The sequence below is a fragment of the Coregonus lavaretus genome (genome assembly GCF_964263955.1).
Source record: "Coregonus lavaretus genome assembly, chromosome: 9".
Classification (NCBI taxonomy): domain Eukaryota; kingdom Metazoa; phylum Chordata; class Actinopteri; order Salmoniformes; family Salmonidae; genus Coregonus; species Coregonus lavaretus.
This window is the reverse complement of record NC_139996.1, coordinates 33,948,988-34,020,642: the sequence shown is the minus strand read 5'-3', so window position 1 is coordinate 34,020,642 and position 71,655 is coordinate 33,948,988. Positions and strand designations below refer to the sequence as shown.

Sequence of the window (71,655 nt, the reverse complement as noted above, 5' to 3'; positions counted from 1 at the left end):
TGCATCACTCAACTGGCCAGAAACTCAATTACTGTTGAAAGTGAGGTATTGTTTTGGGTTTCTCTTCCCCCTAGCCTTCCTTAATTCAAAAGAATCAACTCATTTCCAACCTTTCCTTGTGATAAAACTATGCAACTCTATTTTAACTTCTGTGGCAAAAGCAGCATATAAGGCGGATGGATGTATTTTGGGCATTTCCATGTAAAAGGACCCATGAACAGCAACAGTTCATAGGAGTATATGAAATTGGGTGTCAAATGAAAGCTAAGCGTCTATATTGAGAAATTAAGCCATATACATCTTTCAACCATTTTACATCCTACAAATTAGGAATAAGCAAAGGCTTTTATTTCTAGTAAAACAGATGGAAAAGGGCTCTTAGAAAACATCCACCAGATAAAGTCTGAAGGTATTAGAAATACATCAAAACACAATTTTGAAGTAAAGACCCCTGCAAACTACACTGAACAAAAATAAACGCAACATGCAACAATTTCAAAGATTATACTGAATTACAGTTCATATAAGGAAATCAGACAATTGAAATAAATTAGGCCCTAATCTATGGATTTCACGACTGGGAATACAGATATGCATCTGTTAGACACAGATACTGTACCTAAAAAAAAAAAGGTAGGGGTGTGGATCAGAAAACCAGTCAGTATCTGGTGTGACCACCATTTGCCTCATGCAGCGCAACATCTCCTTCGCATTGAGTTGAACAGGCTGTTGATTGTGGCCTGTAGAATGTTGTCTCACTCCTCTTCAATGGCTGTGCGAAGTTGCTGGATATTGGCGGGAACTGGAACACGCTGTCGTAAACGTTGATCCAGAGCATCCCAAACATGCTTAATGGATGACGTGTCTGGTGAGTATGCAGGCCATGGAAGAACTGGGACATTTTCAGCTTCCAGGAATTGTGTACAGATCCTTGCAACATGGATCTGTGCATTATCATGCTGAAACTTTACAGTTGGCACTATGCATTGGGGCAGGTAGCGTTCTCCTGGCATCCGCCAAACCCAGATTCGTCCGTCGGACTGCCAGATGGTGAAGCGTGATTCATCACTCCAGACAACGCATTTCCACTGCTCCAGAGTCCAAAGGCGGCGAACATTACACCACTCCAGCCGACGCATGGCATTGCGCATGGCGATCTTAGGCTTGTGTGCGGCTGCTCGGCAATGGAAACACATTTCATGAAGTTCCTGACGAACAGTTATTGTGTTGACGTTGCTTCCAGAAGCAGTTTGGAACTTGGTAGTGATTGTTGCAAACGTGGACAGACGATTTTTACGCTCTAATTGCTTCCGCACTCGGCGGTCCTGTTCTGTGAACTTTTGAGCGCTACCACTTCGCGGCTGAGCAGTTGTTGCTCCTAGACGTTTCCACTTCACAATAACAGCACTTACAGTTGACCGGAGCAGCTCTAGCAGGGCAGAAATGTGACGAACTGACATGTTGGAAAGGTGGCATCCTATGAAGGTACCACGTTGAAAGTCACTGAGCTCTTCAGTACGGGCCATTCTGCAGCCAATGTTTGTCTATGGAGATTGCATGGCCGTGTCATCAATTTATACACCTGTCAGCAACGGGTGTGGCTGAAATAGCTGAACCAACTAATTTGAAGGGGTGTCCACATACCTTTGGCCATGTAGTGTAGTTGTATGGTTTGTTCAACTTTGTTTGGCATACATTTTAAAGTTACAAAATCTGAGTCTCAGCGTAATTCCGATAACGTGGTATTGCCCTTTTACAGATATCCACAACATCAGTGTGTAATATTGGAAAAATCCCACTCCTATTCCTGATAACAGGCCCAGGAATAACACCATTCTACCCTCCCCATAGCAGTGACTCAACACCTTACTGCCCTGCTCCAAACCTACCACTCTCTCTCAACCATCAAAAGAACAGATGTACTTATAAATAAAGTAAACAGCACACAGCCGTGGCAACGAGGGGAGAGACAGGCTGGCGGGGAAGGATACGGTTGTTAAAACTCAGTTAGGCCCTGCTAGATCCACCTCTGAAACCAGCCAAAGAGAGGCTCAGACCTGCCACTCACTGTCCCCAAGAACTAGCACAATGCTCTGGCACTATGGGTCTGGTTCTCAAAATTAGTAGCATTAATACGGAATAGTAAAACATTACAAGCAAGTCTCAATAATGTAGAATGAACACAATCTTGCTGTGGGATCGGGTGAAATTGTCATGACTAATAGGCAGGCGCAAAGTTTAGAGACTGAATGGGAAGCCTGCATTAGTATCATTGTGTGGGCTAGAAGAGCCTTGAACAAAGAGTAATGACTGGCAAAGCCTGGGCAACCTTATGATCCACTAGTTATCGATATCCAGAGGTTACAGCTGCCAAGAGGACACACTAATTATTTCATTTGACACAGAGGAGACAGCCACAGAGGACAGAGTTCCTCTTACGGTTCTAAATCATACTGAAGAAAATGAACAATCTTTGAGAAACTTATCCTGAAATCCATGTATTACATCACCATATAAGGACATGTCTTACCCGTTTCTGCCATCTCATGCAGCGTGATCATGGAGTAGGGGGGCTCTTGGTCGCTGAAAAAAACAACGTGATTGTGAACAGAGAATCTTGTGACAGTGAAGCTAAATCATCACCTGTAATGTGTGTGGGTGCATTGTTACGTCTCTTGCTCTAAGTAGTTACGAAATTCAGATGACAAGCCAGAGGCAAAGTGGAACAGTGTGACGGATGGGTGTGCGGCTGCAACTGTTGAGGATGTTGTTTTGCCCGCTAGCAAGGCTGGCCCATCGGCCTCCCTCATCTTGCCTATAAATCTGACCAATGACAGCAGACCTACTGCTCCCTTGGGAACTCCTCCTGGAGGAGAATCTGTCTCTGCTCACAGGTTCAAGTCCTTCATCATTTGATAGTAAAATCAGACCCAGACCTCTATAGCTCTGAGGAAGCATTCTGTCAGCCTAAACACTATTGACAGGGTTCTGAGGGAGCAGAGGAGGCTGTCTGGAGGATAGCAACACCTCAATGACCAACAAGCTTGTACCAAGATGTAAGCCTATCCCGAGTGAGAGTTTACACACCCCTCAAACATCTTAAGATTTCAAACACTTACTTGTCAACTAGAGTCCTGATCACAGCTAGTGTGTCCAGCACCAGCCCATCCACGTTTAGTTTCTTCCGGCGGGGTTCATGGGGTCCCCGCCCACGCCGCGGGGGTCTGACAGGGTCCCGGGGCCGACTGCTTCGCGCCTCAGGGGGATCGCCAGTGGGGTGATCAACTCGTCTGAGTTGCCTGCGAGCTGCCGATCCATCCTCCACATCACTTTCTTCTCTACAAACGCAGCTGTTTCCCATAGTTCCGGTTGTCCCGAGGCTTTCCCAAAACTGTAGTGATAACTGCTCCAAAGAGAGCAGCAGAACCTGCGCAAGGCTCCTGCTGGCACAGAATCCAATCCAGCTAGCTACTATCATATCATTTGGATCACTGGTGGAGGCGTCTCATGATGATCCGGGTGGGGACGTCAGTCATGGTGCTACTGCTGATGGATGGCAGATAGCTAGGAGGGAGTAGCACAGATCAGCAGTGCTACAGTGAGCAAAAACCATCCTACTGGATGGAAGTCCACGTGCACTTCCCAAACTCTAACCTGTGTAAAAGAACATGTATAGAAAGAATAGCTACATGTTGAAGAAAAACAAAATACTCGGCAAAATAAAATTATGTAGCTAACGTTATCTAGTGTTGCTGATTAACGTTACATAACATTACTACCAAACATTATAGACGAATGTTTGGCACAGTTATATTTCAGTGAAATGTAGCTGACTAGTTAACTAACGTTAGTTTGCTATGACCAACTTACGCCAAGGATACATTGACTGGCTGTAACAGCCATGTTGAAACTGCTAATGAATTACCTAGGGACCCCACTTGTACTAGCTAGTTAATTAACGTTAGTTATATCTGACTGAGCGAAGTTATTGAACTGAAACTAGCTAGAATTAGTTTACCAAATTAGCACACTAACGTTAACCTGTTGATGCCAGATAGTTAGCTAACATAAATAGTTAACATTAGCCATTTCCCACACCCCCATGTTACACGATAACTAGAAATATGGCTAGGCTAGCAACATTAGCTAATGTTGGTTCTCATGAGATGCTTGTTGGTTCTACGTTAGTAGCAACGTTAACGAAAAATAGCTCGCAAGCTAGCTACTTACCTAGCAAATGCGCTAGTAGTGTCCTCGGTTAGCTAACGTTAGTTAACTATAACAATAAATTGTCAGGATGAACAGGCCTCTGAAAAGCTTCACGAAAAAAGCGTTTATGTTAGGTTAGCTAGCTAACGTGTAGCCTACCTTGCTAGTTAGCTAGCCATAAAAAAAAGGGACGCTTGCTAGCGCGAGCTGGCAAACTAGAACAAGCTAGTTAACGTTCACATTTAATCCACTCTTTCTTGATTCAATCGAGTATACGCCCTCAAACCCCTTTGTTTAATTTCGTTGACGGCTGTACTGATAGCTAGCTAATTCCGTAGTGTCAGCTATCCCCCATCTGATCAGCTGTCACCAGGACAGGAGGAGCTCGATGCGCGCTTCGCTATTGTATTGTACTAGCACAGAGTTTCTAAACTACTGTCTTTGGTACGATGCCTATGGATGAGCGCGGTCAGAGACCTAACCTCAAGTGATTTTAAATGTATATGTCATTTGGACTGGAAGCTATTGAACATTTGATCTGTACATAAATTAATAACCACAGCTGTAATATAATAAATATTTGTAGAAAATCAACAGGGAGGAATTTTGAAAAAATAAAAGGTGTACCTTTGATAAGAGAGGTCATGGAACCACCGCAATTGTCTGTAGATCTGCAGCTCATATGGAGAGTGAGCTATTGAAAATTAGACCTATCACAGGTAATATTCATATAAAATCTGTGAAATTAAAAATTGCAATTATATAATGGGTGTACTGTGGAGGTCAAGTGGTTTTAGATGTACATGTCATTTGGACTGGAAGCTATTGATTATTAGATATGTAGGCCTACGTGAATGAATATCCAAAGCCATAATAGGATACATATTTGTAGAAAATCAAAGGGAGGGAATTTTGAAAAAGTAATTTGCTTTGATTAGAGGTCAGCGAACACACCACACTTGTCTGTAAAAAAAAAAAGAAAAAAAAGAAGAATGTTTTATTGTCACATACACCAGATAGGTGCAGTGAGATGTGTTGTTTTAGGGTCAGCCATAGTAGTACTGTGCCCCTGGAGCAAATGTAGATCTCTAGCACATTCAAGTTCAAGTTGTTACTGATATCCCATATGGCAGTCGAAGACACTGAAATACATGGATATTACAATACATACACAATAACAACACATTCAAGTTTAAATCACAAGTGAAATTCATGACAATTTGTACATTCAGGATTTTTGTGGATTAATTTGCATAGGTATGGAATGGGCGACTTTTTATATCTCTCAATCCTGGACTCCTGGCCTGTGGAATTGAAAGCAGATGTGTACTGCGGCAGGATCTGCTTGACACTTGTCCTCGGCAGGCAGGTAACCAGTCTCTGAAGGGGAACTTGAACAGTAAGACAGAAAAGTCTGCTTGCTACAAGCTCTCAAAGTCTCACATCCGAATTAGGCATTCATCCATGTTTCTCAAGCGTCAAATACTGACTTGTATCACGGGTGACCTGCCTGAAAGTCCAGGCACAGTTTCTCTCTTCATTAAGTGAGGGCAGTGATAGTGAAGTCAGAGCATTGTTGTATCCAGGATATTCCATGCCGAGGATGATTCTGCAAGCATGCTTCTGGATACGCTCAAGTTGGTCAGAAAGGGCTTGAGTTAAGTTAGCCCAATAATGGACTAAAAGCCTAACCCTACTCCTTACATGTTCTGTTTAGAGGCAAATTGGCTCTGACAACCAAAACAGCCAAAAGTATTTTTACATAAAATCCATAAAAATAAATGTCAATTGTCAAAATGTAATTGTTGTGGGAAAAAAACAAAGTTGGTTTAAGATATCTAGATTTCTAATTTGAGATAAAAATGTAGTTTTTCTGCAAACGCCAGGTTCTGCTGATTGCACTTTTAAGACGGTCCCTTACCCGCGAGTGCATAATATTCCCCCATTGAAACCAACATAAAGTCACTTTTTGAAACCCGGAACGGAGAAAATAAACGGTGTACCTTGCTCTCTATCGTCATCTTATTCTGGATGTATCACTCGAATAATCATAGGACCTTCCGTCGAAGAGAATGACAAGCAAAATCCGAATATCCAACCTGAAAACAAATTTACGGCAGTAATTGGTTGGAGTGGTGGTGGTGATGTCAATGGAAATTCTCAATCATCCAGAATCGTTCTACAACCAGTAAATTCTATATTCATAATTTAGGATTTCTAATCTGCAGTTGCAAATTAGATTGTGATACAGGTAGCAGAAAAATGAAAAATAAAGTATGTGCGTGAATTCATCCAGAGCCATTCAGATGTAGCTCAGTATATCAGCATAGTTTTTGGCTGAAAATGTATAACATTATGGCTCGGTTAGTGGATTTACAAAAATAATCTTCCACACAATTTGCATGACACAGTGGAGGTTTATACGTATTTATTTACATAGATTGCTACAATTATTCAGCCCGATGCACAAGTGGGAACTGTATTGGTTCTTCACAAACTATGCGGAACATATTTACTGTGACACGTGGCTCCGTGGATTAGGTACAAGTATCCTAGCTAGCTATGTTGTTAACTATTAAATGTCACATTTGTAATCCAAAATGTACGAACATTGGTTAATTTATGAACTATTGTAATCATTTTTGAACGCAGATATATATTTATTTACATTATAGAAGTGGTATTTAGCCATGATTTATCAACGAGCTGCGTGCTAGCTGGCGACTAACGTTAACTCGTTTTCTAGAGAGACCGCTTCAGTAGCGAGCTAGAAAGCTTTCTATAGCTATACAATGTATTTAGCAAGATAGCAGTGTTAGTTAGCCTCTACGTTTCTATTTGTAATCCTTTCTTATTGATTAGCTAATCTATAATCTTATGAGCCCGTAGCTAATAACTGACTGATCAGTTGGGAGAGTAAGGAACCTAGCCGATTTAAAGTCAACTCCATGATTTAGGATGGAGTTGAGCGGCGACTATTGTGGGCAGACTGGAGCTCCGACATAACATACAATTCCGTTTTATAAAAAACTACTGATTTCAGCACCCAAAGAATAGTCCAGTTACAGATGACATTTTCCTGTGTAATTGCGTGCTATTCTATGGATGCTGAAATCAGTATTTTTTTTAAATAGAAAACGTCAGGTTGTGAAGTAGGATCACCAGTCCGCCCACACTAAACGCTGCTCAACTCTATCGTAAATCGTGGAGTTGAGTTTTGTCGGATAGAAGAAACCTAGCCAGCAGGTATCCAATAGTATGTAGGCCTAGCTAATAGTTTAGTAGGTTCACCCATAGATAGCAGCTACTTCTTTGGAAACGCAAGTTACAAAAATAGAATATCAACCTTAAAGACAACCCTTACTTCACTTGGTAGAAGCTAGCTAAAATATAATATGATAGCTAGCATATAGTCCAGGGTTTCCCAAACTTGCCCTAGCACTACACAGCTGATTCAAATAATCAAAACTTGATGATGAGTTGGTTATTTGAATCAGCTGTGTAGTACTAGGGCAAAAACCAAAATGTACACCCAGGAGGCCATAGGACAGAGTTTGGGAAACACTGCGAAGACGGCTACACAACACATTTCTTGAGTCGACCACTAGAGGGAGGCATAGCCTCATAAATTATCAATAGGCGATAACCAATTGCTGTTACCAACCATGTAGAGTGCTGTGTGTGTAGGTTTTTTTTTAACACTCTTGTACGCTAATTGTTAATCTTATTTCTCCTTTAAGCACACTGTTCTTAATTATTTTATATTCTATTCAACAGATGATTTCTTGACTTGGTGTCAGTCTGTGTTCTACTGGATTGAGTTGAGGCAAGTAAAGTAAGTTATCAATCTCCACAGTATACCTTTATTTTGATGGATCCAAAAAGCATCAGTTTGTTTTTAACTTTAAAGGGGAACAACTTTAAAGGGGAAATCCCCAGTTGTTACATCCATTTTTTTGACTCGTCAATTCATGACATGTACCCATTGATTCTTGAAGAATATAACGTATAAATGCCTCATTAGCTTAGTTCAACTGTCTTACCCCATCCGAATCCAGCGGCATACCACCCTGCATCCCACTGCTGGCTTGCCTCTGAAGCTAAGCAGGGTTGGTCCCTGGATGGGAGACCAGATGCTGCTGGAAGTGGTGTTGGAGGGCCAGTAGGCACTCTTTCCTCTTGTCTAAAATAAAATATCCCAATGCAATGATTGGGGACATTGCCCTGTGTAGGGTGCCGTCTTTCGGGTGGGACGTTAAATGGGTGTCCTGACTCTCTGGGCACTAAAGATCCCATGGCACTTATTGTAAGAGTAGGGGTGTTAACGTTGGTGTCCTGGCTAAATTCCCAATCTGGCCCTCATACCATCATGGCCACCTAATCATCGCCAGCTTCCAATTGGGTCATTCATCTCCCCTCCCCTGTAACTATTCCCCAGGTTGTTGCTGTAAATTACAATGTATTCTCAGTCAACTTACCTGGTAAAATAAGGCTAAAATAAAGAATCCAAAATATAAGCTTGTTTTACTCCAATGTTTGTAAATGTAAACTAACACTATATAGCCTCAACATGTTTAAAACTATAATTTTGATATCATGGATGTCAGTGCATCCATAGCTCTGTCTATGAATTTGAGTGGTTGCATTTCTCAAGACCCATCCTTCAGCTTTTTGCTGAAACAGGGGCGGGTTGAGCTTTGTTATCGTTTAAACTGCTGATTTCCCCTTTAACAACTGTTTGCTATTACAGATATATAATGTGTTTTTCCGTTAGTCTATTGTGGATGCTGCTGTTTGAGCTCAGGTTTGTGCATATACATTTTCAAGGTGTGCAATGGCAGTGCCAGCGGCCGGGGGTGTAGACCTCAGTCGGAAATTTGTGTCAGAGACTGAGATCGAGGAGAAAAGGAAGCAAAGACAGGAGGAATGGGAAAAAGTTAGGAAGCCAGAGGACCCAGAGGGTAAGCCATCTGCAACTAACTCCACCCTACCTCCCAAAATGTACACAGACACAAGCAATATCTTTCATCATGCCTGTACACTAAGCATCTGCATATCTATTTTTTCTGTGTGTTTGTGCTGTCTCCCTGACTCAGAGGCTCCTGAGGAAGAGTATGATGGGCGTTCACTCTTTGAGCGGCTACAGGAGCAGAAGGACAAGAAGCAGGAGGAATACGATGAGCAGTTTAAATTCAGTAAGGGTCCCGCTCTCATTTATTTTAGTCCCTCTCCACTTTCCTTGCAACAGCCCCTACCACATGCTGGGACTTCACATGGGATATCTCAGATTAAACTCTCGCATTTATGGAATGGATAGTCAGACTCTGGACCTGTTGAGTACAAAGTCTTTGTATTCTGGGTGTGTGTACATTTTTATATTATGAACCTGTTTGTGTGAACAGATGGAACTATGTAATGCATTAGAAGAGGAGCAGGAGGAGATTATGACCTAGTCTTGGGAATGAGTGGAGCCTTCTGCCTGGCATAGTAGCTTCCCTGCTTTTCTGTTTCCCTGGTGACCAGCCTACTATTAGCAGTCACCCTGGTGGCCATATGTGTCTTGTAAAGCTATATGCTCTTTAAGCAAGGACATTTCAGAAAAATAGAAAACATGTTGTTTTGTATATGTAAAAACCCTTCTCCAACTCCCCTGGCCTTAAGTTGAAATGATTAGAGAGTATTGTTGTATTGGTACTACAGTAGTTAGAATTTATTTTCCATGGAAATGTCTTTTCACCACAGAGAACATGGTCAAAGGCCTGGATGAGGATGAGTCTCACTTCTTGGATGAGGTCTCCAGGCAACAGAGCCTGGTGGAGAAACAACGCAGAGACGAGGAGCTGCATGAACTAAAAGAGTACAGAATATCCTTTCAGTTTCAGCTGTATACTCTCTCCCCATCACTCTAATTCTCTCTCTTTAACACACACACACACAGAAAGAGAGCAAAAACACGGTGTATCCATTTTCATGTCATTTTATTGGTGATTTTTTTTCTTCTGTCAATAGGGCAACATTTAGTGGGCATGAGTCACACAAATAATGGATCTAGGTGTTAGAGACGAATGTGAGAGTCAACTACTCTCATACTCTCTCCATGTGTTTCTCGCTCTTTCTCTTTCACAATATTTTGGTGGGGTTGAGATTTTTGCTCTCTTGACAGTAAATGAGGCTTGTCCTACCCCTTTACTCCCCCACTCACCTGATGGACAGGAGGAGGCAGTCAGTCTACAGGCCTCAGGTCAGAACCAGAGCATGTGAGCGGAGTTGAGCGGTTGGAAATGCTGCTCACTGCTCCATGTCCTTTTCAACCTCTGCTAAAAACCGCTCTGCGCTCACAGGAAAAAAGACTGCCGCTCCATTCATTAAAATCACAATTTAACCAACACCCACCTATTTCTGTGACTACATGGACCTACCATTTGGTTTTGAAGTATTGAAACCAAACCATATGGATTTGAATTAGAAGTATTTGAATAAACATAAAAAGGTGAATGTAAGAAACGCACATCATTTCAAATAGGCTACATGTCATATTAAACAGCATGTAAACATTCTAAATAGGTCAGGAGCCAGACAGGGAGCCTAAGAATGAACAAAAATGAATTATTTAGGCTATATTATTTCAAGGCTATAGCCTACAAAGAAATGCATTGTGAAGCATTAGCGAGCGTGACATAATAGGTTGGTAGGGACATGAAGCACTCAGCATTTAAACAACATTTCGTTGTGTTAAATCATTATAGTCTTGAAATTGCGCATATAGGCTGTGACTTAATTAGAATTAAATACAAATTAAATGAAAAATGACTTAGTGCCTTTGCATTCATTTTTAGAAACACGAGTTTGGCCAGTCTGTGGCGTCAGGCTCATGCGATGGTGCCTGGAGAGCCGGCCAGCAGGGGAGAATATCCCTTCCACACTTGCAGAGCCACTGGGGATGCTTAACACCCTTTTGGCCACTCTTGCCTGGCTGGGCAGAAATAGTTGTTTTTACATTTTTCTATAGGTAGGCCTAAAGGTTTTTAGGCAAAATAACCCAATCAAAACGGAAAGCTTCTTGAACGTGGGAATATGCCAGGCCTACAGTGAGGGGAAAAAAGTATTTGATCCCCTGCTGATTTTGTATGTTTGCCCACTGACAAAGAAATGATCAGTCTAGAATTTTAATGGTAGGTTTATTTGAACAGTGAGAGACAGAATAACAACAACAAAATCCAGAAAAACCCATGTCAAAAATGTTAGAAATTGATTTGCATTTTAATGAGGGAAATATGTATTTAATCCCTCTGCAAAACATGACTTAGTACTTGGTGGCAAAACCCTTGTTGGCAATCAGAGGTCAGAAGTTTTTGTAGTTGGCCAACAGGTTTGCACACATCTCAGGAGGGATTTTGTCCCACTCCTTTTTGCAGATCTTCTCCAAGTCATTAAGGTTTCGAGGCTGACGTTTGGCAACTCGAACCTTCAGCTCCCTCCACAGATTTTTCTATGGGATTAAGGTCTGGAGATTGGCTAGGCCACTCCAGGACCTTAATGTGCTTCTTCTTGAGCCACTCCTTTGTTGCCTTGGCTGTGTGTTTTTGGTCATTGTCATGCTGGAATACCCATCCACGACCCATTTTCAATGCCCTGGCTGAGGAAAGGAGGTTCTCACCCAAGATTGGCCCCGTCCATCGTCCCTTTGATGCGGTGAAGTTGTCCTGTCCCCTTAGCAGAAAAACACCCCCAAAGCATAATGTTTCCACCTCCATGTTTGACGGTGGGGATGGTGTTCTTGGTGTCATAGGCAGTATTCCTCCTCCTCCAAACACGGTGAGTTGGGTTGATGCCAAAGAGCTCCATTTTGGTCTCATCTGACCACAACACTTTCACTTGAGCAGGGGGACCTTGCGGGCGCTGCAGGATTTCAGTCCTTCATGGCGTAGTGTGTTACCAATTGTTTTCTTGGTGACTATGGTCCCAGCTGCCTTGAGATCATTGACAAGATCCTCCTGTGTAGTTCTGGGCTGATTCCTCACTGTTCTCATGATAATAATAATAATACGCCATTTAGCAGACGCTTTTATCCAAAGCGACTTACAGTCATGCGTGCATACATTTTTGTGTATGGGTGGTCCCGGGGATCGAACCCACTACCTTGGCGTTACAAGCGCCGTGCTCTACCAGCTGAGCTACAGAGGACCACCATGATCATTGCAACTCCACGAGGTGAGATCTTGCATGGAGCCCCAGGCCGAGGGAGATTGACAGTTATTTTGTGTTTCTTCCATTTGCGAATAATCGCACCAACTCTTGTCACCTTCTCACCAAGCTGCTTGGCGATGGTCTTGTAGCCCATTCCAGCCTTGTGTAGGTCTACAATCTTGTCCCTGACATCCTTGGAGAGCTCTTTGGTCTTGGCCATGGTGGAGAGTTTGGAATCTGATTGATTGATTGCCTCTGTGGACAGGTGTCTTTTATACAGGTAACAAACTGAGATTAGGAGCACTCCCTTTAATAGTGTGCTCCTAATCTCAGCTCGTTACCTGTATAAAAGAAACCTGGGAGCCAGAAATCTTTCTGATTGAGAGGGGGTCAAATACTTATTTCCCTCATTAAAATGCAAATCAATTTATAACATTTTTGACATGCGTTTTTCTGGATTGTTTTGTTGTTATTCTGTCTCTCACTGTTCAAATAAACCTACCATTAAAATTATAGACTGATCATTTCTTTGTCAGTGGGCAAACGTACAAAATCAGCAGGGGATCAAATACTTCTTTCCCTCACTGTATTGGGCCAAAATCAGTTATTGTATAGATAATAGAACAAAAATGAACAAAACGTTTAAGCGATCTGATCTTTTGTTTATAAATACTTTGCTATAATGACACACTTAGTTATCTACGCACCTCATTCCTTTCTTTTAGCATGTACAGTGAGGGAAAAAAGTATTTTATCCCCTGCTGATTTTGTACGTTTGCCCACTGACAAAGAAATGATCAGTCTATAATTTTAATGGTAGGTTTATTAACTGATATGAACGTATGTTAATGTATGCAAAGCTGCTCTCACGCCACATATCTCAGCACTGCTCAGAGCCATGGTCCTGTGGTGATTCATTCTAAATTCAGCCATAGCTTATAACGTGACTGACTTGATAGCCTTCATTTCTTGCGATCTGTCTCAATCAGGCTGTCATGTACAATCATGATGCAGGGAGCATGATCAGACCATTATGCTATCATGTAAGGGAGAAAATAAATGTTCCCTCTTTCCACTGACGATCAGGTTTGTCTGCAGATGGAAGAGGATGCATTGTCATGGCAACCAAATCCTACTGAGGGCTGGCCTTTACACTGATAGGAGACCGTTTGAAGTGCTTACTGCTGAGAACCATCAAGCCAGATCCTCTCGTAATATTTTTATTTGTCCTAGTTCAGCTAGTTTTCCCACCAGTGTCACAGGGTTGTTTTTAGCTTCAAAGTGTGTCACTTTTCCAGGGCGTTGGTGGAGGCCCACAGATGGACTAGTAAGTGGAAAGAACAGGCTGGATTTATGAGGACACACCTGGACTGAGGCTAGATGAACCCCCAAAGCGATTTGAGTGTGTACCACTTATTTTCCTGTACTCACTCAGTCAAACATTGTTGGAAAATCCATTCTGACAGTCAGTGCTAGCCCAGTGGGCAATTTTCTGCTCGGAAGTGATTGTGAGATGTGAATTAATTGTGAGTCACCTGGTGTCCCCATCACTCCTATCAGCAGTTAATTATCACATCTAGGATCTGCACGTCTGTGTGTTTTCTTCCATTTCCTCTCCTTAACTCCTGGATCTCACAGTGCTCTGAAAAAACTGGCCTCCAGTGAGAGTCGGAAGGAGCCAGAGAGGAGGGCAGGACCTAAACCAGCAGAGGTCAAGACCAGTCACCTGTCCCAGGCACACCTGTTGGCTGGGGCGGTCAAGCGACGCAGGTGAGGCCAGTGGCCACAATACTTTTAGACCTAGGTCACAGTTTTCAATGCATCTGGATATAGTGTTGGAGGATGTAACACAATTATAGGGGAGTGGTGGAGTTGGTTGTGGATTTGAGAATGGGGGGGAAAAAGTGAATTAATCTGCATGTTTCTTTAGTCTTTCTGTTTACTTTCCTCTCTCCTGCAGCTCTTCACAGTCCTCAGACAATAGCAAGAAACAGAAGGTTGAGGAGTCTGCAGCAGGGAATGGGGGCCAGACAGGTGGGCTGAGAGCTTCTTATAATGTCACATCTGCTCATCATTTCACCATTGAATGTTCTTCTAACACAAACTCTTCTATCTCACACATATGACTTCACTGACATCAGTAAGTGTGACTGGCAGTGTGTTGTGCTCTCAGAGCAGGAGGCGGGCGGAGGTGCGGGTGAGCAGGGCTCCACAGTAAAGACAACAGGTGTCCTCCACCTGCCATCGGCCGCCGTGTGTGTGGGCATCCTGCCGGGCCTGGGAGCCTACTCCGGCAGCAGCGACTCTGAGTCCAGCAGCGACAGCGAAGGTAGCGTGGACGGGAGCATCTTTCCCATAAAGAGATATAGAGTCTGCAGATAGACACGCACCCATATTCAGACACACGCACACGCTTACACACACACTCATTCACACAAACAGGCTGCCAACATCATTGATTTCACAGCTGTATGAGTTACTGTTACTCTAAGTCATTAGCAGCGTTTCCATCAAGTGTTTTCCAGCCCAGAATGGCATAGGTTATGATTTTCTTTCTTCATAATCACTAAATATGAATTAAAACCTGTTAAATGAACTTCAATGGCATTGTGGTTTTGGTGTTGTGCATTCAAACATGACACCTCCCCCCTTCCTCCCAATATGACATCTCACACAGTTTAAATCCCTGGCAGCCTAACCTGATGACACCCCCCTGTGGCTGCAGCTCTGCTATTGGCCAAGGAAACAGTGACTGACAGCTGTGGATCAAGGACAAGACTGCTAGACTGTCACATCACGTTCATACCTTACCTTAGACAACATCAAGAAAGCAAGCCAGAGCATTGTCTCAGATGCAATGTATGTGGAAATGTTTTTCCTTTAGTTTCTTTTTGATGCGTCAGTGCAAATAATGCTGGATTTTAATGGACTTCTTTCTCTCCATAAAAATGTTTGATCATGGGACGATCAAGGCTTGGGGAGGAGAAAATAAAGAGTTTTCCCGTTTCCTTTGTCTATTTGGTGTATTTGATGTAAAGAGTCAGCCTGGTCTCCTACACTAGATGTAACACAGTAAACGAAAGTCCGGGACACTCAAATTAGTATATGTTACGTTTGGTGTGGTTAAATAAGACCGACGGTTACTTAAGGTAAAAATGAAAGGAGGGTGGATGAGTGGGCGTATAACGTGAATGTCTAGCAACCCAAAGGTTGCGTGTTTGAATCTCATCACGGACAACTTGAGCGTTTTAGGTCATTTGCAACTACTTAACTACTTTTTAGCTAATTCCTAACCATAACCCTTTAACCTAACTCCTAACCTTAACCGCTAGCCTAGCTGATGTTAGCCACCTAGCTAATGTTAGCCACAACAAATTGGAATTCGTAACATTTTACAAATTGCAATTCGTAACATATCATACGAAATGGATGATGGACATCCACAAATTAATACATACCATACATAACATATCATACTAATTTGGGTGTCCCGGATTTTTGTTTACTATGTTACGTCTACCCCTGAGTCCAGGTTGAAAGCGTTGGTGTCTGAGTGCATGAATGAAGATGACTGGAATGAAATACAGTTAGAGTTAAATGGAATTGATTTCTGTGTCTGTCTGTACTCATTCGCTTGCAACCGATTAGTTGTGACAAATGAAAAATAATTAAGTGGTGTTAAGAAATCTAAGTGTAGGGATATATTTTTCAGGGCACTCTTTTGAAAGAAGCCTTGTTTGTACAGCATACACATTTTAAGAAAAACCTCTCAATTGGATGAAGTTTAAATGGATTTAATCTGGCACATCCAGGGTTAAATTTATACTGATTGTTCCAAACTTTCTAAAATGTTTGGCTTGGTGTTTTCTTGTGAAGCAAAGGTTGAGTTCCTGCCTGACTACATTGCAGATGCATGCCAGATCTTACAATGCATGGATAGGTACAGTATGTTAATATATCAGCTAACCAGGCACGCAACCATTGGGCGCGTTCGACGTTGCAGTTGACTTTAAAGTCGAGACAGGTCGCGTTCCCATGCTCAGACTTGCATGCATCAACCAATGGTTGCGTGCCACATCGTCGACTGCCGTTGGGCACCAGAGTGCTATAACATGGGGTGCATTCTTATGCTTAGACGTTGCTGATGCCTGACAGATCTTACATTTACATTTTTGTCATTTAGCAGACGCTCTTATCCAGAGCGACTTACATGAGCAATTAGGGTTAAGTGCCTTGCTCAAGGGCACATCGACAGATTTTTCACCTAGTTGGCTCGGGGATTAGAACCAGCGACCTTTCGGTTACTGGCACAACGCTCTTAACCACTAAGCTACCTGCCGCCCCTTACAACGCCTGGACAGGTATTTGACTGGGAAATCGGAAAAAAACGAGGTCAAATCATGACGTCAGTGATCTTCAGGTCAGAAAGTCGGAGCTCTAGAAAAATGCCAGAGTTTCCGACTTGGAATTCCGAGTTGGATGACCATTCGATTTCTCACAGTTGGAGCTTGTTTTTTTCAGAGTTCTCAGTTGTTTTAAATCTGGCATAATTACATATGTTATAGCAATTTGTCAGTCGATGACATGACACACAACCATTGGTTGTTGCGTCGCCTTAGCTGTGGAGTACGCCCATGTGGTGGTTAGCTGATACATAAAATACCTAACGCCTGGGCAGAGGAACGCGACCTGACTTCTACAAATCACCTGGCCATATTTTAGAGCATCAGAATTGTGATGTATCATGGGAGAATTGTGACTGATCTACAAATAACATTGAGTAGTTATTCATGATGCAGGTGATTTGTAAATCAGTCAGTCTCGACTCGCCTTTAAAGTTGGCTCCAATGTTGAACGCGCCCGGATCAATTTTGTCTAGTCCTTTCAAAGTGTGTTGCATTATGGGGATAAAAATTGTGTGACTTACCATGTGATCAAAAGTCATGCTGTTTTTGATAAAGTCACCTTCAAGTTGCTGCAGTTGCTTCTCAAAAACTGCACCATGCAGCCATCACCTGCATTGTGGGAGGCACTATTTGTCAACCAATCATTAGGGTGGTTTTGGTTGACCCACACGAATGTGACCAAAGATGTGACTGAACAGGAACCAACTTTGACACAATTCTAAAGCTACAGGGGATACAAATGAAAGTGATATTTGAGACCTCTCTCAAACCAATTAATTGAACACACGTTATGTTTTCAGTTTGTGAGTGTGTGCTATGTGGGTACAGAAACGTTTATTTCGACATTTATAAACACAAAATAGCAAGGCTCAGATCAACACTGACATATTGATCCGAGCCTTGCTGTTGGAAAACCACTACAGTGTCCGACTGTCACAGATGTACCTCTCCCGACTTCACTCGCCAACTTTCATCTACAGTTGGCTTCGTTAGCCTTACTGCTCGAACACACCCAATATTTGTAAATCAGTCAGTCACAATTTACCCATGATACGTCACGGTTTTGATGCTCTTGAACATGGCCATTGGTTGATGCAATGCAATACTTGCGCATCTAATCGGGCAGGAACAAGACCAGAATGTATTCATTGCACACGTTCATAAACTTAGATAGACATCGCATCATTGTATCTGTCCCTTTATGGTGACTGTGAGAGCATGGGCAGCACCATTGAGGCCATCTCCATTTTGAAGTAGTAAATTTTCTTCTTATACTACTTCTATGAGTTGGCAAACAAACTGAAAGGTTGCATACTGCCACCTGTAGTGTTCTGTTTGAACAGGTATAAAGCCAAGGTTGGCGATTCACTGCCACCTGCAGTTATGAAATGTTTGCTCACAAGTATAATTCATTGGCTGATCCCTCCTGATGATGAGGATGGAATCATGTGATCCTTCCTTAACCCATAGGAAGTCCCACCCAGTTGACTACTTCAAAATGGTGAAAGTCCTCAACGGCGCTGCCCATGCTAAACTGTCTTTTGGACACTAGAGTCCTCTATCTTTAAAGTCGAGGCAGAATGATCTACAAATCACCTTGCATCATAAATAACTACTCAATATTGTTTGTAGATCAGTCAGTCAGTCACAATTTACCCATGATACATCACAGTTATGAATGCGCTTGAACACGGCCATTGTGTTGGCTCGACATTATGTTCCAGTCAAACACAGTGCACTGCCCGGTGACATTTCTGTACCTTTATTTACCTGAGTGGTAACATAAATACATTAACTTTATAAAATCAATTACAACACCTTCAAGGTACAAGTACAACAAATTACAATTCAATGCATAAAAGATACATAAGAACTTTTCATAAACATTTTATTTTCAAAACATATAGAATATTGTATAAATGTACATTCAGTATACAGTATACACACTTCTAAAATCCCCTTTCCCTTCAGGCGACTCCAAAGTAGTGTTCTTTGCCACATTTTCCTCCTCCACAAAGTCTTGCTTTAAGACGTAAAAAAAATCAGATAAATAAATACATATTAAAAAACCTTTTCATGCACATTGTTTTTTGTAAACAGTGAGTAGATATTTGCAACATGCATGATGAACCAAGGCCTCAGGCTTTCACTCCAGTGCTGTGTTGCTAGGCGACAGGTTCCTCTGTTTGAAATACTGTGTGACCTGTTGCGGCAGCTCAGCCAATACTGATTTGGCTAAAGTTTCCTTCGGAGCCTGTGAGAACATGACAGGAAAATAAAAGTCACATTAGAGATCTCTAAATGTCAGTGATTTTTAAAATAATAATGCATTAGAATCAACTTTCATCCAGGAAAAGGTTTGGGAAGTAAACCTTTTACTGGATCACTCCATATACTCTGTATAATTATTTTTTTCATTTCCTGCAGATGGACTGAAGCTACAGATTGCCCGCTCCCACACCCAATGCTGTTTACACACGTGATTTAAGTAAATCCATTACAGCACGCATCATCTCTAATTTGTCTAGCAACAACAACCTGTCATGTGAAACCTGTTGATATAGTGCAACAGGTTGTCTGAAGCCCCGTTTATACCTGGTTTTAACATGAGTCCTTTTTTCCTGATCTTGTCCACATTCTGATTGTGGCCACATTTTTAGACAGGTGTAGACAATTAAAAGACGCATTGTGATCTGATTGTGATCAGATCTTCCTGACAACCTCCGGTGGTAGTCAGACACGCAAATGTCTGGATAGCTTACAAGTGTAGACAGATCTGGACAGTTGAACCATTTCAATCATAATTATCCCACCCTTTAAAATCATTGACAGGTTATGCCATTGACTTACGGCATCAATATGTGTCTTAAAATAAATATTATTTTGAAAGAATATCTGTCAAATACTTTTCATACAGGGAGGGACCAGGAGAACTGGTCACAATGCGGACACAATGGACAGATAAGAGACACTTTTTACTACCATGTGTTGAAGCAACAGCTACACTGTGGGTACAATCAGAATGTGGGAATTTATGCAATCCTTTTGTTTCACCCTATTAAACATGAGAGACACTCACATTTCGGAAGTCCCTGAAGGGAACAAACTGCACGATGTCTCTGACTGCCTCCTCTCCTGTGTAAGAGCGTAACACGCTGCTGTCCCCATCCAGGAACTCCATGGCAACAAAGTCTGCATTGCCCACTCCAATAATGATGATTGACATGGGGAGTTTGGCTGCCTGAACGATGGCGTGGCGGGTCTCATCCATGTCACTGATCACCCCATCTGTGATGATCAGCAGAGTGAAGTATTGCTGCAGGGGGAGAAAGAGAGAGAGAGAGTTAGGAGGAGAGAAGGGGTAATAAAAGGACAAATCCACTCAAAAAAAAATGTGTTGTAAAAAAAAATATTAGTCCACTGTTGGTATAGTCCCAGAATGTTTTGCATGTCAGCAGTCAAGTTTTCAAGATTTAGGATTTTCAAGAAGCAAAGTGTCACTTGCCACAGTCTCCTGAGTGGCGCAGTGGTCTAAGGCACTGCATCGCAGTGCTAACTGTGCCACTAGAGATCCTGGTTCGAATCCAGGCTCTGTCGCAGCCGGCCGTGACCGGGAGACTCATGGGCGGCGCACAATTGGCCTAGCGTCGTCCAGGGTAGGGGAGGGAATGGCCGGCAGGGATGTAGCTCAGTTGGTAGAGCATGGCGTTTGCAACGCCAGGGTTGTGGGTTCGATTCCCACGGGGGGCCAGTATAAAAAAAAAAAATGTATTCACTAACTGTAAGTCGCTCTGGATAAGAGCGTCTGCTAAATGACTAAAATGTAAATGTAAATCATGATGATGCGTTTTGCTTCATATGATGCATTTTGGGACTGTATTAACTGTGGACAAATGAAAAAAATAAAAAATATATAGTTTTGAGTGGATTTTTCCTTTAAGCTTCGGGGATGATGTGAAGGAGACTTGAAGGTGAATATAATCATGTTGGGACAGAGCAGAAAAGATTGTTCAGACATAAATTACATTTAGCCAAAATTTATTAAACTGTTCTGTTTAGCCACATGGATTACAGACCGGTGTCAGTATGATGGCTCCTGTATAACCACATCTCAGAAGTGGCACTGGTGCTGGAATAACAAATTAGGGCTAGATTCAATCCGTATCGCAGAAGTATCGCGGAAGATCCTCGTTATAACTCGATTGAAATTTAAAGGCAATAATCCTGCTTTCGCGAAGACTGCATTCACAGTAAACACTGCATATGTTGGCTCAATCGGAAATTACCTTTCAATTTGTATGCGGATCTTCCGCGATATGGATTGAATCCAGCCCTTAATATGAAGCCAATATCAAAGCTGTGTCCTCATTGTGAACACACACATCGCTCAGTAGACACACATTTCTTGAATAGCTTTTTATGCACATGAACTCAAAACACCCTAGAAGAGCACAGTCAGATTACTGATGATTGCATTACATTGTGGAGAAATGATTGTACATAGGGAGAGTGAAGATGAGAAGGAGAAACAAGGAGCTTCAATACTATCCCATTCCACTCCTGCAAAACAGGAGGCTAGGGGAAGGAGGATTTAAATAGTCACACAATCCCTGTCTCCTGTTCTTTCTGCTGCAGTTTGCTGATAGTCATATTTAGCATGGAGATTTCCATTTGCTCAGAGTGGCATCATAATGACATCTTCTTCCAGCTATAAGGCTGTAGCACAGTCACACTGAATTATCACACATGACCTGGAGAATTAACTGACTGGAGCCCAAAAAGACCCACTCCCACAAGCACAAATGTCAAAGGCTGTTCTGGTCTTAAGGGATCAACGGATTTCTTAATCATTCCGCAGCACGCAGCACAAAAGCAGTAAAAGCATGTCTATGTGTGATTGTCTACAGTGTGAGTCAGTGTAAAGCTATGGTCTGATGACCATCATTCAGTCCTGTGGGTTTAATACGGCCAGGTCCAAACCATGAGGGTCGGAGAGAGCAGCACTTGGGCCTCTAGCTGCTTCTCCAAACACAGCCACTGATACACAGACCCTCAGCAGTTCCCACGTTCCATACTAATCTCTATGTAGAGTACTTCAAACATATCAACTCTATCCTCCTGATTCCTGCTTATAAGCAAAAACTACCAGTGACTCGGTTAATAAAAAAGTGGTCAGATGACGCAGATGCTAAGCTACAGGACTATTTTGCTAGCACAGACTGGAACATGTTCCAGGATTCTTCAGATAGCATTGAGGAGTACACCATATCAGTCACTGGTTTCATCAATAAGTGCATCGATGACGTCGTCCCCACAGTGACCGTACGTACATACCCCAACCAGAAGCCATGGATTACAGGCAACATCCGCACTGAGCTAAAGGGTAGAGCTGCCGCTTTCAAGGAGCGGGACTCTAACCCGGACGCTTATAAGAAATCCCGCTATGCCCTCCGACGAACCATCAAACAGGCAAAGAGTCAATACAGGACTAAGATTGAATCGTACTACACCGGCTCTGACGCTCGTCAGATGTGGCAGGGCTTGAAAACTATTACAGACTAGGGAAGCACAGCCGCGAGCTGCCCAGTGACACAAGCCTACCAGACGAGCTGAACCACTTCTATGCTTGCTTCGAGGCAAGCAACACTGAAGCATGCATGAGAGCACCAGCTGTTCCGGATGACTATGTGATCACGCTCTCTGTGGCCGATGTGAGTAAGACTTTTAAGCAGGTCAACATTCACAAGGCCGCAGAGCCAGACGGATTACCAGAACGTGTACTCCGAGCATGTGCTGACCAACTGGCAAGTGTCTTCACTGACATTTTCAACCTGTCCCTGACTGAGTCTGTAATACCAACATGTTTCAAGCAGATCACCATAGTCCCCATGCCCAAGGACACTAAGATAACCTGCCTAAATGACTACCGACCCGTAGCACTGACGTCTGTAGCCATGAAGTGCTTTGAAAGGCTGGTCATGGCTCACATCAACACCATTATCCCAGAAACCCTAGACCCACTCCAATTTGCATACCGCCCCAACAGATCTAGGTCCAAAAGGCTTCTCAACAGCTTCTACCCCCAAGCCATAAGACTCCTGAACAACTAATCATGGCTACCCGGACTATTTGCACTGCCCCCCACCCCCACACCATCTTTTTACGCTGCTCTGTTAATTATTTATGCATAGTCACTTTAACTCTACCCACATGTACATATTACCTCAACTACCTCAACTACCTCAACTAGCCGGTGCCCCCGCACATTGACTCTGCACCGGTACCCCCCTGTATATAGCCTCCCTACTGTTATTTTATTTTACTTCTGCTCTTTTTTTCTCAACACTTTTTTGTTGTTGTTGTTTTATTTAACTTTTTTATAAAAAAATTAATGCATTGTTGGTTAAGGGCTGTAAGTAAGCATTTCACGGTAATGTCTACACCTGTTGTATTCGGCGCATGTGGCAAATAAAATTTGATTTATTTGATTTTATTTAAAGTGTGGAATACACACATTCGGAGGTCAGGATTAACTCTCCTGGCCTTCTGGCATGGTTGATGTGATGCTGTGATGCTGAGACATCAAGCCCTGCTGGCAGTGGGCTGAGAAGAGAGGTGAGGCTCACTTATTTTCATCCTCTTCTTCACATTGCATAAACACACACACACATGCACGCACACACACATACAAAATACACACAGAAGCACACAAACACACACTCTACATTCATACAGAAGCGCATGCATGTGTGCACACATGCACACGCACACACACATTCGCTGTTTCAATCGCACGCATGCTTTTACTCACTCAAAGACATACAGACAGGTAGAAGTTGACAAGTTCACAAACACAGCAACACATACGTGGCTGTTGTCTTCACTAACTGCTCTCTAGTAATCTCTGTAGTCTTGTCAGTAGTTTCCTCCCACACAAACACAGTCCCTCAGATATGCTAGCTGTTGCGACCACTTGCTCCTGCCTGCTTCCCGTCAGAGGGGCCACCAGAGTTGGCCTGTGTTTGATAGCAACCCCCGCTCCCCTGCTGTGGACGCTGTGAAGTCTGCTCCTTTAATGTACTTTAACAGTGAATCATTTTCTAAGGGACAGAGACAGACACAGCTACCGCGCCAAAGCTCAGCCGATTTGTACACACTCACACACACCTACAATCATTATCAAAGCCCAGGGACAGACATCTACAATGCCTAGCAGGTGATTTGCGAGTGCACACGCGCACACACATCAAGGAATTTATCTATCTCTTCCATTTCTAAAACCTTGTGAAGTGAACACAATAGCTAATTTCTCTTGTTTTTACAGTAAAAATGATCCTTGGTCTCTCTCTAGTTCTCTCTTGTTTCTCTCATATTCTCTGGGGTGACAGGGTGCAATTAGGGACAACAAGCTCCCAGGAGCTTAAAGTATGGTTAATAATAACAAGCTATTACTTCCTCCAAACTCACAGGCTGTGTACATCTGAATGTGAAGCCAGGAAACAGAAGGTCCAAAGAGGGGTCTGGACTGTATTTTCACTATTTTCAGGGCATAAGAATGTTATCTATATTCTTAACTGGGACATTCTGTCCTGGTTTGTCTTCCTTCCCTGGAGGAAAATACTCGTTAACTGTCTCATTCTATTCTGTTCAGACTACTTAGAAAAAAGGGTTCCAAAATGGTTCTGCGGCTGTCCTCATAGGAGAACCCTTTTTGGTTCCAGGTAGAATTACTTTGGGTTCCATGTAGAACGCTCTGTGGAAAGGGTTCTACATGGAGCCCAAAAGGGTTCTATCTGGAACCAAAAGGGGTTCTTCAAATGGTTCTCCTATGGGGTCGCTGTCACATCCTTGCTGTCACATTCTCCAGTGCTGCATCTCTGTCTAGAGTCAGAACCTCTTCCGTCACAGAGCAGAGACAGAGAGAGACCATTCTGTTGGACTGCAAAGAGAAAAGAGCAGACTTCTAGGCCACGCCTCATTAGTCATTAAAACCAATGAACAACAGGTGAAAAGAGGGTATATTTGTTCACTGAATCACCTTCTATAAATAACTACAGATATAGGATCTTAATTTGAGACAGTTTGCTACAGCAGGAAATGTGAATTATTATGCGGATTATAATGAATGGACATTTTTGTAGGGGTTGATACGTTTTTCATTACGTAAAATCAAGTCTGAAATTTCAAAGTGGAAATTACAAACTTCAGAAGACTTTTTTAACTTTAAAAACACTACAAGTTTTTAATTTAATTTAATTTAATAAAATTAACATCCTACATCTGTATAATTGAAAGGGGATTTTAATGGCTGCGCTCCTCTCCTCTGTGCTGGTAATAAGAGCAGAGAGAAATTGCGAGCGATGTTCAAAATGCCTCTGCAGACTTTGAACTGGCAACCAGAAGCAGAGTTTTGAGGTTTCTCACACAGCAATTAGGATCTGTTAGTGCTGGACCAACTCTCCATCTTACATACCCTGAGTCCAAAACACACACACACACATGCACACGTGCACACATACACACACACACAAAACACACACACACAGCTTGCTGATAGGCCCATGTGAACAGCAGTAAGGGGACTCATTCTTTTCTGATTACAGCATGCTGAGCAGCTCTGAGTGGAACAGACCTGTCTGAGAGACACAGGAAATAATTGCTCTTAAAGGGAAAGCTGTCCAATGGGCTGAGCTCTTTCCACTGTAACTGTTAAGACTTTACCAATAAGATGGAGTCTGTAATGTCTCATTATGCATGAGAGGAAGAGTACAGAGCACTACTGTTGTAAAAACAGGCATGAGTGGAAAGTGTTTGGATTCGGTGCGTGTAGAGTAGATTATGTAGTAATTACTCCAGCTATTTCCCATATTGTTAAATATGGCTTTTGAGTTGCTTCAGCTGTGGTGAGGGTAAGTTTTCCATGGAAATGGAATCTTTCGATAAAAACCTCTACCATGGAACAAGAAGACGTAATGTAATGACTCAGTGGTATTACCTTTCCAACCGTGTGAATGTTTAACGGTTCAGTGACTTCAGGAGCTCTGGGTTACAGTTGGAAACCTATCACATGGTCAGCATGTGCTGCCACATCTGGCTATGGGCAGTGGAACAGTGCTTGTGTTTACTACAAAGTGCACCCGCCTTTAAAGTCAATAAGCATTGGTAACGTGGGGGGATTTACATGTCATTTAGAACCGGTAATGTTGACTCATACTAATGACATGAGTTTGGATGGCCATCTTTAACAGCAAAATGATAGATTCAATAGAATGAAAATGGATAAACAATGAAACCGTGAAAGTAGTAGTCCTAATAGTGCTAACGAGCACTCACCGCAGCAGTCTCCTGTTGCAGGGCCTGGGTGGCGAAGCGGGCCACATGGGTGATGATGGGGGAGAAGTTGGTGGGGCCATAGAAGCGGATGTGTGGCAGGCAGGCAGAGTAGGCCTGGGCAATCCCCTCCACGCCTGACCACAGGAAACAGGAAACACACATGGAAACTATGTCATGGAAAATGCTCGACAGCAAACTCAGACTCTACACAGAGGGTTTTAGTATGGTAGTTCTCTAATACATTAGACAGAAGTCCAACTCCATGGAAAAAACAAGAAACCAACTCTAGTAAGTACATTTTGTAGTAAGGTTTTAAATAGGAGTTACAGATAACATAGTAGTTGCTCACCTTGGCAGAATGGATTGGTGGGGTCAAAATTTATGGCAAATTCATGAGACACCTGCAGGTTCAGGAGAGAAAGAAGCAAGCCTCAGGTGCAGAAATGGCTAATTGACTGTAGACTGTAGAGTGCAGTAGAAATATGAATTTCCATTGTATAATTGTAACTGGTGGTAAAAGTAGTGAATTGTGTATGTGATGAAATTGTATCATTCTCCCCTCCCCCAACCCTGCTTCTGTCACTTTCTCTATTCTATTTAGCTTTCCATTACATACATTCCCATCCCTGCAGCGCCCTTTCATTCCCATTTTTTCAACCTCTCCTTCTCTCCTTCCTCTTGTCCTCTCAGACCACAGATGGGTTAGACCTCCCTAAACACTTCCCATACAGTATCTGAAAGCAAGGCTAAATATTCAGTCTATTTCTGTTGCTTATCCTCCTCTTCCCTTTGTCCTTTACATCAGTGCAGTGCCATGGCAACCCAGATGGGATGACAGTTGCATAATCATTGGATTATGCATGTATTATACATACTCTTTATCTCTGTGATAGCGCTCTCTTCCAGTCTCCCTCTTCTCTTTAACACTCCTTTGGCTCTACTTCTATCATATGTATGTGCCGTGAAGACACACACTCGCATACAGACAGTACATACACTTACCTTCCAGTCTGGAGGGAGTTGAGCCCCAAATCCCAGAGCAGGAAACATTTTGTCACTGAGGAAGGATTGCAACAGATTGGCAGTGTTGAGCTACTTCATCAAAATTCAACATACAATTTTGCATTATGGAATGTCGCAATAAACTTGGGTTGGTATTTTATCACAAACAATTAAACCTACCCACACAATCTGATATTTTGGAGTGACATAAATAATATAACTGAGTAGACACAGAATTAGAAGAGTTGAAGGGACCTTTTAGTGACTTAAGACTGATGTATTATAAAACATTTTATACTGTATGTATCTGTGATATGATCATATTGAGTCCTGTCATTAGTGTTTACTATAATGGGACTCACGTGTCATAGTCCTGGATGATCTGGCCCACAGCCAGGATGGCTGATAGGTACTCGTTGCTGCCCAGAGGGTTGATGTAGTGAAGAGAGGAGGGCTCCCGGGGGTTCCCATTAGATGCTGTGAAGTCAATGCCAACCTACAGGAATAGCAGACATGCTCACAAACACAAACAAAGCCTATAAATCAGCTCAAAATATGAACAAAGATGTGGAACGTATAAATAGATCCAAGCCTTATTTCAAGATCCTGTCCTCAGGAAAAGGGACTTCATTTAGAAGGTTACAATATAAACATGCTAATTTGCTCAAAGATTACAACTGACAAGCCCTCCCTAAAGCGGTGAGTACAAGTGTTCACATATAAACAAGGCCACATTCTCATCCAGTCCATGCTACTGCCTTTAACCAAGAATCACATCACGGTGTATGGTTGCTACTCAGATCTCCTCCAGCTCCTACCAAACCTGTGGCTGACAACTGGACAGCTTCCCTTGTTCAATAGATGGACAGAAAGGTAATGAGAGAGAGAGAGAGAGAGTGAGAGAGAGAGAGAGAGAGAGAGAGTGAGAGAGAGAGAGAGAGAGAGAGAGAGAGAGAGAGAGAGAGAGAGAGAGAGAGAGAGAGAGAGAGAGAGAGAGAGAGAGAGAGAGAGAGAGAGAGAGAGAAAAAGAGAGAAAAAGAGAGAGAGAGAGAGAGAGAAATAGATAGATGAGATCAGATAGAATTAGGGTGCCACGTCTTATGCCTGACCCCATGCGTCTCAATCAAGGTAAGATGATGAGTGTGCTGATCAGGGAACTGACTCACATCTTCAGCTTTAACTCCCTTTAGTACAGATGAAGGACCACACTGTTTCTTAAACATGTCTCTAACCCTTTGTTACACTCTTAGAAAAAAAGGTGCTATCTAGAACCTAAAAGGGTTCTCCTATGGGGACAGCTAAAGAACCCTTTAGGGCCCTGTAGGGCTTCCGAAAGAGCCGGTGGTGAGATAACAAGATAATGAACAATCAGATAACCTCATAGATGAACACTGGTGTACTGAGCACTGCTCCCCACCGCAGGCCTGGCCTGTAGGCTAGTTTTACCACTGTTGTAATGCTGCTTTTATTACAATGTTCTTAATATTGTGTTATATAGTCAATAAGGGTTTCTCTGCAACTACCACAAACACTGTTTTCTTCAATTCCAGTCAATATGAGCAGTGCTCCTCATCTGGATCTCTGTAGAGAAGATTTCCCCTCTAACAGATTAGAATTAGATGCATGCTAAGTATAATTGAATCCCATAGAACAGAGAGAGAGCCCTGGGTCTCTCACAAGAGAAAACAGATTAAGAGAACTGCAGGATGCACAGTTGAGGATTTAGATTCACATTCGTTCTCAAACACCAATCTCGACTGAATTATAACATGCAGGTGTAATATCCACGAAGCACGAATGTGTGAACTATTGAAATATTTGAATTATCATAGTGGATTAAGGTACAGGTGTTCTAATTTTACTGGGGTTTTGAACATATATATTTTTTAAAGGATATACAGTTGAAGTCGAAAGTTTACATACACCTTAGCCAAATACATTTAAACTCAGTTTTTCACAATTCCTGACATTTAATCCTAGTAAATATTCCCTGTCTTAGGTCAGTTAGGATCACCACTTTATTTTAAGAATGTGAAATGTCAGAATAATAGTAGAGAGAATGATTTATTTCAGCTTTTATTTCTTTCATCACATTCCCAGTGGGTCAGAAGTCTACATACACTCAATTAGTATTTGGTAGCATTGCCTTTAAATTGTTTAACTTGGGTCAAACGTTTGGGTAGCCTTCCACAAGCTTCCCACAATAAGTTGGGTGAATTTTGGCACATTCCTCCTGACAGAGCTGGTGTAGCTGAGTCAGGTTTGTAGGCCTCCTTGCTTGCACATGCTTTTTCAGTTCTGCCCACAAATGTTCGATAGGGTTGAGGTCAAGGCTTTGTGATGGCCACTCCAATACCTTGACTTTGTTGTCCTTAAGCCATTTTGCCACAACTTTGGAAGTATGCTTGGGGTCATTGTCCATTTGGAAGACCCATTTGCGACCAAGCTTTAACTTCCTGACTGATATCAGAAGCTTCTAAAGCCATCATTTTCTGGAATTTTCCAAGCTGTTTAAAGGCACAGTCAACTTAGTGTATGTAAACCTCTGACCCACTGGAATTGTGATACAGTGAATTATAAGTGAAATAATCTGTCTGTAAACAATTGTTGGAAAAATTACTTGTGTCATGCACAAAGTAGATATCCTAAGTGACTTGCCAAAACTATAGTTTGTTAACAAGAAATTTGTGGAGTGGTTGAAAAACAAGTTTTAATGACTCCAACCTAAGTGTATGTAAACTTCCAACTTCAACTGTACATAATTTGTCCCAGTAGAAATAGGAGTACCTCTTTTAAAATCGGATACATTTAGTAAAACTGTCAGGAATCATTGCACATTTCCTGTCTATCAGCTAGGTTTTAGAAAATGTAAACTAAAAGGACAAAATATTATGGATACAGTACAAACACAAATTCCATTGGTCTCTCAAGGGGGACCTATAAGATGTAGCCACCTAAAGCCAAACCATCGAGTTGTGTCTCTCCAGTCATACCCCTATATTGTTTTCTGTTTCTCTCTCTCTCTTTCATTCCTGCAAAGACATAGTCTGCTTTGGCACAAAACACAGTAACTATGGAAACACAAATGTTCTATTTGCTTATTTAAAAAAATCTGACAATAACATTGGGATAAAATAATTGGTTGAACAGGACCACACATAACCTGCTCATCAGAACAATGTCTGTGGTCCACGACCACATAAATAAACACATCTAGTCACATACACGTAACTAAAGAGGTGTGGCAAGATGGAACAAGTTAATTTTGCCATCCAGGGAATAATAAAAAACAGGTGGAATTATTTTGTGGCTACAAAGTATATACAGAATATGGGCATACAAGTCTACATTATATATTGGTGTGTACTAAAGTATCTACAGTGTACAACAACATGTCATCATTTTGGTAACAGTTATTTTTACACTTTTATAAACCCTGGGTGCTGAGAACATAGATCAAACACACATTTTTGCACCACAAAGGGCACTGCTTCTCTGAGTATTTCACGGTAGCACGGATACGTAAGTGGTGGTGGTGTAAAATGTTTCAGCACCATTGAAGATACAGTTGAAGTCGGAAGTTTACATACACCTTAGCCAAATACATTTAAACTCAGTTTTTCACAATTCCTGACATTTAATCCTAGTAAAAATTCTGTGTCTTAGGTCAGTTAGGATCGCCACTTTTTATTTTAAAAATGTGAAATGTCAGAATAATAGTAGAGAGAATGATTTATTTAAGCTTTTATTTCTTTCATCACATTCCCATTGGGTCAGAAGTTTACATACACTCAATTAGTATTTTGTAGCATTGCCTTTAAATTGTTTAACTTGGGTCAAATGTTTCAGGTAGCCTTCCACAAGCTTCCCACGATAAAATAAAATGGGTGAATTTTGGCCCATTCCTCCTGACAGAGCTGGTGTAACTGAGTCAGGTTTGTAGGCCTCTTTGCTTGCACACACTTTTTCAGTTCTGCCCACACATTTTTTATACGATTGAGGTCAGGGCTTTGTGATGGCCACTATAGTTTGTTAACAAGTAATTTGTGGAGTGGTTGAGAAACAAGTTTTAATGACTCCAACCTAAGTGTATGTACACTTCCGACTTCAACTGTAAATACCCTGGCTGGCCAATAATGGAGCACTGACACAAAGGTGTGACATCACCAGGGACGCACAATGTTTCTCCCATCAGCCTGAGCCAAAAATAGACCAATGATGATTTTCTCCTACTACAGAGAATTCTGAACCTACCATGTTTCCAAAGATTTACAGTACTGTGGTGTGCATTCAATGAATGAAGTAGCATATGCAAGTGGTTTATGTTCAAATAAAAAATACATGTTAAATTAAAATATATTTCAAAATGTATTTGTTAGTTTGTATGTGTGCGTACGTACAGTACGTGCGTGTGTGTGCGCAGTGTGTTTGTGTTCCATCCTGAGTTATCTGTAATTTGACATATTGGAGTTCATTGCCAGGGGTGGGTGGATGTCTGAGTTACTGTAGGTGGGTGGCAGAGATGGGTGAGAGTGGGAGTAAAGGGTCAGAGTTTACAGGCAGAGTGGGAGACACACTGAGTTGAGTGATGACCTCATACTCACAGTGAACATGATCTGGCATCCACCTAAAATATAGTCCAGGAAGGTATAGTCCCTTTCAACCTGAGGAGACATTATTCAAACATTATTCAAACTCTGCTCATACTATTCCATACTCTAGCAAGTTCAAATAATTTTTCCTATAGATAAATAATTGGAGGAGGCACGACAGTGGCACTTTGATAGGACTGAGTCATCTCCATATTCAGTAATTGGCTGCCTGAACAAAGGTGATTACTGCAGGCAGAACCGTGGTGGACTGTGTGAGACTGACAGGTGTTTTGTGCTGATATTAATACATGCCTTTAATAGGGATTTGGAGCCATTACTCTAATCCCTGCCTGAAGCGAGCCATTACATGCATTTTTGTTTGTAATAAAAAAAACTACTTTGAAGGAAAGTAATTAGCTGTGTGCATAATGCTTTATGTGGATTCATAATACATTTAAAGATGTTTCCTTTTATACTTAATATGCCTTTTTGTGATTGCCATAATGGGTTGACTAATTAAGAGGCATAGTGTATATCAATTAGTCTGTGTGTTTTGGTTCACCTTGCATGACTTCAGAATGATGATTCCAGAGTTTTTGTAGCTCTTTTTCTTCTTCTGTTTTTTGGGATTAATACATTCAAATTCGACCTGGACCAGAGGAACACAGAGTGAGAAATTACAACTAGGGCCCATCTGCACACCCACACAATTTACACTCATTCTCACACTCAAGCTCTATTTGCATTTCTGCCATTAGCAAATGACACAAGGTTTTCAGGAAGAAGTTGGCAGCTAAAAATGGAAGAAAAATGTAGCTCTTCCTACTTCTCTCACCAGGTGTTACCGGGCTGTAAAATAAAGTGTTACCCAACATGTCTTAGTGAGGTTAAAACAGGCAGTAGATTGTATTGGTGTTAGTAAATAAACACTTGCGAATATCCAAATGAACGGGCATCCTCCATTCAGAAATGGTGAACTGTGTTAGGTGCATTGAGACTGTAGTGTCTTAAGTGAGTCCTTCACTCACAGTGAGGAGTGCTTTCAGATTAGAGACAATGTGAAAATGGTCTTAGATCCACATCAAAGCATGACTAACGCATACAGAACAAACTCCCATAGATAAACAGGAACAGATCTACAATCCTTCCCTCACCTCCAGTGAATTCTGGGCTTCACTCATCTTGGTGACAGTGGTCTGAAATTCTCCAATGAAGTCATGACCTCCGTCGTTGTCGTAATCATAGCACAGTACCTGTAATACGAGACAACACAGAAAGGACAAAAATATATGAAAATTCAGTAATACCACAACAAATCACTTAAAATGTATTTGGCTTTTTACATATCTAAAAGAGGATTCCATCGCTAACATTTTCATGCCATCGCCCTAAGATGAATGCACATTGGCAAATCTCACTCACCTTGATGCTCCTGTCTACGTCCCCATCACAGAGGGAGATGAGTGGTACTGTGAAGGGCTTCCACACCGGGTCCAGAGTGTTCTTTATCACCTGCAGCACAAAAACAGCTACAGAGATACAACTTCTTCCATGTCATTTGGAATACAGAACTCAGAAGCTGGATCAATCCAGTTACTGTATTACCAGGTGGTAATACACCTTGTTTAGTGATATAATACACTAATACACATTCAAATAGTCTAAACAGCCACCCCTGACCAACTACTGAGCCAACTCACCTCTGTCCTGTGGACCAACATCCATTTCCCATCATCTCCTTGCTTGTGGAACTCTAGATAGGGGTCTGATTTACCAAAGAAATCCTGCAAAACCAAACAATCTGGTTTGACAATGGCCCACATAGCTGCCGGCATTCCACTATGAAGACTTGGAGAGGGCATTGTTGTTGTTTCATTAGCATTGTCTTTATTGACAAAATCATATTGTTCCAAATATTACGTAAGAAATTCTTAACATTCAATGATAATATAGTACTATGTGGGCAGTGACTCTTACCTTCTTGTCAAGCTTTCTCCCACACAAGGTCAGTGTGATTACTCTATTGTCTGACAGCTCCAACGCAGTTATCTGTACACAAGAGAAACCGTTACTATGTGGTAAACTGTATCATGTTACAAAACGTGTGTGTGTGAGGGTGTGTGGGAGTGTGTGTGTGTGTGTGTGTGTGTGTGTGGGAGTGTGTGTGTGTGTGTGTGTGTGTGTGTGTGTGTGTGTGTGTGTGTGTGTGTGTGTGTGTGTGTGTGGGAGTGTGTGTGTGTGTGTGTGTGTGTGTGTGTGTGTGTGTGTGTGTGTGTGTGTGTGGACATGTGTTTATTTCTTGGATCGCTCTGTGGGTTGTGCAGCATGATGTTCTCACTGTGATGGTTCCCTTCCCAGCTGGCTTGCCATTGGCCAAGGTCAGTGACCGGTGAAGTTTCTTATTGGACACAATCTAAACATAACAGACCAGAGAGAGAAGTGAGTGAGGGGTGAAAATGCCCAACTGCAAATAAACATAACAAACAGGTGATAAACAGGTGCAGAAAGGGGTCACAGACAGATTCTAAGAACAATGTGACAGGTAGCATACCACCCCCAGTGTACAGATGTACTCTCCCAGGAAGTCATGCTCATACAGCTGGCTGCTGCACTTGTCCTCATCAAACAGGGCAAACTTGAGCTTCTGGACCTCCTCAAAATGGTAGTCCACCTTAAACTTCACCCCAAACACTGGGTTCAGGTTATTCACCGCAGTCTCTGTTCGACCAATCTGAAAATAATACACAGGAATATGGTTTTGTCAAACAAGTACTGTATTCACACACAAACGTGCAACCACCGAACACACAGAGAGGATGTGGAAGGTGGAAATGTGGTTGTGTGTAAGGTTGAAAAGGCCTTATTCATGTGAAAGATAAACCCAGCTGGTGGTGACTAACACAGTGTATGTGGTCCTCTGTAGCTCAGCTGGTAGAGCACGGCGCTTGTAACGCCAAGGTAGTGGGTTCGATCCCCGGGACCACCCATACACAAAAAAAAAAATGTATGCACGCATGACTGTAAGTCGCTTTGGATAAAAGCGTCTGCTAAATGGCATATTATTATTATTATTATTATGTGTGACTTACACTGATAGAGTATACACCTAGTCCTCGACCCCTACTGTGCTCTCATCTCTGAGACTAGATCAGAGCAAACTGTACATTCCAACGCTGCTCTGTCTGTTTGACTGGAACCCCTCGCCTCTGTGTCTCTCCCAGCACCTTCTCTGACTGTTTCCGCCCTCCCCTTTCTGTGTTTTCACACTTCCCTCTTTACCCCCACAGCACAGATGGCTCCTCCACCCAGAGTGAACCCTTCTCTCACGCCGAGACAGACAGGAAGAAAAGCCCTTCCCTTTAAAAACCCTTCACTCCTCTATTTCTTCTCTGCTGTGTGTTTTTGTTTCATATAGCTTTCGAATGTTTGTGTATAGTTATGTGTTTCATGTGCTGTAGCTTTCATCATGATCCAAAGAGAAACCATTGTCAGGATTACTACATGAGTTTAAAGATATGAAATGTTACACCTCTGGAATAGCACACAGCCTCTAAGGTACTTTTTACACATAGGCTGCCCGTTTTCAAAACCCACGGTATATTCCATGTCCCTTCCCTGTTTGCCTGTAAGTTCCATTCCTCATTACTCTTTCCACTCTCTTTCCATGCATCAAGAACATCATGATTCCTTTGTTTCCGTCCACATTTCCATGGTAACTGCAGCAACCGCTATGCTGGTTTCATGTTGGAGCCTGCCCTGTTGACCGACAGCCCAAGCCTGCAGCGATCACACTTAGCCTGCTTCAACACAACACTACCCAGGGAGGCATGTTTTTCCCTGGCACTGAGAGGGCACCCGGAGCACACACACAGATATACACTCCACAAGACACCACAGCTTCAAAGACAGCTCTGGATTTATGTTTTCCATTCTATATTGATAACACTGTGTGTTATTGCGAACTTGACGAGTATCAATCAATAAAACATTGAGAGCATTCAACAGTCAGAGGATATGTATTAATAATTATTATACCCTCTCAAGTGGTTTACTTCACCACTTTATCCAACCCTTCCAATCCCTCATTCTTTCCACTTTTCCAACAGTCATTTTCCCTTTTCTTTTCCTTTATAATTGATCACCTCAACCTTTTCCATACATGCCCAACCCTCCTCACCTCAACCCAGTTGCTGTCCACCTCGTGGAAGAGCACTAAGAAGGGGTCAGACTTGGAGGCCACGTCTCTGTCCAGCAGGTTGCCACAGCACACGGACAGCTCCACCCTAGTGACGCAATGCTGGGGACCCATGGTTGGCCCAGAATCAGGCCCCGTGCCTAGCGTGTAGGCCATGCTCGCAGGAGTGTCAGCTCTCCCACAGCCTAGGAACACACACAGCACAGAGAAACGGCACTATGAATGACATTACTGTAGCATTGAGCGTTCTGTAGAGACTCGTTGGTTCAAAATAAGGTAGAGAGACGCACAAAAACATGAGGATGTTTAATGCGGGGCGGGTAATGACAGAGAATTTGAGACCTATCATAAATTCTCATATTCCATATTCAATAGAACATTTAAAAATATATTATATCCATGTGCAGTATCCAGAGAGTTGAACGAATCAATTCAGCTGCAGGAAAAACAAAGGTCAGGGTCACATGCAGAATAATTGATCTACAAGGGTCCTTCATGTGTCATATGAGAGAATAAAAGCTGTACTCTGTCAAACATTCATACACAGGTAACGTAATGTGAGGACATGAGGAGTGTGGTGAGGGCTCTTGTTGCTAAGATACTGATGTGCCATTGTGGAACCAGAATATAGGAAATTGATTATAATCCCAACAGACCACAGATGTAGGACTGCATAGTTACAGCCTTATTCTGAAATGGATTCAATCGTTTTTCCCTCATCAATCTACACACAATACCCCATCATGACAAAGCAAAAACTGGTTGTTGTTTTTCTTTGTAAATGTATAAAAAAAAAAAAACTGAAATATCACATTTACATAAGTATTCAGACCCTTTACTCAGTACTTTGTTGAAGGACCTTTGGCAGTGATTACAGCCTTGCCTTGAGTCTTCTTGAGTATGACGCCACAAGCTTGGCACACCTGTATTTGGGGAGTTTCTCCCATTCTTCTATGCAGATCCTCTCAAGCTCTGTCGGGTTGGATGGGGAGCGTCGCTGCACAGCTATTTTCAGGTCTCTCCAGAGATGTTTGATTGGGTTTAAGTCCGGGCTCTGGCTGGGCCACTCAAGGACATTCAGAGACTTGTCCCGAAGCCACTCCTGCGTTGTCTTGGCTGTGTACTTAGGGTCGTTGTCCTGTTGGAAGGTGAACCTTCGCACCAGTCTGAGGTCCTGAGCGCTCTGGAGCAGGTTTTCATCAAGGATCCCTCTGTACTTTGCTCCGTTCATCTTTCCCTCGATCCTGACTAGCCTCCCAGTCCCTGCCGCTGAAAAACATCCCCACAGCATGATGCTGCCACTACCATGCTCCACCATAGGAATGGTGCCTGGTTTCCTCCAGACGTGACGCTTGGCATTCATGCCAAAGAGTTCAATCTTGGTTTCATCAGACCAGAGAATCTTGTTTCTCATGGTCTGAGAGTCCTTTAGGTGCCTTTTGGCAAACTCCAAGTGGGCTGTCATGTGCCTTTTACTGAGGAGTGGCTTCGGTCTGGTCACTCTACCATAAAGGCCTAATTGGTGGAGTGCTGCAGAGATGGTTGTCCTTCTGGAAGGTTCTCCCATCTCCACAGAGGAACTCTGGAGCTCTGTCAGAGTGACCATCGGGTTCTTGGTCACCTCCCTGACCAAGGCCCTTCTCCCCCGATTGCTCAGTTTGGCCAGGCGGCCAGCTCTAGGAGAGTCTTGGTGGTTCCAAACTAATTCCATTTGAGAATGATGGAGGCCACTGTGTTGTTGGGGACCTTCAATGCTGCAGATATTTTTTTGGTACCCTTCCCCAGACCTGTGCCTCGACACAATCCTGTCTTGGAGCTCTATGGACAATTCCTTCGCCTTCATGGCTTAGTTTTTGCTCTGACATGCACTGTCAACTATGGGACCTTATATAGACAGGTGTGTGCCTTTCCAAATCATGTCCAATCAATTGAATTTACCACAGGTGGACACCAATCAAGTTGAAGAAACATCTCAAGGATGATCAATGGAAACAGGATGCACCTGAGCTCAATTTCGAGTCTCATCGCAAAGGGTCTGAATACTTATGTAAGTAAGGTTTTTCAGTAAAAGAAAAAAAATCAAATAACCTGTTTCCACTTTGTCATTATGGGGTATTGTGTGTAGATTGAGAGGACATTTTTTTATGTAATCCATTTTAGAATAAGGCTGTAACGTTACAAAATGTGGAAAAGGGGAATGGGTCTGAATACTTTCCGAATGCACTGTATGTTATACCATAAGTGATTAATTTAAGTAATGCATTGTAAGGTTATAATGAACACTTAATATACAAATAAAATCTAAATGAAAATGTTTCTACATTGTCATTTTCTGTTATGGTTAATGGACTGTTATATGTCGGTACCGTATATGAGGCTCTTTCCATCTAAAGGTCTTTCCATTACCAATAATTAGATTCAACCAAAGCAAAAGTGTACAATGGGAGCATACTGAAGTGTACAATGGGAGCATACTGAAGTGTACAATGGGAGCATCCTGAAGTGTACAATGGGAGCATACTGAAGTGTACAATGGGAGCATGCTGAAGTGTACAATGGGAGCATACTGAAGTGTACAATGGGAGCATACTGAAGTGTACAATGGGAGCATCCTGAAGTGTACAATGGGAGCATACTGAAGTGTACAATGGGAGCATCCTGAAGTGTACAATGGGAGCATACTGAAGTGTACAATGGGAGCATACTGAAGTGTACAATGGGAGCATACTGAAGTGTACAATGGGAGCATACTGAAGTGTACAGCATCATAAACTAAACACATCACACACTTCCAACGAAATCATAATAATCTTCATGGCTGGATGTATTCGCAAACAAGTGTGCAAAAGTAAAGTATCATATTCTCAATTGCTTGTATAATGTAAACAGTTAAATGTTGTTTTGGTATCAGTAAAAATATTATATAGAAGACATCAGCATAGTCTTGCTCACATACCTAAAATAAAGAGGGTGATAACTCACCCCATATCCCCAAACAGCCCCTCAGGATCAGTCCATCCAACATTACATTCATTGGAGTGATTAACACACTCTTCACACCTAAGGCAAAGCTCTGGCCATATATACCCTCACTGTAAGGGCTATTTGTTAACTTCTGAAGGCTGATATAATGGAAAACTAGTATTTACCAAATCAACATGATCATCCTTATCCTTATACAAACATAGAGATCGGGGATCCAAACACATGTACACACACACACACACACACACACACACACACACACCAACCCCTTGGAAACTGTGCCTCACTCCCCCTAATAGCACAGTAAACACAACGTACATGGTATTTTACTCTAACATAAATGGAGCATTTGATTTGCTAAGGTATGATAAGCATCTTTGTGTGGTAGAGGGAAATGGGGCAAGACTATATGATCTGAATTAGTGACTAAAGGGCCTAGAACTGTCTCAGTGACTTGAATGTTAAAATAAATAATGCCACATACTGTAGGCGTAATGAAGTTCAAATAAAATGTTTGATACTTTAACATATTAGTTTACATTTTTTCCATGTGCGTCGCTGAATATTCCATTATATAATCACACACTGAAAACTGAGTTGGTTACCTAAAAGACTCAACAACACCTGTCTGTGAGTTACAGATCCAAATCACCACCCTCAGTGTCATGTTCTCTCTGTGTTCAGTGTGGTAGAATGAAGTGTCTGCAAACATAAAGAGCCCCTCAGGTGCCCCTTCTAATCAGCAGGCAAACTTTTCTCAGACCATTTATTCAGATGGTAAAAATATTAAATTGGGTCTTGGGCCAGTAATTAGGGACATATTGCTCCATCTTCAAATGGTCCAGGCTAATCAACACATATAGATATGCATAGATCTATCAAGATTACTATTGTGGTGGTGTCCAAGACAACGATGCTGATCTATGCTGTGATGATAAGAAGTCCGCTTACACTGTACTTTGATCATAAAGGTTTATTATTGTATCAAAGATCACAGTATCAATTTACAGACATCTGCAGATATCTGGAGAACAACGGCCCAATCTGTTGTCTCTCCCCCCCCCCCCCCCCCCCCCTTTGTTCAGAACATGGTATTTATATCCTATGTAACATAATATGGCGTGATTTTAATAGACCAATCCCTGGCCTCTACATAGTAGACTCTCCTCTATTCCAAGAAACCTATGTAGTAATGCTTTCCAGATGTTTCAGCAAAGCAGAGTAGAGTTCATCCATTACACCATTTGCAAATGTCAGCAAAATCATAAACTGTTTAGATACTACACTATCAATCAAGACAGTTGTCAACCCAAGCTGAAAATTGCATTCCCATCTTCACTAATCTCAGTGCTGAAGGACCAGGCTGACTGCATCATCTCATCTACTGTGAGATCAAATGTCACTAGATAATACCTATTGGGGTGGGTGTGAATGGAACAGAGTTTTTGATGGTTGCGTACAATGGAAATTCAATACATTTCAGAATAGATTTCAACTACCAACAAAAGGGATGAACACAGGGAAATCCAGAGAGAGATGGAGCAATGATTAGATAGATAGAGAAAGAGATAGGTAAGAGTGAACCTGAGAAATAAAGACATGAGTCTCCGTGGAGACTGACATTTCTGCTTTAGAACTGGTGGCAACTGACTCTGTTTCCTCTTGTGGTTGACAGCTTGAGCTTTGTGACTGCTCTATGCTCATAATAACCTATGACATATCCTGTGTGCCACCATAAATATTTTCATAAGTTTGCAATTTCAGGAAGAAGTACATTGAACATTAAAATGACAATCAATGAATATCCAACATATTTTAGTTAGCAGCACACATTGGAACACATTGCGTTTTTAATGAAAAGAGACATTTACATGTTTCCAGACATAATATATGTATATCGCATAGGATATAAATACACACATGCCTCAATATTCACTTACCTTGGTAAATGTGCTTTTTTTAAACTAATACTCTTATCTGAAGAACGCTTCTTTCTCGATACCTTAAACACGTTTCATTCTATGCACAAATTGACGTTATTTTCATGACGTCCAAAAAATATAATCAGGGGAATACAAATTGTTGTGGTTGGCCTCGAGGGCAGGTCATTCTGGTCTGTGACAGTCTCTCGCGGAGTGGTGTAGTGGAGCCGTCCAAGTGGTTGCGCATTCCAACAACGCCCGACTCTATGACACGCGCTCCCTTAAATTCTGTTGATAATTGCCTTCAGCAAAATGAGAACATAAATGGTCTGGTTCGGGAATAGCTACATATTTTTCTTAACATAGGCTATTATTGTGTAATCATTCATCAGTGCCAAATGTTGTATAGCCCAATGCGTTTGACACATAAGTACAGTATATTAGGCTACATTCCTGTTTACATTACAGTTAAACCTAAAAGCCCCCAACATATTTTTATCTTAAAAATATGTCAAGCACAAGCAGTAACACATTTTCTTCACACGTTTTTGGTTTTAATTCCCTAAAATAAGCATATATTACATTTGTTTTACACATTTATAGTCAAATGTATACACTGACTATACAAAACATTAAGAACACCTGCTATTTCCATGACATAGATTTACCAGGTGAATCCAGGTGAAAACAATGATCCCTTATTGATGTCACTTGTTAAATCCACTTCAATCGGTGTAGATGAAGGGGAGGAGACAGGTTAAAGAAGGATTTCTAAGCCTCGAGACAATTGAGACAGATATTCTGTATGTATACCATTCAGAGGGAGAATGGGCAAGACAAAATATTTAAGTGCCTTTGAATGAGGTATGGTAGTATGTGCCAGGCGGTGTGTCAAGAACTGCAACGCTGCTGTGTTTTTCACGCTCAACAGTTTCTCTTGTGTATCAAGAATGATCCACCACCCAAAGGACATCCAGCCGACTTGACACAACTGTGGGAAGTATTGGAGTCAACATGGGCCAGCATTCTTGTGGAACTCAGTGTACGTTTTTTGCTACTTGTGATAAAAAAAAGTATGGTATTAATTCAGTGTTTTGTTTCTGTGATATTCAGAGGCTGAGAAATTGCAGAATTTGCTTATTTGATTCACCGATACGACCTAAGATAGTCTGGACATTATAGGCCATCAGACTTAGCTCTAACTCAAGCCAAGTTGCTCTTCTGGTTAACGAATAGGTCTTTACAGTGGGGAGAACAAGTATTGGATACATTGCCGATTTTGCAGGTTTTCCTACTTACAAAGCATGTAGAGGTCTGTAATTTTTATCATAGGTACACTTCAACTGTGAGAGACGGAATCTAAAACAAAAATCCAGAAAATCACATTGTATGCTTTTTAAGTAATTAATTTGCATTTTATTGCATGACATAAGTATTTGATACATCAGAAAAGCAGAATTTAATATTTGGTACAGAAACCTTTGTTTGCAATTACAGAGATCATACGTTTCCTGTAGGTCTTGACCAGGTTTGCACACACTGCAGCAGGGATTTTGGCCCACTCCTCCATACAGACCTTCTCCAGATCCTTCAGGTTTCGGGGCTGTCAATGGGCAATACGGACTTTCAGCTCCCTCCAAAGATTTCCTATTGGGTTTAGGTCTGGAGACTGGCTAGGCCACTCCAGGACCTTGAGATGCTTCTTACGGAGCCACTCCTTAGTTGCCCTGGCTGTGTGTTTCGGGTCGTTGTTATGCTGGAAGACCCAGCCACGACCCATCTTCAATGCTCTTACTGAGGGAAGGAGGTTGTTGGCCAAGATCTCGCGATACATGGCCCCATCCATCCTCCCCTCAATACGGTGCAGTCGTCCTGTCCCCTTTGCAGAAAAGCATCCCCAAAGAATGATGTTTCCACTTCCATGCTTCACGGTTGGGATGGTGTTCTTGGGGTTGTACTCATCCTTCTTCTTCCTCCAAACACGGCGAGTGGAGTTTAGACCAAAAAGCTCTATTTTTGTCTCATCAGACCACATTACCTTATCCCATTCCTCCTCTGGATCATCCAGATGGTCATTGGCAAACTTCAGACGGGCCTGGACATGCGTTGGCTTGAGCAGGGGGACCTTGCGTGCGCTGCAGGATTTTAATCCATGACGGCGCAGTGTGTTACTAATGGTTTTCTTTGAGACTGTGGTCCCAGTTCTCTTCAGGTCATTGACCAGGTCCTGCCGTGTAGTTCTGGGCTGATCCCTCACCTTCCTCATGATCATTGATGCACCACGAGGTGAGATCTTGCATGGAGCACCAGACCGAGGGTGATTGACCGTCATCTTGAACTTCTTCCATTTTCTAATAATTGCGCCAACAGTTGTTGCCTTCTCATCAAGCTGCTTGCCTATTGTCCTGTAGCCCATCCCAGCCTTGTGCAGGTCTACAATTTTATCCCTGATGTCCTTACACAGCTCTCTGGTCTTGGCCATTGTGGAGAGGTTGGAGTCTGTTTGATTGAGTGTGTGGACAGGTGTCTTTTATACAGGTAACGAGTTCGAACAGGTGCAGTTAATACAGGTAATGAGTGGAGAACAGGAGGGCTTCTTAAAGAAAAACTAACAGGTCTGTGAGAGCCGGAATTCTTACTGGTTGGTAGGTGATCAAATACTTATGTCATGCAATAAAATGCAAATTAATTATTTAAAAATCATACAATGTGATTTTCTGGATTTTTGTTTTAGATTCCGTCTCTCACAGTTGAAGTGTACCTATGATAAAAATTACAGACCTCTACATGCTTTGTAAGTAGGAAAACCTGCAAAATCGGCAGTGTATCAAATACTTGTTCTCCCCACTGTATATGTTGGCTAAGCCTTCTATAAGTCAATAAATTCCCCTTATTAGCGTGAAATAAATATGCTGTAGGCTATGCAGGCCCGTGGTCGGGTCCACTCGGTTCTATCAGCTGTAGTTACATAGATCCAAGACTTGATTACAATCAAACAGGACCCGACCCAAGGGAAAAGTTAGAATCTTGGACCTGGACACGTGTCGGGTCTTGGGTACTCAGGTTCGGGCGGGCCTGTGAAGACCTCTACTTCATACAGTACTTCTCGCTGATCCTGTCCTCATACCAAACTGTCCAATTACAACTTATTGCAGCAGTACCTATTGTAGGTGATTTTGGGTGATCATCAGTCATAGATAAAGCAAGATTAGACTGTTGACATCTAGTGTTTGATTCAATCTGGTTCACTGCTGTCTCATTTGCCAAAACACTGTCAATCTCAATTTATCAGGCACAATATAGTAAACAGCTCAACATTTACATAAAGGTGAGCAAGAAGCATTGATCAGTTATTTTGTCAAATTAACAAGACAAAAAAGTATACACTGTGTAAAGATTTCAAATGGAGGTGACTAGAGTTTTTTTCCTTCTGATTCACAACCTCCTATTGTGAAATTGAACTGCCATCTACAGGTAAGTTCAGATAAAGAAAATCACTATTTACATAGCGTCTCACACTTTATTTCACCAAATCACATGTGAGATTAAAACATGGACATTACAAAAACAAGTGTGAGGAATAAGAAATAAATCAGCAGATGCATATAATAACATAACAGTGAAACATGTACAGTACCAGTCAAAAGTTTGGACACACCTACTCATTCAAGGGTTTTTCTTTATTTTTACTATTTTTTACATTGTAGAATAATAGTGAAGACATCAAAACTATGAAATAACACATATGGAATCATGTAGTAACCAAGAAAGTGTTAAACAAATCAAAATATATTTTATATTTGAGATTCTTCAAATAGCCACCCTTCGCCTTGATGACAGCTTTGCACACTCTTGGCATTCTTTCAAGCAGCTTCACCTGGAATGCTTTTCCAACAGTCTTGAAGGAGTTTCCACTTATGCTGAGCACTTGTTGGCTGCTTTTCCTTCACTCTGCAGGACCGACTCATCCCAAACCATCTCAATTGGGTTGAGGTCGGGGGATTGTGGAGGCCAGGTCATCTGATGCAGCACTCCATCACTATCATTCTTGGTAAAATAGCCCTTACACAGCCTGGAGGTGTGTTGGGTCATTGTCCTGTTGAAAAACAAATGATAGTCCCACTAAGCCCAAACCAGATGGGATGGCGTATCGCTGCAGAATGCTGTGGTAGCCATGCTGGTTAAGTGTGCCTTGAATTCAAAATAAATCACAGACAGTGTCACCAGCAAAGCACCCCCACACCATAACACCTCCTCCTCCATGCTTTACGGTGGGAACTACACATGCAGAGATCATCCGTTCACCCACACCGAATCTCACAAAGACACAGCGGTTTGAACCAAAAATCTCCAATTTGGACTTCAGACAAAAGGACACATTTCCACCGGTCTAATGTCCATTGCTCGTGTTTCTTGGCCCAAGCAAGTCTCTTCTTCTTATTGGTGTCCTCTAGTAGCGGTTTCTTTGCAGAAATTCAACCATGAAGGCCTGATTCATGCAGTCCCCTCTGAACAGTTGATGTTAAGATGTGTCTGTTACTTGAACTCTGTGAAGCATTTATTTGGGCTGAAATTTCTGAGGCTGGTAACTCTAATGAACTTATCCTCTGCAGCAGAGGTAACTCCAGGTCTTCCATTCCTGTGGCGGTCCACATGAGAGCCAGTTTCATCATAGCGCTTGATGGTTTTTGCGACTGCACTTGAAGAAACTTTAAAAGTTCTTGAAATGTTCCGTATTGACTGACCTTCATGTCATTTCTCTTTGCTTATTTGAGCTGTTCTTGCCATAATATGGACTTGGTCTTTTACCAAATAGGGCTATCTTCTGTATACCCCCCCTACCTTGTCACAACACAACTGATTGGCTCAAACGCATTAAGAAGGAAAGAAATTCCACAAATTAACTTTTAAGAAGACACACCTGTTAATTGAAATGCATTCCAGGTGACTACCCCATGAAGCTGGTTGAGAGAATGCCAAGAGTGTGCAAAGCTGTCATCAAGGCAAAGGGTGGCTATTTGAAGAATCTCAAATATAACATATATTTTGATTTGTTTAACACTTTTTTGGTTACTACATGATTCCATATGTGTTATTTCATAGTTTTGATGTCTTCACTATTATTCTACAATGTACAATTTTTTTACAAATAAAGAAAAACCCTTGGATGAGTAGGTGTGTCCAAACTTTTGACTGGTAGTGTACATGAGCAGTGCCATTAGAATCCAGCAGTGCATTGACAACTAATACTAAAGTGTAAGAAATAAAAATCACACCAAGCAGTGAGGTTTCCATCAGAAAAACAATATTTCAACTCTACCCTTTTTGATTAGTTAACATATGGGGAGAAATCAACATCACATAAATAGTTCCGGTTTTACAAACCGAGATAGAGAGCTGGAACACCTGAAGCATAAACTTGAGTTATCAGTTTGTCATCACTCTTTCTGCCTGAGGTGGAACAAATTATTTAGCAAAACACAAACAAATAAATAAATTCCTGATACAAAATCAATACAGAAATAAATACGACAGTGGAAAGAGACTATGAGCTGATTGTCCAGGAAGAGGAAGGAAGATACAGTTGAAGTCGGAAGTTTACATACACTTAGGTTGGAGTCATTAAAACTTGTTTTTCAACCACTCCACAAATTTCTTGTTAACAAACTATGGTTTTGGCAAGTCAGTTAGGACATCTACTTTGTGCATGACACAAGTAATTTTTCCAACAATTGTTTACAGACAGATTATTTCACTTATAATTCACTGTATCATAATTCCACAATGCCTTTAAACAGCTTGGAAAATTCCCGAAAATGATGTCATGGCTTTAGAAGCTTCTGATAGGCTAATTGACATAATTTGAGTCAATTGGAGGTGTACCTGTGGATGTATTTCAAGGCCTAACTTCAAACTGCTTGACATCATGGGAAAAGAAAAAGAAAAGAAAAACAATTGTAGACCTCCACAAGTCTAGTTCATCCTTGGGAGCAATTTCCAAACGCCTGAAGGTACCACGTTCATCTGTACAAACAATAGAACGCAAGTATAAACACCATGGGACCACGCAGCTGTCATACCACTCAGGAAGGAGTGATGAACGTACTTTGGTGCGAAAAGTGCAAATCAATCCCAGAACAACAGCAAAGGACCTTGTGAAGATGCTGGTGGAAACATGTACAAAAGTATCTACAGTGAGGGGGTCAAATACTTATTTCCCTCATTAAAATGCAAATCAATTTATAACATTGGATTTTGTTGTTGTTATTCTGTCTCTCACTGTTCAAATAAACCTACCATTAAAATTATAGACTGATCATGTCTTTGTCAGTGGGCAAATGTACAAAATCAGCAGGGGATCAAATACTTTTTTCCCTCACTATATATCCACAGTAGAACAAGTCCTATATCGACATAACCTGAAAGGCCGCTCCGCATGGAAGAAGCCACTGCTCCAAAACCGCCATTAAAAAGCCAGACTACGGTTTGCAACTGCGCATGGGGACAAAGATCGTACTTTTTGGAGAAATGTCCTCTGGTCTGATGAAACAAAAATAGAACTGTTTGGCCATAATGACCATCGTTATGTTTGGACACACCTACTAACCTAAAACAGGGAATTTTTACTAGGATTAAATGTCAGGAATTGTGAAAAACTGAGTTTAAATGTATTTGGCTAAAGTGTATGCAAACTTCCGACTTCAACTGTATATAAAGAGAGATTTGTCTCATGTCCTCTTACCAGGGTTGGACTAAAAAGGTTCACTGTTCCACCTCCTCCTGGAAAATATTATTGTTTGTTTGGATTTGATGGCATGTAAACAAAATCAACTTTATGTGCAAATGAACATAATCCAAATAGAAGTGCAAGTTTACTGTTCTGCTGCTCCCCGAATGAGTGAGATTAGATCATATACTACGTGGAGGAGAAGTTGAGCCTCTTCTCTCTCTGTCTCAGTCTCTGGGCATCACAGGTAGAAATATCATTCCTCCACAGTCTGGTCAAACACAGGGAGAGGACATTTGTAAAAATGGCATTGCACACAATAAAGACAGTATCCAAATGAATAGCCATTATAATACATTATACAATTGACAGTTTACCAACAAACAACTTCCAAGATATTTACCTGATCACTTCAACTGATGGACAAGACTGTAAGCTTCTGGCAAGTGCCTCTGCTCCAATAGCGCTGATACTGTTAGACTCTAGACTAAAATCAAAGATATAAAAACACACATCTGATTATCAAATCCTTTGAAAACATGTCAATGTAAAAGCGTTAATTTAGCACTCACTCAAGTCTCCTTAGCTTCTGGCATTGTGGTAAAACCTCGGCAAGCTTCATTGCAACATCATCTCCACAACCATTCCACGCAAAACTGACAAAAAGGACAGGGAGTGAAAAAGAGAGAGAGGAAACATGGTCAAATCAGTCGTGAATATTCAGAACCAGATGAATATTGCTCTGTGCTGTGTGGATTTCCCTTACCTGACATCCTCTGCACAGACACAGTGAGCCAGGCTGCCAGCCAGACCAGTCAGCTCTGAAGTCCCTATGGAGGTCAAGCTGGAAGACAACAAGTATATTAAACACTTGTCTCTTGGGCAGGGAATACACAGTATGTATTATAGAGGATTACACATAGATATATATATCTTACTGTATCTTTGTCAAATACTTCATGGAGATCAAGGCTTTGGAGATCCTGACAGATCCTTTTGTACCAATCTCGTTCTCTGAGAGACTTTTCACAAACATACAACCGTGAACATAAACAAGGGTTAGGGTTGCAGTTACATTGCAACACATTAATAGAATTAATAAATACATTCAAATGATTCCTACCGCACACAAAAACTGATGGGAATAGACTTACTCTAGAACCCTGAGGTGAGTGAAAGTGGGCAGAACTTGTCCCATCTTGGCAGCACAGGCAAGGCTGAGATTATTCACAGACAGACTGGGATATAAAGTCATGGGTCAGACGGTGCATTGTTTGCAGTCAAAATTCAAACCTTTTATTTTTGGTCATTGTGAAAGCAGGGCACTATGCATTGATAGTTTGGGCTTGGCCTTACTTGAGCTCCTCCAGTGCTGTGCAGGTTGCCAGGGCCTGGACCAGCCTCTCTCCTGCTTGGTCACTGATGCAGTTCGCTGACAGGCTGAGACACAAAGATAAAGAGGAAAGAGACTGGTTGTGTGTTTTATATAGTCTATAGAGATATGGGCCAACATTCTCCTCTTCTAATCATTGAGAGGAAAATGTGTCCATTTCATATCATAGCTCATAGTGCTACATCAGTATGTTTCCTCTGCAACAGTTCAGGAAGTGGAATAAACTGGACTTTGTGATGGAGAAAACAGAATTATATGATAAAGGCGTCTTTACAAACCAATCAGCACTTTGAACCAGCTTTATACCTTTTTGATGATGACACACCTAAAATCTTCTGCCTGAATCCCACACACACACCAATGTTGTACCCATGAAGCCCATTGGAATATTAGCTGACACTTTGACAGGTTCTAAGATTGGTTCATTTGACAGATTTCTGATGCATATCTTATCTTTTAATTTGACACATTAATGATGTAGTCTATTTCTTGTCCAGGGCCATTCCCCACCCATTCCTCCAGGCCAATAATCCCTACCTGATCTTCCTCAGGCCTGTCCAGGTGGGCAGGTGTTTGATAAGCTCCTCCACTCCTTTATCTGACATCCTCATCCCCTCTAACCTGCAGGCCAGACACACATTGACAATACCACATCAAACGTGATGGCTAGTCCATGCAGAAGTCAGATACTACTTGACATTTGTGTTACCATGGTTCTACTCACTCTATCTCCTCCATCCCTCTGAGCCCCTTCAGAGAGGCCAGTAGGACCAGAGTGGCCCCCTCCCCTGGGGATCCAGTCGCCATGGTAACTTTATTATTCAGACTACGGGGCAGATCACAAATCATTGGTAAAGATAGCACTCTATACCAAATCTGTCTCAGGCATAGCAAAGCCCACTACATTCTCACTCAGGATGCTCTACTCACTTTAGCCTCTTCAAGGAGGTCATAGCATGGAACCCTTGGGCCAGGCACACTGTGCTCTCGTCATCCAGCTGTACAGAGTCAAGGCTGTGGACAGGATACAGATATTTAACTCATACCCTTAATAATAATAATAATAATAATAATAATAATAATAATAATAATAATAATAATTTACCTGATCCCTTCCAGAGAGAGGCACTGTCCCAGCCCTCTCACCAGGTCCAAGGCCCCTGCTGCTGTCCAACCATAGCACAGGGACAGACTAGGGGACAGAGGGCACAGCATTAGTATTGTTGTATCACTGGCCAGGTGGTTGAATACAAGAATACAAGAGTTCTTACTTGATTGTTCTGAGATGAGGAAGGTTCTGGAGTGTTCTGGTCAGAACTACAGCTCCTCTGTCACTGATCACATGACCAGACAAACTGAGGGAGACAGGAGAGAGTGGTGATAGGTGAAAGTCAGGAATGAAACATAAAAAGTAGGCATAGGGGATGAATGACAATCACTTACTTCAAGCTCTCAATGCTTTTAGCCTGCAACAACCCCTCTGCAAGGAGCAATACCACATCTTCAGAGGTTTCTTTTGATTCAAGACTAGGAACAAATAAAATAAAACATATTTTTCATGTGTAGCCTAAGATAGTCATCCTTGGTCATCAATGTAAAGCCTTTCCAACCCCCAAATCCATAACACCAGCCATACCTGAGTTTCCTCAGACTGGCTAAGGATGGTAGGACAGAGCAGAGCAACTCTGCTCCCACTCTACCAATGCTGTTGTATGACAAACTAAGGAGGAAAAGAAGAAACATGTATAACTTAAAACTAAATTAGACATTAGAATCACTTTCACTACTTCCAAAGTAGTGCCAGGTCTCTTTCTCACAGATACTTACTCTAGCTCCTGTAGCAGAACACATTTCTGGAACACAGTCTGCAGAGACACTAGGTGGTGCCCTTGCACTGCACAGTCCACCAGGCTGAAAGACACAAAAGGCAGGAGCATATGATAGGGAGAGCTCACATGCAGTAACCAATTCTGAGCCAGCTTACACACATTGCTGTTGCTGTAGGAATGATAGAGGAAGATGCTTTCACCTTATGGTCACGGTAGACAGAGAGCCAGACATGTCTGTAGAAAAGTCACCACTGAAATTCAAATAAAGGCAGCTCAGTCAAAACGGAAAGAGCGTGTTATCTTTATCTTCAAATCTACAAAATATTTTGTAAATAGACAACATTAAATGTCTTTCAGCTTTACCTGGTAGGAGTGGGATTTTGGCATTCTTCCAAAGTAATGTGTACAGTGGATTTATTTACCCTGCAAAACAAGTTCACACATACATTATGCATGTCATGTTTTATTTTCCTATACTTAAATATTACCTAATGCCAACATGAATTCTCACCTGATGGTGTGTATGTTGGGGTTGAGGTTCAAGCAGCAGGAGACCAGGTTTACAGCTGCTTCTGCTGTGATCCATGTCTCCTCAATACTGATGGGAAATGAATATAGACTTTTAACTCCGAGGCATTACACACTCATGCAAGAAACCCCACTCACAAATACACAGACACCACAAGCCATTCCCATAACCTCCTCCTCACCTGATATAGCGTTGGAAGTGACCACACCTCAGCTGCTTCACCAAGTCTTCAATCACCTGAACACTCAGTCCGTTGTTTCTTATCCTGAAGTAAATCAGAGTAAAAAAGGCATTCATTTTCCATTCAATAACTTGGTGTGTACATGTGTGTGGCTCACTCCAGGGTGCGTAATGAGGAGAGGGTAGTCAGGCTGTTCTGCAGTGCCAGTAGGCCTTCTCTCTGCAGGGTGTTACAGGATAACCTACATACAAGAGAGATAACACTGTTCCTCACACTGCATCATCACAGAGAATCACCCAGGAATCATATTATAATTGTTTCAAATTCAGTGTTGCAGGTTCATTATCGCAAAAGTCAAGCCAAGGTTATTATAGTTTTGTGTTTCTATGTTTGTTTTTATTTCTATTAGTTTTTCAATTTTTATTTGAAATTCAGGTTAGTTTTAGTTGTTTTTAGACCTAATTTGCAAGTTTTTCTTTAGTTATAGTTATATTTCTATTTTGTTTTTATATTAATTAGTTTCAGTTTTAGTTTTAGCGTTAAGGACAGAAAGCATACGTGGGAGGCTAGGAGCCATTTGTGTTGTATACTTTTTTTGGGGGGGGGGGGGGTTTGGGATGTCACCTCTTGGAACTGGGGGGCAGTAGGCTAATACATAAGGTGATGGGTAAGGTCATGGTTAGGTTAGGTTTAAATTAAAGTCAATATCAATGTGACTTGGATTTAAAAGGATAGCGCAGAGACTGGTGTAAAAAATATGGTGGAATGAAACTCTCTCTCGCCGATGTTTACATCAATCCAATACTTTTTAACTTTAGTAGTACATGTAAGCAGAATCAAGTAGCTAACTAGCCACCTTTTTTCCCTGTTAGCTAGTGTTAGCTAGTTATTGTGATGCACAAGCTCGGCCTATTTGAAACATCCCTATCTCCTGGCTGCATTTACCTGGCAGATTCAGTAGCGTGAAAACCCACCAAAGGCTTAAAAACCACATTCGATTTTTTTGCCCCCCAAAAATAAAAATAAACTAAAACTGAACATATTTCATGATGGTTTTTTATTTTAGTTCGTTTTGGAGTCAAAGGTAATAGTTTCAGTATAGTTTTCGTTTTTCAAACCGGTTTGTTAATTATTTTATTTCTGTTTACTAAATTGTTTTTTTATGATTCGTTTTCGTTTTCATCTACTATAATAACCTTGGGTGAAGCAATTCTCCCAGTCCCATTCTCACCTCAGTTTGACCAACTGAGCAGCACAGCATGTCAGAATCTCTGCTAGTCTCTGCAGATGGTCAGCCCCAAAATGACACTCTCTCAGACTGTAGGGTTCAGGAAACATGAAGCAGAGAGAGAAAGAGAAAGTGAGAGACTGAGGCGGTGGGAGAGATAGATTTCATGTCTATGAGTCATATAGAAGAGGTTTGATATCATTTATACAGTGGGGGAAAAAAGTATTTAGTCAGCCACATATTGTGGAAGTTCTCCCACTTAAAAAGACGAGAGAGGCTTGTAATGTTCATCATAGGTACACGTCAACTATGACAGACAAAATGAGAAAAAAAAATCCAGAAAATCACATTGTAGGAATTCTAACAGGGGCGGTGTGTTCATTAGGGCGATATGGGCGACGCACTGCCAAACGGGAAAAGGAAGGGATTTTTTTTCTAATCAATTATATCACGGCAACAGTAGTTATCAGTGTTCTAATCTAGACGTCTGATCTGCCACTAAATGTCCAATCAGGCTAAAGTCGTGCTTCAAATGGCCCCGCCCCTTTTGGGGCGATTTCAGTCAGGTTGAAAATCGCCCAGAAGTGTCTCATAGCCTCTCATGTAAAATCTTTTTTTTTCAAATATCAGAGCTTTCAATACAATCTCTATGGGTTTCTGAGGGCTTGCACTTACGCGCTTTCGTCATACGTAACATAACCATGAACGTAACTAAGAAAAGAGCGGGTAGCAGCGTCAATCAATTCACGTACTACTATCAAGATGGCTAGCGTTCAGTGCAACTCGATTGTCTCTTTGAAAGAAGTTCACATCAAAGACCATTCAAAACGAGCTACTGGAGTGTATGCTAGCGGTCATGAGGGAACATATTGTGGAGGAGGTGAAGTCGGCGAACTTCGTAGCTATCCAAGCTGACGAGACCACGGACGTTTCTACACAGACACAGCTGGTGCTTGTGCTGAGGTACATAGATAGCAACCACAAAGTGCAGGAGCGCTTTTTTGAGTTCCTTCCCATCTCAGAATCAACCTCAGTCTCAATCGCCAGTGTGCTTTTGGAGAGACTGAACGGTCTTTTTGCCGATGACGAGAAAGTCAAACTGTGGTGCACTGGCACTGTACCAGGTTCTCATGAGCTACAACCTCCAGGAGACGTTCTCTGAGACTGTGACTCTGTTGAACATCCTCCTAACTACTCCCATGACAACAGCTGAAGCTGAGAGATGTTTCTCAACTTTGACACGAGTTAAGACATTCCTGCGAAATTCAATGGGCCAGGAACGTCTGAATGCACTGGCCATGCTTTCCATGGAGAGGGAACTAGTCCTCAGCATGCCTGATTTCAATGAGAAAGTCATTGACCGCTTTGCTGCATTGAAAGAGAGAAGAGAACAGTTTCAGTACAAGTAATGTAGCCTCTCTCTCTCTCTTTGTCCCTCCCTGTCTGTCTCTTTAACACACACACGCCCAAATCAGTTCACAGTTGATGTTGTTTAAAATAGTTATTTTTCATGTAAAAAAATTAAAATAATCTGTTCATGTTCATTTTTACAAATCTATACAGTTGGCCAGAATATGGTTGTTCATATTTACAAATCTATACAATTGGCCAGAATATGGTTGTTCATTTTTACAAAGCCATACAGATAGCTGTGTTTACCTTTTCTATAAATTATTTTCAAATTCTGTTTTCAGGCAAAATGTCTATCACTGTTCATTTTCACAAATCTATACAAGAGGGCAGAATATGGAAGTCTATAAAAATTTATTATTACCAATAACTTGCATCAATGTTTTCAGTAGCCTCTATCAAAAGCTCCTGCTTGCTTGTTGTGAATTATGCTCAGGTGCACATATTTCCAATTCAACCATGAGGCAAAAAATGTGGTAAAAGCTCTTGTTGATCCTGCAATCTGAACAAATACCAAGATGCTGTATTTTCAGCTGATATTTCATTTGTTTATGGAAATGCATATTGTTTATGCAGTGTTGAGGAATGTGAAAGAACACCCTTGATTATTTTTACTGTGATAACTTATTTTGCTTTTGTAAGCCAACACTTTTGAGATCAGTCAATAAATGCTTCTGGCATTGACTTATATGCTGCCCCTGTCTTCATGTTGTTGCTGGACATATCTTTTTTAAAATGTGTGTAGGTCACCTAAATCATCAGAAAAATTGCCCCCCCTGAGAATTTTTTCAGGAGCCGCCACTGAATTCTAATGAATTTATTTGCAAATTATGGTGGAAAATAAGTATTTGGTCAATAACAAAAGTTTCTCAATACTTTGTTATATACCCTTTGTTGGCAATGACACAGGTCAAACGTTTTCTGTAAGTCTTCACAAGGTTTTCACACACTGTTGCTGGTATTTTGGCCCATTCCTCCATGCAGATCTCCTCTAGAGCAGTGATGTTTTGGGGCTGTTGCTGGGCAACACAGACTTTAAACTCCCTCCAAACATTTTCTATGGGGTTGAGATCTGGAGACTGGCTAGGCCACTCCAGGACCGTGAAATACTTCTTACGAAGCCACTCCGTCGTTGCCCGGGCGGTGTGTTTGGGATCATTGTCATGCTGAAAGACCCAGCCACGATTCATCTTCAATGCCCTTGCTGATGGAAGGAGGTTTTCACTCAAAATCTCACGATACATGGCCCCATTCATTCTTTCCTTTACACGGATCAGTCATCCTGGTCCCTTTGCAGAAAAACAGCCGCAAAGCATGATGTTTCCACCCCCATGCTTCACAGTAGGTATGGTGTTCTTTGGATGCAACTCAGCATTCTTTGTCCTCCAAACACGACGAGTTGAGTTTTTACCAAAAAGTTATATTTTGGTTTCATCTGACCATATGACATTCTCCCAATCCTCTTCTGGATCATCCAAATGCACTCTAGCAAACTTCAGACGGGCCTGGACATGTACTGGCTTAAGCAGGGGGACACGTCTGGCACTGCAGGATTTGAGTCCCTGGCGGCGTAGTGTGTTACTGATGGTAGGCTTTGTTACTTTGGTCCCAGCTCTCTGCAGGTCATTCACTAGGTCCCCCCGTGTGGTTCTGGGATTTTTGCTCACCGTTATTGTGATCATTTTGACCCCACGGGGTGAGATCTTGCGTGGAGCCCCAGATCAAGGGAGATTATCAGTGGTCTTGTATGTCTTCCATTTCCTAATAATTGCTCCCACAGTTGATTTCTTCAAACCAAGCTGCTTACCTATTGCAGATTCAGTCTTCCCAGCCTGGTGCAGGTCTACAATTTTGTTTCTGGTGTCCTTTGACAGCTCTTTGGTCTTGGCCATAGTGGAGTTTGCAGTGTGACTGTTTGAGGTTGTGGACAGGTGTCTTTTATACTGATAACAAGTTCAAACAGGTGCCATTAATACAGGTAACGAGTGGAGGACAGAGGAGCCTCTTAAAGAAGAAGTTACAGGTCTGTGAGAGCCAGAAATCTTGCTTGTTTGTAGGTGACCAAATACTTATTTTCCACCATAATTTGCAAATAAATTCATTAAAAATCCTACAATGTGATTTTCTGGAGAAAAAAAATCTCAATTTGTCTGTCGTGGTTGTCTCATAGTTGACGTGTACCTATGATGAAAATTACAGGCCTCTCTCATCTTTTTAAGTGGGAGAACTTGCACAATTGGTGGCTGACTAAATACTTTTTTCCCCCACTGTACAGGCAATCCTTTCAGTTTCGATATGAGTTGTATTTTTCTGAGAGCAAAATAAACAATGCTTCCTGTTCCACTAGTTAAATGGGTTTACACTATGTTGTTTCTGTGACTGCTTTAATTGATTTTATGAGTATTGAGTAGAAAGTAGTAGCCTTGTTGTCCTACCTCAGAGTTTTGCCACAGTCAATGTCCTGTTCAAAGCGGATGAGTGACCTCTCCTCAGTTCCCAAACTACACAGACATAAAAAACTCAGACCTTCACACTATGGGGTCTAGACAAGTAAATGTTCAGTTTGCCAACATGGTATTGTTCAATAGAATTTTACCTGACTTCCACTGCAGCCACCTTCTCACAGGTCGTCACTGTGTTCACCAGGTAGAGCGCCCCCATCTGGGTCAGTCTGTTATCATTAAGACTGCAGAGAGAAACACATACAGATGTACAAGCAAGCACAACTAACCTCCATAAAGCTAGAACAGATGCATCTGCTAGCACTGATACAATTATCTCAGGTAGGCAGACCAGCAAATCAAATCAAATCAAATCAGCACAAGTGGTAATGGATTTCACTGTATGGACTGAAGGAAGATAGGGTGTTGCAATGAGTCTTACTTCACTGAGCTGGCAATCCGCAGCCTTGGCAGAGAATCCACAAAGCTCTTCACTCCCTCGTCTCTCAGAAGGTTACTGGATAAACTGCACCGTTGTAAAGAATGGGTTATTATCCATAATGAGAAAGGTTGGTTGAAAATGTGTTAAAAAAACAAACAAAAAACACCCCAAAACATTCTGCGAGGGAAAACACAGTTTGACCATTGGTTGAGGCATATACTCTAGTAGTGTAAGGTATTTCTGGGAATACAGTGCATTAGTTGCGAGTACATCATAATTTATAAGTACTGCTATTTTTGCTCAAATTTGGGCAGTGACCCAGGGACAGGGATGTGTATTAGGGGAAGGGACAGGGACACTCACTCCAGGTCAGACAGATGAGGACACTGCTCCAGGATCCCAGAGAGTTTCTCCACATCCCCACTGCTCAGTGTGTACTGGGTGAGTCTGGCAGAGAGATAGACAGACAGACATGAGGTCAGGGTTAAACCAGGTTAGAGAGAAGAGGAACTATATGTGACTGATTAAAAACAGCTTAATTAACCTAAAACCTAATTTCTGTAATGTAATATAACATGTCTATCTATGGGAACAGTACGAGCAGATAAACTGCATTCACCTGCAAGTTGCTTGTTCTGCTTTCATGTTGACAAACTTGATGAATGCTTCTCCTTGGGGCCTTAAAAGTACATCAATATTTAAGGCAATTTATATAAACACAGTTCATACATTTAAAACCAAATGTGTGAACCACATGAATGAATGATGACCTTAACATCCTGAGCCATACATACCTGAGTTCCACAGCGCTGACACGCTGGCAGTCTATCAGAGATCTGACCAATAACAACACTCCGTCCGTAGACATCTGGACATGGCTCATACTGTGGAGGCAGGTAGGGGCCGGAAGAGAATGATGAGAAATGAACACCTTACTGGTGTTGTGGCCTTGAGATTATCATTACTGAGCAGGGTGAAGCATTCTCACTTGAGCAGCTGAAGAGATGTCATCTTAGGCAGGATATTCAATAGATTTTCAATGGTATCGTCCCTCAGGGATCCATTGGAGAAACTGAAACAACAGACAACAGGCAGAATGCTTTTATAGGATCGAGAAGGAGGAAAACATCATACATGTAACACACTAAGAAGAGGGAGGGAGTAGAACATAGAAACTATACTAGATATTATACATAGATATTGTACAATACAGTATTTTATAGTTAACCCTGAAAGACAGAGACAGAACATAGACATAGTTAGCGGTAACATGAGAACTCACTCTAGCTCCAGTGGGCCGGGACACTGTACCAGTCTTCTACACAGCCTGGTCATGTCAGTGGGCTGGATACCACTGTGAGTTAGACTAAAAACAAAAACACAAGTTTCGGATTATATTGCAGGGTAAAGTGAATGGGATATTAAATGGACAACAGAAATTCAGAAAGTAATTTGCATGTTAAGACTTCTGTCTAAAACTTTATTGTCCTACCTGAATTTCTTATCCTGTTCCATATCTGGTGAGGTCCCGAGTGCTTCTGATTGTATTCTGAAATGAAAGTGATTCAGTGAGTTGTTATTAGGACTACACCATCCAACTGAGTTACAGAATAGGTATACTGACAGAAACAACTTTAGTATATATATAAAATATTACCTTTTACTGGAATGGAATTTCAGGAACAGCTTCTTCCCCCCATGACTGATAAACGTAACATTTGTATATTTAATCATCACCTCAAATGCAAAAATACTAATCAAACATAGTATGATTTCAATAACTTTTTACCATGCCCATTTTATACAAGAGAGAGAACAAGGACATAGATAGATAGAGAGAGAGACACAAACAGACAGACAGACAGACAGACAGACAGACAGACAGACAGACAGACAGACAGACAGACAGACAGATAGAGAGAAAGAAATAGGGGATGTGAATACCTGACATTCACTTCGCTCATGTTCCTGTGTGAGCAGAGAGCGTCAGCTAGCAGCACCACCCCTTCCATGCTGACTGCATTCTCACTGACACTACACCAAACAGAGGGTACAAGCAGTGGTTTGATGGCCAGAAATAGCTTTGAACTAAAAAAGCTAAAGCAAAAGAAAGGGAGGAAAGGTAGGTGCTAAGAAATTCTTACTTGATTTCCTGGATGGTGCTAAGCTGAGGTAAGAGGTCTAACAACTTCTTTACACCTTTGTTTCCCAGAGAATTGTTGGAAATACTAAGAAAGGCAAAGAAGGGGTGGGGGGATGAGAAAAAGATAAACAGACACAAACAAAGAAACTTTCACAACCCAATTCTCTGAAACTTTCCATAAACCAACTCTCTGAAACTTTCCATAAACCAACTCTCTGAAACTTTCCATAAACCAACTCTCTGAAACTTTCCATAAACCATCTCTCTGAAACTTTTCATAACCCAACTCTCTGAAACTTTCCATAAACCAACTCTCTGAAACTTTCCATAAACCAACTCTCTGAAACTTTTCATAACCCAACTCTCTGAAACTTTTCACAACCCAACTCTCTGAAACTTTTCATAACCCAACTCTGAAACTTTTCACAACCCAACTCTCTGAAACTTTTCACAACCTAACTCTCTTTTCACAACTCTGAGCACTTACTCCAGCAGAGTCAGAGCAGAGCAGTCCGTCAGATTCTCACACAGACGGTCCAAGTGAGGGGGACAAAGAGCACAGCCAATCAGACTGTCCACAGGTGTTCATGAGAAACGGAGATGAAAAGAAGAGACAATGTCGTAGAACTTTAAAGCCATTATCCATATTGTTATACACAGTGAATACAGAGTATAACAATTGGTATATTGTACATACCAAAGTTTCTTAGACATCTCAGGATGGTGTTTCTCTATCCCCCCAGCAAAAAGTATGGACACACGCACAGGGTCCTGCAGGCTGTCATGGGGAAACCGCACAGCAGTCAGTGTTAAGGTAACATTTTCAGAGCATTCTAAAAAATCATGATCATCGAAGTTCTACATTATAAAAGGCACCACAGTATTGTTATTTCTTTCATGTTCACAACGTCTGGTTTGGGCCTATAACAAGCCACTTGACAGACATACCCTCTGAAGTGTTTACACCAGGAAGTGATAAGGTAATGTGCTGGTTTTAGTGTGGTTGCAGTTTACACACAATAAAAGGGTGCAGTCTATATTGGCTCTATCTAAGAAATGAAGGGGTGTTATGCACAACATACTTGATGTCCACTTGAACCACATCAGGACATACAGAAAGGAAACTGGTCAGAACCATCAACCCATCAACCGATATGGGAATCTCGTTCAGACTGTCAAGACACAACCAATAACCGTATTAGGCTACATGACTGGGTTCAAACATAATATAGGACAGGCACAAGGTCATGACTTTTTAAAAAGCATTTTAAATTAATGATCAGTCTTACACAATCTGTTTGGAGATGTTCAGCTTCTGTAGAGAGTCAGTCAAGGCCTTGAGAGTATCAGCCTTGATGTGGCTTCCTGAGAGACTGCAGGGGTCACAACATAACGCCAAACAGAAAGTCAGATATCTTTACTTATTTTGTGTCTTTACCCACAGTCTGATCTGACTTGTTCAAGGACACTGGGTACTTATTCACTTACTCCAGGACAGACAGGCCAGGACATCTCGCTAGCAACTGACACAGTCTGTTCATCTGGTCAGTAGTGAATATGCAGTTCAACAGGCTGGATGACATATAAAGAGAAAGGAAGGAAACAACAGCAATGTTACTCAAGGAATTCAGATGCTCAATTGAAATATACATTTATAAAAGCCTAGGTTCTGTACAAGAACAAAACTGAGAATATCATACCTGACAGTCAGCCCAGTTTTATCCTTAGAACTTGAGACAAATAGAAAGGGAGAGAAAGGGGGTCAGAGAGAGGCTGATTGATACAGCACAGTAGATTTCCCAAAATGTAGCATAGAAAAACAATGAAATAAAAGCAACATTTTCTCAAAGAGCTATGAAACATGAGCTTGATTTTCTTGGGCCTGTTGGTACACCAAACATTGAAAAAATGTATAAAAGTTGCATATTCTTTTATTTCACTTCACTAAAACCTCACCATTTCATGTCTAAGATTGGGACAAACAGGACATTGATGTCCTTCACTCCACTGCAAAGAGAGAGAAAAACATAGTTTACATCCCCAGTATTTGTTTTTTCAGTTACAGTGTCCTCAGAAAGTATTCACACACTCTTTCCACATTTTGTTATGTTACAGCCTGAGTTTAAAATGGCTAAAATTGAGATTTTGTTTCACTGACCTACACACAATACCCCATAATGTCAAAGTGGAATGATGCTTTTAGAAATGTTTACAAATTAATACAAAATTAAAAGCTGAAATGTCTTGAATCAATAAGTATTCAACCCCTTTGTTATGGCAAGCCTAAATAAGTTCAGGTGTAAAGTTGCATGGACTCACTAGGTGTGCAATAATTTTTTAATGACTACCTCATCTCTCTACCCTACACATATAAATATCTGTACGGTCCCTCAGTCGAGCAGTGAATTTCAAACACAGATTCAACCACAAAGACCAGGGAGGTTTTCCAATGCCTCGCAAAGAAGGGCACCTATCGGTAGATGGGTAAAAATAATGGTGAAGTTATTCATTACACTTTGGATGGTGTCTCAATACACCCAGTCACTACAAAGATACAGGCGTCCTTCCTAACTCAGTTGCCGGAGAGGAAGGAAACCGCTCAGGGATTTAACCATGAGGCCAGGCCAATGGTGACTTTAAAACAGTTACAGAGCTTAATGGGGCGGCAGGTAGCTTAGTGGGTAAGAGCGTTGTGCCAGTAACCGAAACGTCGCTGGTTCTAATCCCCGAGCCGACTAGGTGAAAAATCTGTCGATGTGCCCTTAAGCAAGGCACTTAACCCTAATTGCTCCTGGAAGTCGCTCTGGAAAAGAGCGTCTGCTAAATGACGTAAATGTAAATGTAAATGTTAATGGCTGTGATAGGAAAAAAATGAGGATGGATCAACAACATTGTAGTTACTCCACAATATTAACCAAAATTACAGAGTGAAAAGAAGGAAGCTTGAACAGAATAAAAATATTCCAAAACATGCATCCTGTTTGCAATAAGGCACTAAAGCAAAACAAAACAAAAAAATGACAAAGAAATGAACTTAAAGTCCTGAATACAAAGCGTTATGTTTGGGGAAAATCCAACACAACACATCAATGAATACCACTCTTCATATTTTCAAGCATGGTGATGGCTGCATCACGTTATGATTATGCCTGTCATCGGCAAGGACTAGGGAGTTTTTTTTTAGGAAAAAAAGGAATGTAATAGAGCTAAGCACAGACAAAATCCTAGAGGAAAACCTGGTTAAGTCTGCTTTCCAACAGACACTGGGAGACAAATTCACCTTTCAGCAGAACAATAACCTAAAAAACAAGGCCAAATATATACTGGAGTTGCTTACCGAGATGACACTGAATGTTCCTGAGTGGCCTAGCTACAGTTTTGACTAAAATCGGCTTGAAACTCTATGGCAAGACTTGAAAATGGCTGTCTAACAATGATCAACAACCAATTTGACAGAGCTTGAAGAATTTTAAAAAGAATAATGTGCAAATATTGTACAATCCAGGTGTGCAATGCTCTTAGAGACTTACCCAGAAAGACTCACAACTGTAATCGGTGCCAAAGGTGATTCTAACATGTATTGACTCAGGAAGTTGAACACTTGTGTAATCGAGATATATTAGTGTTTTATTTTTCATTATTTTTTCTTTCTTTCTTTTTTTGTTTTATATATTTTTTTACAAATGTTAGAATTTGTCCTCCACTTTGACATTAGAGCATTTTGTGTAGATTGTTGACGAAAAATGACAATTAAATCAATTTTAATCCCACCTTGTAACACAACAAAATGTGGAAAAAGTAAAGGGGTGTGAATACTTTCAGAAGGCACTATATGATCAAGTATGCAGATTACAACTGGAGGTTCTATTTGTGAACATAAGAAGTGTCTATTGTCTGAACTCACTCAGCATAGAGTCCCTGGATGGAGGGGATGTAAGTGATCTTCTCTAGAAGGGTGTATATACTCTCCAGAGAGCAGCCATTCCTCCCCAACCTGAAAACATACAACACACATACAGTGAGGGAAAAAAGTATTTGATCCCCTGCTGATTTTGTACGTTTTCCCACTGACAAAGACATGATCAGTCTATAATTTTAATGGTAGGTTTATTTGAACAGTGAGAGACAGAATAACAACAAAATAATCCAGAAAAACGCATGTCAAAAATGTTATAAATTGATTTGCATTTTAATGAGGGAAATAAGTATTTGACCCCTCTGCAAAACATGACTTAGTACTTGGTGGCAAAACCCTTGTTGGCAATCACAGAGGTCAGACGTTTCTTGTAGTTGGCCACCAGGTTTGCACACATCTCAGGAGGGATTTTGTCCCACTCCTCTTTGCAGATCTTCTCCAAATTAAGGTTTCGAGGCTGACGTTTGGCAACTCGAACCTTCAGCTCCCTCCACAGATTTTCTATGGGATTAAGGTCTGGAGACTGGCTAGGCCACTCCAGGACCTTAATGTGCCTCTTCTTGAGCCACTCCTTTGTTGCCTTGGCCGTGTGTTTTGGGTCATTGTCATGCTGGAATACCCATCCATGACCCATTTTCAATGCCCTGGCTGAGGGAAGGAGGCCCCGTCCATCGTCCCTTTGATGCGGTGAAGTTGTCCTGTCCCCTTAGCAGAAAAACACCCCCAAAGCATAATGTTTCCACCTCCATGTTTGACGGTGGGGATGGTGTTCTTGGGGTCATAGGCAGCATTCCTCCTCCTCCAAACACGGCGAGTTGAGTTGATGCCAAAGAGCTCGAATTTGGTCTTATCTGACCACAACACTTTCACCCAGTTCTCCTCTGAATCATTCAGATGGTAATTGGCAAACTTCAGACGGGCCTGTATATGTGCTTTCTTGAGCAGGGGGACCTTGCGGGCGCTGCAGGATTTCAGTCCTTCACGGCGTAGTGTGTTACCAATTGTTTTCTTGGTGACTATGGTCCCAGCTGCCTTGAGATCATTGACAAGATCCTCCCGTGTAGTTCTGGACTGATTCCTCACCGTTCTCATGATCATTGCAACTCCACGAGGTGAGATCTTGCATGGAGCCCCAGGCTGAGGGAGATTGACAGGACTTTTGTGTTTCTTCCATTTGCGAATAATCACACCAACTTTTGTCACCTTCTCACCAAGCTGCTTGGCGATGGTCTTGTAGCCCATTCCAGCCTTGTGTAGGTCTACAATCTTGTCCCTGACATCCTTGGAGAGCTCTTTGGTCTTGGCCATGGTGGAGAGTTTGGAATCTGATTGATTGCTTCTGTGGACAGGTGTCTTTTATACAGGTAACAAACTGAGATTAGGAGCACTCCCTTTAAGAGTGTGCTCCTAATCTCAGCTCGTTACCTGTATAAAAGACACCTGGGAGCCAGAAGTCTTTCTGATTGAGAGGGGGTCAAATACTTATTTCCCTCATTAAAATGCAAATCAATTTATAACATTTTTGACATGCGTTTTTCTGGATTTTATTGTTGTTATTCTGTCTCTCATTGTTCAAATAAACCTACCATTAAAATTATAGACTGATCATTTCTTTGTCAGTGGGCAAACATACAAAATCAGCAGGGGATCAAATACTTTTTTCCCTCACTGTAGGTCACATTACAAAAGTGCAAGCTTGCTGAAATGTAGAAATAAGAGACACTTGTAATATAAATAGATGGCTAGGATCATGCAACACAAATTATCCAGTCAAGGAAACAATAAACTCACGAGACAGAGGCCAGACTGGGCAGCTTGGGAAAGATGTCAGCAATCTCCCTGACTCCTCTGTCTGTCAGGCTGTTGTCACTGAAACTGTCAGACAGACAACACAAACCATTTTATACAATGCAAAACCTGTTCAATACCGAATCAGACCAACTGTACTTTCATGGCAAATATGGTACTGTATCTTTAACCAAGTTTGGTTAGATCCTGATAAAAGGTCTATAAAATCTTGAAGTGGTGGTAATAATCTTTGGTTGTTACGGTAAGTAAATAATCATTTACTTGAGCTCTGTGATCTGTGGACAGCTCTCCAGGGCTCTGGCAAGTTTGGCAGTTCCCACATCAGTGAGGTTACCGCAGATAAACCTGGGGAAGAGGAGCAGAATATCCACGTCACACTTTGACAATTCGCGTACACATCCACACACAAACAAAAAACTTTGAAAGTTGATCCTTTCAAAACTGAGTGACTCAGTGAAGGACTCACTCAAATCTTTTCAGGGTTGGTAGTCTGGGAAGGATGCAAGAAAGTTTATCTGCAAATCTGTCATCATACTTGCGGCTTCGAAAACTGAGGGATTGTTAAAAAAATAGGAAATTAATTTCATGCAGGATTATCCTTGTTTAGTACGCAATGTATAAATGAGTCATCAACTCACATTAGACAGTCGATGTGCAGGCAGCTGGGTAGAATATCGAGACACTCCAGCTCCATAGAACAGGCTCCAAAGTCCAACCCGATGCCCACTCCAGCAGACGAGATGACAAAGGCCAGGGCATCCAGATCCACAGGGTTCAACGTGATGTTCCTTAGTTCAAAGCAGGGTCGCGACCCTACCACCTCCCTGGCCAGCTGGGCATCCTGGGTCTCCTGGACACAGTGGCACAGCTCCACCACCTTGGGCCCAGTCAGGTTGGTGCTCATTGCCAGGCTTCGGAGCAACTTGCGAACTAGTGCCAGGCGTTTCTTCACCCACCCCACAGCCCCCGCTCCCCCAACAAGCTGGAGCAGGTAGGAGGAGCAGGCTGGGGCAGCAAGCCCACAAACATACAGATGGAGGGAGTCAGTGAAGACAGTCTTGGGGTCTGATTTCGTGGTCCAGCGGGTCTTGAGGTTGAACTTCTTCCTGAGCTGGGCCTCTGTGACCTCCAAGCTGGTCATGAGGTGTAGCGCGCCCAGAAACTCTTGCATGGTTCGGTGCATGAACGTGTAACCCTGGCTTTTAGATCCATCCTCATTGGTCAGGTCCACCTGTGAGAGGAGACCAGCCTTAGTGGCGAAGTCCAACAGGTCTGGTGGAACCTCTTCAGACAAGAACACAATCTTGCTCCCCTCCAGGCCCCTCATAGCCAGGCGGCCCAGCTGTGTGACCTCTGCCCTGTGACTCTGCAACAGGGGTGTGATGCTCCCTGGGCATCGGCTCAGAAAGGCACAGAGGATCTGGAGGTAGACCTGGGTGAGGGTGTTTGGCAGCTGGGGTAAAAGCTGAGATCCACCACTGGAGAATATGTGGTCCAGGCACACACAGCAGATATGGCAGAGGGCTGGCAGGTAACACATGGTGAGGAGGTGGTGGTTGGCCAGTAGATGACTCACTGCCTTCTCCTTCAGATCCAGACCCTTGTCCTGGAAGTACTGTTCAGCATATTCTTTCACAATGCGTTGATTGAAGCCTAGCAGCTCCCCGATGCAGTCCACAGAGCTCTCCAGGTCTGTCACATCCCGAGGCCTACAGGTAATCAACAGAGTGCATCCTGGGAGGATCCTGCGACTGTACAGGCCTGAGATCAGCTCTGCCATGGGGAGCGGGCACCATGGGTCAAATGGGCTGCTCAGTTTGCCTGAATGGGTGATTTTAGTGTGAAACTCGTCGTAGCCATCAAAGATCAAGCATATTTTCTCAGGGTTTTCAAGGATGAAGTCAACCACAGCGGTACCCTCCTCCTCTCCACCCTCTGGTGGGAGGAAGAAGCGAAAGAGCAGCTCCTTCAGAGACAGCGGCCGAGCTACGAGGTTGAGCTGGCGGAACTCTAGCAGGATCAGTAGGTGAAAGGAGGGAAAGGCGCCCTGAGTCCATTGCTGGCCAAGACAGTGCATCAGTAGGGTCTTCCCTGACCCTGCCTGGCCCAACAGCAGTGTGACCTGGGCTTCTGAACCCAGGAGGGAGTGAACAGTCACCCTGTCCTCCACAGCCCCCTCCTCGCCCCCCTGCGGAAGCTTTGAGGGGCTCAGACCTCCATCAGCCCTGTCTCTGGGTCTAACATGGGTTCTGCGGTGCAGACTGACCCAGGCCTCTTCCAGACGAACCTCCTTCACGACACCCTGCATCACCCTCTCCCACCTCTGCAGTAGAAATCTCCTCACAGCTGCCTTGTAGCTTTCTATGTGGTCTGGACACACAAAGAACATCTTATAAAATAACACACGTTTTTGTTATTTTACAGGCTGTTCATGAATTTGTTTACAAAATATATTTTGTGATTGTGTACTAATTTCGAATCAAACAACTCTCATAAAGTGAAGACAAAGACACATTTCAGGTAACAGAGATAGCTCACACAGTATGCAAGTCCTTTAAAATTGAAACCCCATAAGAAATCTTATTGAGATATGCCACAAAACCATCTGGGTGTCATGAAAAGACTGGTATTTACCTATTCGTGGGCGTTTTACACACCAACCTTGAGATGGTATATACTCATCAACCAGGGTATGGCTGTTGTTTTCAACGACTTCTTCTGAGAAGAAAACAAAATGGAGAACCCAATAATGGAAATATAGGGGAAACCCAAGAAAATATGAAGAGGGACAGTGGTTAAACAGAATTGCATAAGCATTGCATGACACTCTTCTCCAGGGCCTTTGGGGTACCCGTAAGCGAGATTTGGCTAACAAAATCACTTACAAAATCAATGGGGTACACCCGGAGGTCAGGGCCCCTGGGCACATGCCCTGCATGCCCATCAGTATTTGGACATTAGTACAAATTTAGATAGCTGGCTAGACTAATTTACCAAATTAAAAATTGTTAGCTGACATGGCTAATTGAATGACTGTCAGTAACTGAGATAACAAACAGAACATTTGCTGGATAGAAAAACATTGCAGTAAGTTATGTCTGAGACAAAACCACTATTTTACTTCCAGATGTACTTAACAATTTTTATGCTGTTTTTAGTGTGTTATCTGCTGTTGGACCTTTGACCGATTTCTTGCCTGAATATCACACACAGGTGTCATCTTACACAAAAAACACTTCATATCCCCTTAAATTACTTTGGAAAAAGAGGGTAAAAACTGACTGAACAGCTGCAGTAAAATGGGATGATTGACTGATTGATTACCTGGATCACAGAGGGATAGGGGCTCACTTGCTGGTGTAGGCCGAGGATCACCTGCACAGTCAAACAAATCAAACTTCCAATAAGGGGTAAAACTAAGCCTAACTCTATCCACAGAGTTACTGCATTGTCAGTGGGGTGTTTATTGTTTATTGTTGGGAGTCAACATTTGAGGGACAGAAATGGAAAAGGAAACCCCACCCTGATATCAACATCTTCCCCATAACTGAATAACTAGGCTACAGTGTGGATATTATGGATGGTCAGTATGGGCAGGCATACTAGTCTTACTTACTAGTCACAGATCCGGCCACAGACATCAGCCGAGATTCCAGACGCATTGCCATGTCGCAGTGCATGCAGACCATTTGAAGAAATTTGCGGCAAATAGCAGGGTCTGCTGTCCTGAAGTAATTCAACAACCCCATGATGCGTTCCATTTGGCTGGCAAGGCGCACGAGCCGTTCCCGCGCTCTGCTGTCCATCATTTTATAGAGCATGGTGAGAAAGGCTTCCTCTTGATGGCTCAGAATGTCTGCCAGCTCATGGGTCTCCTGTGTCAATACAGTCTGGACATCTTCCTCTGCTTCCATCAGCTGTACAAGCTTAGGCTACATTTTACAATAAAATAAACTTCAGTTTGATTACGTTTAATCTATAACTAGATTATAACACTATCTCAAACAATTTCACATGGAGCAAAGCTAAATAGTTATTATGCTTGAAAACAATTGCCCTGGCACTGCACGTTCCCAAATACATAGGCTTGCTTCAGAAGGAAAGGCCATGCACGTTAACAATCTGCTTTGTTTTGGGTGCAGTTTTGGATGGGCTAATGGGTAAATTATAGTCTACTACGACAATCTGCTTTGTATTGGGCGCGCGTTTGGATGGGCTGCTACGTAAAGTATAGCCTACTACTCTCTACGAAGTCAATTAACTATTGACCTATTTTTTTTAAAATAACCAATATAAGTGTACACCAAAACCACAACTTACCAAATGTAGCTGCTTGTCGCATCGCTGCAGATCAGCCTACAATAAAGTGAAACTCAAACCAAATAAGATGCTTTTACTTTCTGTTTCGTTTCTGAGTAGTTTTAATTACAAACCGGCATCGTCAGGTGTGCGAGCATTGCAAAATAGATTGACACATTCAATAATTTCATCCAAACTGCTCGCGCGTGTCAACGTGTGTACATAGCCAGGCACCAAAATAATCCAAATAGATATTCAAGCAGGGGGCAACTTTGGTTTTAGAAGTGGGGGTGGGTTTGCTTTATTTTTTTCAAATATTTTCTACATTGTAGAAAATAGTGAAGACATCAAAACTATGAAATAACACATATGGATTCATGTAGTAACCAAAAAAGTGTTAAACAAATCAAAATATATTTTATATTTGAGATTCTTCAAATAGCCACCCTTCGCCTTGATGACAGCTTTGTACACTCTTGGCATTCTCTCAACCAGCTTCACCTGGAATGCTTTTCCAACAGTCTTGAAGGAGTTCCCACATATGCTGAGCACTTGTTGGCTGCTTTTCTTTCACTCTGCGGTCCGACTCATCCCAAACCATCTCAATTGGGTTGAGGTCGGGGGATTGTGGAGGCCAGGTCATCTGATGCAGCACTCCATCACTCTCCTTCTTGGTAAAGTAGCCCTTACACAGCCTGGAGGTGTGTTGGGTCATTGTCCTGTTGAAAAACAAATGATAGTCCCACTAAGCCCAAACCAGATGGGATGGCGTATCGCTGCAGAATGCTGTGGTAGCCATGCTGGTTAAGTGTGCCTTGAATTCTAAATAAATCACAGACAGTGTCACCAGGAAAGCACCCCCACACCATAACACCTCCTCCTCCATGCTTTACGTTGGGAACTACACATGCAGAGATCATCCATTCACCCATCCCGCGTCTCACAAAGACACGGCGGTTGGAACCAAAAATCTCAAATTTGGACTCCAGACCAAAGGACACATTTCCACAGGTCTAATGTCCATTGTTCGTGTTTCTTGGCCCAAGCAAGTCTCTTCTTCTTATTAGTGTCCTTTAGTAGTGGTTTCTTTGCAGCAATTCGACCATGAAGGCCTGATTCACAGAGTCTCCTATGAACAGTTGATGTTGAGATGTGTCTGTTACTTGAACTCTGTGAAGCATTTATTTGGGCTGCAATTTCTGAGGCTGGTAACTCTAATGAACTTATCCTCTGCAGCAGAGGTAACTCTGGGTCTTCTATTCCTGTGGCGGTCCTCATGAGAGCCAGTTTCATCATAGCGCTTGATGGTTTTTGCGACTGCACTTGAAGAAACTTTCAAAGTTCTTGAAATGTTCCGTATTGACTGACCTTCATGTCTTAAAGTGATGATGGACTGTTGTTTCTCTTTGCTTATTTGAGCTGTTCTTGCCATAATATGGACTTGGTCTTTTACCAAATAGGGCTATCTTCTGTATACCCCTCCTACCTTGTCACAACACAACTGATTGGCTCAAACGCATTAAGAAGGAAATAAATTCCACAAATTAACTTTTAAGAAGGCACACCTGTTAATTTAAATGCATTCCAGGTGACTACCTCATGAAGCTGGTTGAGAGAATGCCAATTGTGTGCAAAGCTGTCATCAAGGCAAAGGGTGGCTACATGATTCCATATGTTATTTCGTAGTTCTATATCATGGAGCTCCGCCCCATAGGGGAGCTCTGCTCCTATTGGTTTACCCACTGCCCTAAGGCAGCATCAGCCTGAGACAAAATTATGCACACACCTGCAGCCAATATGAGTACAGGTGTCCCTATAAGAGGGGATGCCTCCCCTCAATCAGCCTCCCTTTATCTTCAGCGACTGGACTAGACTGAAGAAGCCAAGAAGAGACGAAGAGAAGAAGAGAAGACTCAGGACGAGAACGCCGTCGAATTTCCAGTCATCGACGTCGTCCTAAAATGAGCACACCAGGATATTTCCACCCCCAAAAGCTCTTTTCAGAGCTCAATGCAGATGCTCCTCCATGGCGGCGACTCCCACGACTTATGTTTCGTGTGTCTAGGGTCCCAACATGCCAAAGAGGGCGTCTGCAGTCCCCCTAACTGCGCCTCCTGCGCCCTCCTTTCTACAAAGGAGAGGAAGCAGCGTTGGGCGTTTTTTAGGAAGGATATCCCCCTAGAGGACGTGTTGTCGATACTAGCCTCTGCTTCAGAGGCGTCATCTGACGGTGCAGACTCAGGGGATGATGGGGACTATGAGGAGGAGGCTGACATTCCTATGGAACAGTCAGACCCCGTCCCTCATACATTCAAGCCCCCCTTTCCTTTGGTTAGCGAGAGGGCTTGTAGTTCCTATGGTGATGACGACACGGGCTCTGAGAAATCAGAAGCCCTGTCCTTCACCGCAGCGTCTCTGAGAACGGACTTTCCTGGTCTCATTGAGAGAGCTGCTAGACGGCTGGAAATACCGCTGCC

The 71,655-nt window shown here is 42.1% G+C and overlaps 4 protein-coding genes across 5 annotated transcripts in view; 1 reads left to right on the top strand and 3 right to left on the bottom strand.

Annotated features, from left to right (window-relative positions):
• rspry1 (ring finger and SPRY domain containing 1) overlaps positions 1-4,638 on the bottom strand; it is a 13,302-nt gene extending 8,664 nt beyond the window's left edge. Inside the window, exons 1-3 of one of the 2 annotated variants that reach the window (XM_084168115.1) lie at positions 4,231-4,638; positions 3,120-3,654; positions 2,531-2,583 (exon numbers count right to left, since the gene is read on the bottom strand). In XM_084168115.1, coding sequence (XP_084024241.1) covers positions 2,531-2,583; positions 3,120-3,478 — 412 coding nt within the window. In that variant the 5' untranslated portion in view covers positions 3,479-3,654; positions 4,231-4,638. The remainder of the gene's footprint in view (positions 1-2,530; positions 2,584-3,119; positions 3,655-4,230) is intronic. The other variant, XM_084168116.1, reaches the window with a different exon arrangement.
• Positions 4,639-6,671: 2,033 nt separating this feature from the next.
• psme3ip1 (proteasome activator subunit 3 interacting protein 1) lies at positions 6,672-15,054 on the top strand (the record flags this gene model as incomplete). The annotated part of the gene is made up of 8 exons (XM_084168336.1): positions 6,672-6,750; positions 7,987-8,044; positions 9,037-9,170; positions 9,306-9,404; positions 9,952-10,093; positions 14,035-14,166; positions 14,357-14,430; positions 14,570-15,054. 8 exons carry the CDS (start codon positions 6,672-6,674, stop codon positions 14,776-14,778), a joined length of 927 nt encoding a protein of 308 aa, XP_084024462.1. The 3' UTR covers positions 14,779-15,054.
• Positions 15,055-18,549: 3,495 nt separating this feature from the next.
• cpne2 (copine II) lies at positions 18,550-41,087 on the bottom strand. Its single transcript, XM_084168114.1, has 16 exons — positions 40,850-41,087; positions 35,907-36,109; positions 34,281-34,460; positions 34,068-34,142; positions 33,707-33,778; positions 33,430-33,513; positions 33,152-33,241; positions 32,884-32,982; positions 32,292-32,378; positions 31,742-31,801; positions 27,500-27,633; positions 27,138-27,192; positions 26,485-26,536; positions 26,136-26,269; positions 19,882-20,118; positions 18,550-19,056 (listed from the first exon to the last, which is right to left on the bottom strand). The coding sequence occupies exons 2-16, from the start codon at positions 36,078-36,080 to the stop codon at positions 18,949-18,951; spliced, it is 1,641 nt and encodes a 546-aa protein (XP_084024240.1). The 5' UTR covers positions 36,081-36,109; positions 40,850-41,087; the 3' UTR covers positions 18,550-18,948.
• A 6,410-nt stretch (positions 41,088-47,497) lies between these two features.
• Positions 47,498-69,246, bottom strand: nlrc5 (NLR family, CARD domain containing 5). The gene is made up of 48 exons (XM_084168536.1): positions 69,200-69,246; positions 68,496-68,811; positions 68,204-68,254; positions 67,514-67,597; positions 65,518-67,249; positions 65,346-65,429; positions 65,141-65,224; positions 64,862-64,945; positions 63,059-63,148; positions 61,111-61,161; positions 60,855-60,884; positions 60,643-60,726; positions 60,444-60,527; positions 60,237-60,326; positions 59,852-59,932; positions 59,642-59,725; positions 59,156-59,239; positions 58,956-59,045; positions 58,669-58,713; positions 58,504-58,560; positions 58,294-58,377; positions 58,000-58,083; positions 57,806-57,895; positions 57,631-57,690; positions 57,375-57,458; positions 57,012-57,095; positions 56,725-56,814; positions 56,564-56,629; positions 52,722-52,808; positions 51,491-51,574; positions 51,292-51,378; positions 51,144-51,203; positions 50,981-51,031; positions 50,779-50,862; positions 50,588-50,671; positions 50,395-50,478; positions 50,223-50,306; positions 50,057-50,143; positions 49,882-49,965; positions 49,676-49,777; positions 49,489-49,572; positions 48,915-48,998; positions 48,713-48,796; positions 48,497-48,580; positions 48,325-48,402; positions 48,131-48,214; positions 47,962-48,045; positions 47,498-47,829 (listed from the first exon to the last, which is right to left on the bottom strand). The coding sequence occupies exons 2-48, from the start codon at positions 68,791-68,793 to the stop codon at positions 47,748-47,750; spliced, it is 5,571 nt and encodes a 1,856-aa protein (XP_084024662.1). The 5' UTR covers positions 68,794-68,811; positions 69,200-69,246; the 3' UTR covers positions 47,498-47,747.
• Positions 69,247-71,655: the final 2,409 nt, after the last annotated feature.

What these genes read in the sequence shown, in the direction of transcription:
- cpne2 (XM_084168114.1), bottom strand. Translation starts at nt 36,080, where the DNA reads ATGGCCTACACGCTAGGCACGGGGCCTGATTCTGGGCCAACCATGGGT. An exon ending in GGAGAAAGCTTGACAAGAAG is followed by an intron (nt 33,514 to 33,706) that starts GTAAGAGTCACT and finishes TTGGTTTTGCAG; the next exon opens with GATTTCTTTGGTAAATCAGA. An exon ending in ATCATCCAGGACTATGACAC is followed by an intron (nt 27,193 to 27,499) that starts GTGAGTCCCATT and finishes ATCCTTCCTCAG; the next exon opens with TGACAAAATGTTTCCTGCTC.
- nlrc5 (XM_084168536.1), bottom strand. Translation starts at nt 68,793, where the DNA reads ATGGAAGCAGAGGAAGATGTCCAGACTGTATTGACACAGGAGACCCAT. An exon ending in CCACAGATCACAGAGCTCAA is followed by an intron (nt 64,946 to 65,140) that starts GTAAATGATTAT and finishes TCTGTCTGACAG; the next exon opens with TTTCAGTGACAACAGCCTGA. An exon ending in ACAGGCCTGAGGAAGATCAG is followed by an intron (nt 48,999 to 49,488) that starts GTAGGGATTATT and finishes TTTGTGTCTCAG; the next exon opens with CCTGTCAGCGAACTGCATCA.